The 60,948-nt window shown below is 36.6% G+C and overlaps 1 long non-coding RNA gene across 1 annotated transcript; it reads right to left on the bottom strand.

Moving 5' to 3' along the window:
• Positions 1-5,737: 5,737 nt before the first annotated feature.
• Positions 5,738-8,389, bottom strand: LOC128811691 (uncharacterized). The gene is made up of 2 exons (XR_008438429.1): positions 8,185-8,389; positions 5,738-8,090 (listed from the first exon to the last, which is right to left on the bottom strand). It is a non-coding gene; the product is annotated as an uncharacterized LOC128811691 (long non-coding RNA).
• Between the last annotated feature and the right edge of the window lie 52,559 nt (positions 8,390-60,948).

Raw genomic sequence — 60,948 nt, 5'->3', positions numbered from 1 at the left:
ATCTATTTCTCCATGAACTTTACCTGACAATATTTCATTCATAAATAACTCATGTCAGGTAGTCTCTCAAAAACAACGTACATCCAGCATTGTTGGCATCCCGTAACTCATTTTGTCTCCTCCATTTTTCAGGTCACTTTCACTGCTGCCTCAGGTTCTATAAACATCTTCGTCTAGCTCTCACATTTAAAAAGAAAAACAGTAATCCTGAAATCTGCTCCTCCTGGCCAGGATGTTTCTCATTTTCTTCTCTCTATGTCATTGGACCTTCACGTTCAAAGTGCAAAAACAAAGCTCTGCTCCTTGGCAAATGGCAAACTGCTATTTGTGGACTGAAGAATTGTATTTCAGCTGTACAAAGAAACCTCTGAACAGATTCTTCTCAAGGAATTTTCAGAGGAATGAGCCTGTGAATGGAGCAGATGCACACAGAGAAAAAGGTTTGTCTAATATTTATACTAAATTGTTTATAATTTGTCACCTGAAAATACAATTTTGAAATAAATATAACAATGTCATTTTTAGGTATCCATTTCAATCTGTGACTATGCTTGTAAGACAAAAAGACATAAAGGAAGAATAAACATTAAAACAGTAATTTAAAGAAGAAAAAGTAATGGAAGAATAATGTTCCTGAAACTTGACTCTATAAGAATACCAAAATCAATCCATACAAGTAGGGATTTTAAGAGATTTTTTTGCTAGATGTTGTGCAAGAAAACCAAAGATATGTGGTTATTATCTTTACCAATGATTTGCATGATCAGATTGAAAACATCCTTGGTCAGTTTTTAGATAACACAAATTGGAAAGGAGTGTTCATCTGCTGGACAGGCTGGATCAATGGGCTGAGGCCAATTGTGTGAGGTTCAACAAGGCCAAGTGCCAGGTCCTGTTCTTGGGTTACAGCAACCCCAGGCAGTGCCACAGGCTGGGCAGAGTGGTTGGAAAGCTGGGCCGAAGAAAAGAGCCTGGGGGTGCTGTTTGACAGCAGCTGAACATGAACCAGCTTTTGTAGCCAGCTTTGCCCAGGGGATCAAGAAGGCCAAGGGCGTCCTGGCTTGTATCAAAAACAGCAGGGCTAGGGAAGAAATTTTCCACCTGTACTCAGCAATGGTGAGGCCACACCTCAAATCCTGTATTGACTTTTGGGCCCCATGCTGCAAGAAGAGTATTAAGGTGCTGAAGCCTGTCCATGGAAGGACAACAAAACTGGGAAAGGGTCTGGAACACAAGTACTATGAGAAGTGGCTGAGGGGGCTGGAATGGTTTAGCTTGGAGGAAAGGAGGCTCAAGGAAGACCTTACTGCTTTCTACAACTGCCTACAAGGAGGTTGTAATGAGGTGAGGGTTTGTGTCTCCTCGCAGGAAAGGTGTGGGAGAATGAGAGAAAAAGGCCTCAGGCTGTGCCAGAGAAGTTGTAGATTTGATATTACAAAAAAATTTCTTCTTCAAAAGGATTATTAAGCACTGGAACAATCTTGATGGAGTCACCACCCAGCAGGTAGGTAATTGAAAGATGTACGGTTATGGCATATAGGGACATTTTATATGGGTGGACTTGGCGGTCCTGGGTTTACTCTTGGAATTGATAGTCTTGCGGGTCTTTTCCAACATAAATTATTTTATGATTCTGCATTTATTGCTTTGCTGATTCAGCTGATTATACCATTCCTCATTAAAAAATTAAAAACATACTCTTCCTAATTTAGTTAGAGTAAGAAGCTGAAGTACTTTTCCAGAAATAAAATTCAAGCTGCAAATGCATAACCAGCTTTTGTCACAGCCTAATCAGAAAAGCAGCCCGAAGTTGTTAAAGTATAGATAAAGAAATTACTGATTCACAGTCCTTTGGACTATTACAATGAAAACCGAAAAAACCTTAACTGTCCTCTAATGTGGGTACTTGGGCCATAAAATAAGCCCAAACATACGTAGACTAGAAACTTCTCAAGAAAAATCATTCTCATGGGTTCAAAGACTAAATCTTCAAATAGATAGTTTTACTCAGGAATCATTCCACTGACTTCTCAGCCTTAAAGGACTGAAAATGTACATGCTGTTTGCATGAAATATTCCAGATATTATAAATTATTACATTCCAGAGATTATTGGGAATACAAAAAGTTGGTTTTTTTTATATAATTTTGAAGCTTCAAAAAGCTTCATTATCTTCAAATTTTAATGAGAACATCAAAGAAATAAGCCATACCTCAAAGAACTGTAGTAGTTGGTGCAACATTATTAGCAATCTAGTAAAAACTTGAAGAAAAATTAAGAGTTCAAACAGTTCCATGACAAGCTGCTTGGGAACAATTGTTCTTTAATTTTTAGTCACTTTAAAACTTGTTATTTTCATCAAAAGGAGAATATCTCTATCATAAACAGAATAAATTTTATTTACCTTGGAATATGGTCTAATGTATGAAAACATAAATATTTATTAATACATTATTGTAAGGGCTGTGAGTTTTCTGGCATCAAGCCATGCTAAGCTGTGCATCTGCACACAGAGAGGACAACACATTACCATGCATATGCTAAACATTCCCCCATTTTTCCTCCGCCTTTGTTCTCTGTGAAAACTAATTACATTTTGAATTACTAAGCCTCTTCTGCACTTTGTTGAGTAATAAATGGATAGTTAGTCAAAACTGAAAAATTGTGACACTTCAGGGTGAGTGTCAATTAGACCATTTTTAAATTGCCCTTCAGCTTGCTGGATTAACTTTAATTGATGTCCCAGTAATATCCCCTGTTAAATAATTTACAATGGTTTTTGACTCCCCAAAGCATTACTTAATACCTTGCAATTATTAAAGTAGCATGCACTATCAAATTGGCCAGATAAATTAGTTGAAAAAAGGGTGGGATCTCTTTTGTGTGAGGAAGTGTACACTATGGACACAGATTTTCCAGTATAATTATCAGTTTAGAGGTTATGGATGTTTGTTAAATGGACAAAAGCTATCAAGAAAGATACTTTATTTCTTCTTTTCAAATTAAAAAGAAAGCATATTTTTTCAAGCCAAATTAGATTCACAAATGCAGATTTCCTTAATTATATTATACAGCTCAGTGTCACAGAAGTTGATTTTTTTATTATTTGATTATAGCAAGATCACCTTAATGTACTTCCAGAATAAGACAAATAATCAGCATCCAATACATAAAAAGATTAACAGAATGTTTGTTGAATAAATCCATATGAGGCAAAATGGTTGAATATCATATACTTCTTTTCTTAATACTTCTGTACTGAAAAGTACCTCTGAATAAATATTAGGGCATGAATTACATGAAACACCAAATGCTTATGGCAGGAATTTAGAGACAGAATTCTGCTTTTAAATCATTGCTCTTGGAGGTACAGCGTAAACTGTCAGATAGAGCTGGGGTTCTTTTTCCAGTGGAGAAAGAAGTTAGAATTTCTAACATAAGTATCATGATACTGATTACTTAGATAAGTGAATTTCAGACTTTCTCCTTTGAAGAAATGCATGAGATCTCTTCCAAGTTTAAAATTCTACCCAAATTTACCTGAGATATTTTAATAATCATGATCAAAAGAACTATTCATGAATCACCTTCCATTCTTCAGTTAAATCTGAAGATAAATTATATAAGTCAAGATCAATTTTATACTACTTACTAACTGAATCAAATCCAGAGATGAGGGATCATCTCTGGATTTGATTCAGTTAGTGAGTAGTATAAAATTTATCATCCAGTAGACAAAATAAGAGCCTGACCATGTTTTCATGGACATCAATCCTTTTGCAACTACAACTATATTGACCTTAGCTGCATTAAACCTGATTTATACTGATATGAAAGGGAAAATGCATTGTTTATTTTGAAATGTAACTCCTCTGATTGATGTTAATTATTCAAATGAAATGTATGCTTGCGAAAGGCAGCTAATAGATTAGCCTGAAAAATTATGGTTAGGGCACTGCTGAAAGCACAACAGCTGGAGAGCAGGACTATAACTACACCTACAGCTTAATGAGGTGTTAGAAGGACTAGATACTTGTTCTTCTACGAGAGTTGACAACGGTTTCTTTAATCAGTAGGAAGTATATACTTTAGTGAAAATCTATTTTTCTTTATTTCAAGTATATTCATATCATCTTTTCTATCAAGCTTCTTTCTGGATGCAGCAAAAAACACACACAAGACTACATCTGAAAATTACATCACTGAACTGCAAGTCACTTGTTCCTCCTCTCTTTCCATCCTGTTCTTGTGCACTGGAAGATCAGCTCTTAGAAAGCCACCTTTGGGAGATACAAATCTTACATCAATTAGCTCATTTGTGTGACACACAAAAGATTAACCTGTTGCATCCCAGGTTAGTTTAGTCAGGGGTTCTGTTGAATGTTAGTTAGCCGGTTCTATGTACCCCCATTTCCCCTCACAGTAGTTCGCTCCAGGTTGTCTGCCAGAGGAGCATTCCCATGTCAGTCTTGTGGCCACCTCCCTGTCCATTCCTGAGAGTTCTGTGTCAGTTACCCCATCCCCGCAACCCTATTCATCCTGGAACCCTGTATCCACCCCTGTTGTGCTCCCATTGGTTGCCGTGGTTCACGTCACCCCCATGTTGCCTGTCCCCATTGAGCAGGAGGGCTTCCGCCTTTGTATGTCCGCCCCCTATAAAACCCATGCGCCCCTTTGTTCTGTCTCTATATTGTCCACGCAGGTGCTGGGAGTGGTCACTGCTCTCCACCGCAGCACCATACGGCAATAAACCCTCTCCAGACAACTGCAGGGCAAGGTGGTCATTCCTTTGTCTCTTTACCTCATCCCAGCGTCGGTTACAGAGCACGACCAGCCCACACCAGTGCGCTAAACCAGAGCGCCCGGACCATGAGGCAACCCCGGACTCCCAGGTGGTATGCTGAGCCTAGCCGGGCTCCCCGAGCCGCCCAGGACCGGGGAAAAGAACGCAATGCCACATGACCTGTTTTCATTAAATTGTGCCAAAGTTGTCTAAAATCTCACTGCAGCTAGAAATGTTAAGACAGATTTGCTACTTATGAGCCAGGAAAAAATGCCTGTCACAGCATGCAGCAACATAACCTCAACATAACACAGAGACTGACCATTGCCTTCTGCCAGTTTTGGCTTTTTGTAACTTCTTCAGTTCCTTATGTGCATTTTGTCCAAGAGTAGTTAGTGCTATCACGCTTTGTATTTTATTCTCTTAGAGCAGAAGACATGAAGGGAGAAGGAATTTTTCAGTCTGTCACAAATGAACAGGAAAAATGTAGTCAGTGTAATGTAAAAGACTAAACCAATTACAGATGTCATTTTGGTTTGAAGAGGAAAAAGGTCAGGGACTATGACTGAAATCCTCCCTAACTGAAACATGGCAACCTAAGCATATCTTTAGCATAACATCTGAAAAATGTTTCAAAGTACAATCTGAGCACATGATAAATGTAAAATGCTGATCTGTTTAAGTCAAGGAGAATTCTGACAAGATTTTACCTTCAGCATTTTTCTAGAATTTGCTTCCTGCTTTGGGAGCACATTAATTTCACAGTCTTTTCACATGGCAATCATGCTCCAGTTTAGACAGTGTGTGTATAGACATGCATAGTTATGAATTCTGCTTCTGGGTGGCTTTTTTTTTTTTTTTTTTTTTTTTTAAGTTTATGAATGTTTCCTTTTACTAGGTGTCTTTTTCCCAGGTGTCTTAGATGACACTGTTTTTAAGGGAGTTACAACTGAGTTCAAGATTCTACAAAGTTTATTAAAGACAACTGAGAAGTAAACTGGTTTTTCTATGAAAAAACAAAAATTATTCTTTTCCATATGTATGGCTTGTGCTCCATTTATCTTCCCAGTGAAGTGAAAAGTGTGGCTGAGATGAGGAATGTTATCTTTCAAGTCTGGCCTAAGTGCAGCTATTTCTTTGTAGCAGTGCTGTTGCTTCACGGTTTTAGATTTGAGAACCATCTTTTTTAATATACTGATGTCATTAGAAGTCACTCATGCAAGGGTAAGCTTGTACAGGAATCTTGATCTGGGAACTGGGAAGATATTGGTATTGTGAAACACAAATATTTATATGAAGTCATTTTTGCCCTCTATTCAAAGACATCTGGCAATAACCTTGGCTATATTTATAACACATAAAAAAAATTAAAAAAGAAAATTCATTATAATATAGCAAGCTACATTTACACAATCACATGTGACCTAATTTCCACAGGTTAGCAAAATAGTACTCCTCAGTTAAGCAAGTGCCAGCTGAAACAACCATGCCAGGCAGCTAACATTATATATACCTTATATTGGCAATGAATAGAAATATGAGTCAATTACTGTAAGTCTGCTACTGAAAAACCTCAATATTTTTGAAGCACATTTGTGCATACTTTTCCTAATTTTTTTTTAAAGGCATGTTTTCAACAAAATTTACTAAAAGTGCATTTGTAAAAGTTATGAAAAAGGCAATAACTTTGCAAATAAGAATGCATACAAGTATTTTCTAAAAATATGTTTGATTATTGACTGTGATTTCTTTTCCTTTAGATTTGGCATACTTATATTATTGAATGGAAATTAATGCCAAAGTTAAAAAAGACAACTAAATTAAAAAAAAAAAAAAAACATTTAAAAAATCTTCTATTTAATAAAGCAGGAAAGCTTGTGCTTCTTATAACAAAATACCCTGTACTATCACATTTTTCTTCAGACATTTTAATATCAGGAGACTGTAAACACATAGTACTTCAGTTTTATAGACTGTCCTCATGAGAAAAATAGAAAAAATTAGTTCTGAATATAGGAATTGTTTTGAATAGTGAAAACGGTACGTGGCTGTGCGGTTTGGAATTTTTTTGTTTTTTAGATAAAGCAGATTCTCTTTTGCTCTAATACAATCTATAAAAAAAAACCTCCGAAACATAAAAAAAAATACGTCCCCCTCCTCCTTGTTACATACTCATTTTGCAGAAGAAATGGTTATCAGGTACACTGGGAGGCTGGCCCTGCATTTCATTGAAGTTCTCTTTTTCCGGTATATTATCTTAATTAGTGGTACAGAGAGTTCTTTTTTCTTCTTTTTAATGTCAATTTCTTTGCAATTAAAAACATTAGTATGTTGGCAGTTGCAAGGGCAGAGAAGTTCTACATAAGCATCTCAAACTTTGTTAACAAAATGAGGTAAGTTGTTTCCCCAAGAAAAGACACAGTGGGTTTCCTCTTGTGCACTTCCTCTAGTAAGACCTCACAGCACAGCATCTCACAATCACAATTAAGAGGCATGAGGTAATATGGTCAAGAGGCACATCAGTAATATGGACAAGGCAAACCCCACAGATTTATTTTGTTAAGTAGTATCTGGAAGATTAAATTGTGGCAATGGACCAGTTTTGTCTTTGTATCCCCTGCTTTCCTGTCAAGTACTGAAAAAATTTATCTACCCTAAGAGTAGGAGGTATTCCCTTCATGATACAGTCTGCAGAGCAGTGACAAGTTACATTACTAGTTACACTACTGGTGTGTAGCATCAAACCTCCAAGCATTCATACCACTAAATTACTAGATGCTGGTATGCTCTTTTTTTCCTGCCTGCAACACATCCTGCTGTGATCTCTGTGCCATTGCTGTAGGGGCCCATATTGCCTATGCTGAAATACCACAGCCAGGGTAGAGCAGGAAGGAGATCCCTGGCATAATGACATATTGCTCTACCAAAACATTTTGTCCTGAAATAGGTTTATTACTACATATTCTTATGTGAGATAAGCATTAGTTTTGTAAACAAATCAGACTGTAATCCCTGCCAGTAAGCACTTTGATGCCTTCAAATTTGTAGCAACCAAAAGCTCTCTTTAATAGAATATTGAGAAGAAGGACACTCATTTAGACTCTTCAAATGACAAAAGGAATTCTTTGTTGATGTCTATCCTTCCCTGATGGTTCACCCCACACTGCATATGCAAAAAAAAAGTATGTATGTGCAAATATGTCAACACCTGCATGATCAAAATCTGTTACACAAACACTTGGTGTATCTTCCCAAAAGACACCATGTTCTCCCAAGCAGGTAGAGCATAATGACAGGAGTTTCAGGTCTGAAGTTATGAGCTAAAGTTCCTGAAATACTTAGGCAGTTCCTGAAATACTTAGGAAGTTCCTGAATTCCACAACACCATTTGGAAAGGATACATGCTGGAACAATTCTTGAAGAACTGCATCTTGTGAGAAGGTGCCCACATTAGAGGTTTTCATGAAAGATTGTCTCCTGTGGGAGGGACCTTATTCTGGAGCAGGCATCAGTACTGGAGAATCTGGATACAGTTGAATTAAGAGAGGAAAAGGACCAATATTTTGTTTTCATTTGTTTTTTCCTTATTGTGTCGATTCATGGAAGATGGATAACACATTAAAATTAGGTGGTACACAAGGAAACAAAATATTTCAAACCTCTTATCCAAGGGAAAGAAATCTCTCTCATTCTATCAGAATTAATAAATAATAGTGGAATGTAACCTTTACTGTCAAACTTGAGAGCTAATAATTTCCCCTTCCTCCCTGCCATTGCCTGCCATGTATACACTAGCCTTCCCTGTTAAGTACAGCATTCACATTTTCTGTGCTCTAGATATTGAAGTCTACATAAGATAAGACATCTATTAATGAGTTTTACACCAATAAATCACAAAAAACAATCCCAATGAACAATTTATAGGGCCTTTTGGCAGATGCTTGGTCCTTGGTTATGCACACAGCACTGTCACTCCAAGCACGTTCCTATTATCTACAAGTACATACTTTTCTCTTTCCCAGCCTGATGGAGAGAGGAAGCTTGATTGTCTCACTGGGAGAGAGGGTTAAGGGCTAGAATGATAATGTATGTTTCTGGGAATTACTTATTGAGGAGGAACTACCACACTGAAAAATCAGCTTTCCTTTAGCTTTGAGAAAGAAGGTCTTCAGTCATCCCAGTCCTAACAGAGATAATATCAGAGTTTAGGTTCTGCTGTAGTCACATATTCGTCCTTCCAGAATGGTTTAAATAACATCAAGACTGTTAAAAGAACAGATTTTTTTTTTTTGGTAGCAATTTTGTCTTTAAATTTACCAAAGAAAGAAAGAAATACTGGTATTCTTCAATTTTGAGCAAAAATACATATTATGACTTTTAACACTGTTTTTGTTGACAATGAAAAAATACACCATAAGAGAATTTGACCCTACTGCTAAATATTGGTGGATTTTTTTGCTTATGCAACAAATTATTTTGAAAGCATGCTAATTAGACCTAGTTATGAGCGTTGCATTAATTATAGAAATGTTAGGCATCAGTAGTATGACTAGAAAGCTTTTAAATTATAAAATAAGGCTATACCCAAGAAATTAATTGCATAATCTATATTAATTCACTTGCTATTTGAGTTACTAGGGGGGTTATTTTATAATTAAAAAGCTTTCCAGGATATTACTCCTATGGATCATTTATATATATATATATAGTGAGAACCTACATGAGTTAATTTACAGATAATCAAAATCACAGCCTTTTCTACAGAACAAATTAATTCTAGTAAAATAATTAAAAATTTCATTAATTATGTTGCACTGGTCAAAATAATGACCAGCTCCTGACTCAGCAAAAACGTATTAGCTTTGTGCATATTGGCACTTCAAATCAGATTTTACTGATTAGTAATTTCATTATTTAAAAAAATTATTTACGAATAGCTATTCATAAGCATATCTTCAGCTGAAAAGAAATTCTAAGTGATAATTCTAATTTTTGAGACAAATACATGCTTCTATGTTTTCCATCTCCTGTTGCTTTGCAAGAACTAAGAGGAGCAAAGTAAGGGTAGATACAGTAACCATGGAGCTGCTTTAAGTTGGGCAGCTGAGATAAGTGTTGCCAAAACATTTGGTCAAAAAATCAAAGGCTGCATGCTCAGCTCAACTACCTTTCCTCTGCCTGACTGGCAATTACTTCAAATAACTTGCTGCCCTAAACATCAGTTCCAGGATGGAATATGTGACTAGCCCAGATGATCCCAGACGCATCAAGAGGTGATGGATGAGACTGAGGCATCTCATTCAAGATGAATTCAGATAAATTTGTCTTCTGCAAATATGGGTTTATGTAAGAGGGATCCAAGTGACAGAACTATTTATCACACACACTCAAAGGTATGTCATTATTTAGGAATGGTATTGGCCAGTTTAATACTCCCAAAAAAGAGAAAACCAAAAGCTTTTCTGCTCCTTCCTCAAGTGGCAGACACAAAAGGCAGAGACTGTGGGTTGCGACAAAAATTATTCTCTGGTAACAGGAATAAGATAGGAGAAGCAGCAGTATTAGCCTAATCACAGTTTTTGCTGTACCGGAAAGCATTACAAGGATATGCAGCATTTTTAATGACGGAAAAAGACTTCTTTGCATTCAAATATAGCAAAGAGTAAACACATTTTTTAATGCCACTATAACCAAAAATGAACCTTGCTATTACCATAATAAAAACTTTTCTCAGAAAATTAATACTTTAAGGCACATAGAATATCTGAACTTAGATGTGAAAATTTCAAAATGAAAGTATCAATTTTTGGAGCTAAAGAAAAGTCTATATTTATTTTTTCAATTTTTTTTTTTTTTTTTTTTTTTTTTTTTTTTTTTTTTTTTTTTGTCTTGGGTCAAAATCAAAGGGCAACTGCCCTTTGTTTTTTGCAATTAAAATATTCTTTATTGTTTTGAAGTACCTAAATTTATTTTGGAACTTTTTGAGACAATATTTTAAATAAGTCTTGTTCTTATTGAAGAAGAAGAAGAAGAAGAAGAAGAAGAAGAAGAAGAAGAAGAAGAAAGTATTGTTGTTATTCTGCAAAAATTTTTGACATTCAAATTTATTTTATTTTTTTCAATAACCTAATCTCATAACCTATGTGATTTGAACAAAAAAATATGATCAGAAGTTTGGTGGGAAACTTTCCTTATGCTCAATGAATATCCAGTATGGAATTCTAGTTCTTATATAACTTGAACTCAGTTTTGTGGCAAAAAAAAATGGGAAACAATGGTAGACTTTAAGCCTCTACTTTTTATATAAAAAATTTTGTAATACAAAGCAGTGATAAAAAAAAAAATTTGTCCCAAATTTGAGTAGAAACACTGCAGTCCTAATTATACATTGATGCTTTTCTCTAAAACGTTTGTTTGCTACAGGCCTGATCACAGGTGCTGCTCCACGAAGGTGAAAGATGTTCCATGTACTGCAGGCAGTCTCTTTTGTACATGGGGAAAACAGGAAAGGTTACACTGGGGCTGTGATGTCATAACCCAGTGCTGGAACTCCTTTCCCAGACAAGACACCTCACATGAGGGTGATGCATTATCCTCTCACAATCCTGAACTCAGATTCCAGGGAGGATATTGTTGGAAGGACATAAAATAGGAAGCAGTGGAGAGAATCACATATCCCAAAAAATCAAACATGAAACAATGTGAAGGCATTAGAGGGGTAATTAAATTGGTACTGGAAGAGAAAATGAATTAACCACTAAGGAGATGTGGGCAAAATCAGTTTCACAGCTTTCTCTGTTGTTTTCTTTTCCTCCCAAGAGGGGTATATCTACATTTTCTGTTCAAAATTTTAAGCATTCTAATGACAGTGTGTTGTGCTACTGGCAGGAGTTTAGAGGCTGCAGAAAACCATATATTATAAGATTATTGTTTATCCATGTTTAACAAAACATTAGGAAAGGGAAAAAGTGGGAAACTGAAGAGAAGTATCTGCCAGTGAACACAAACATTATATCAGGGCCCAGAAGGTTGTCAGTGGGCTTTATATAATTTTTAAAAATATGAGCCTTAAACTTCACAAATTAAATTAATTTCAAGTGCTATAAAAATATTTTTAGAGCAAACCAAGAATGAGAGAAATCCATAGCTAGAACAAAATGCCTGAATGGAAGAGGTCCCTGCTGGTGAGCAGAGACTGGGTCCTCTCCAGCCTGTCATATCAGGACACCAGGACCAGACACAAGTCCTCTTTTATGCGGCGGCTACCTGCCACGACCTCAAGCAGTCCAGAAGCGCCGGCTAGCACTGCCTGTGTAAGGCCAGGTGGCCGCCATGTGTGTGGGGGCAGTCCAGGGTTATGGCATCTGCCTCCCCGGTAATGCTGAGCGCTGTGGCGTGGGTAACGCAGCTTTGGTAGCTTCACGTTGAGAGGAGGCGAAGGGACGAGAAAAGGACACTTTGTTTGTGAGCCCTAAGAACTTTTATTCCCCATGAATGGTCAGAACAAAATGTTCTCAGAGCAATGCAGTGCAAAATGCCGGAGAATAAAGAACGACAACAGATTAAGTAGGGGGTGGGCGGACGGGGTGGAAACCTGGCTCGCCCAGTGGGGACAAACGATAGAGAAACAACATCAATCATAACAACCAATGGTAACATAATAGAGGTAGGTACAGTGTCCTGGGATGAATGGAAAGGCTAAGGTGGGGGTGATTGATACAGAACTTTCATGAAGAAGCTGGGGGTGGTTACAAGATACCCCAACAAAGAGTGACAACCCCTGACTGACAGAACCAAACAAGGAGAAAACAGGGAGAGGTGAGGAGATTGACAGGTAACTGGGGATCTGAGTGGCAGGAACTTTCAGGGTAAACAACTTGGAGCAAACCACTGTGAGGGGAAAAATAGGGGAGTACAAGGAACAAACCTAACTAATATTAATAAAACTCCTGACTAAATCAACCCAACCTACGACACTTGTACAGTTGGATTTAGCCAAATAGGCTTTGGCAAGCAGATCTACCCTTTGCCAGAATGCCAGGAAATACACCAGGTAACACTGTCACTATTTACCTTATGATCCACAGTTTTGTTCAAGAGCAGCAAAGACTGAAACACTAGTTTGAGAATTCATCCTACCACAAGTATGAAAAGCAGACTTTGAATTTCCAGTATCTCTGCCAGCTGGCACCAAATGGAGAGTTAAAGAATTAAAATGCATTATGGAAATCAGATAAAGTTAAAAGGAGGAAAAAAAGAGGCTTTCTAATTGAAAATGTTAATTTGTACATTCATAGCAGGACAACAATGAAAATTAACCTGATTTTGCCTTAAAGTAAAAATTTACATGATGAGGAAGATAGAAGAAATTCACACATTAATTACAATGAGTTTTTGATTCTTCATACTCCTCTGAAGAATTATTTTTTAAAAATATAGTTTCCTAAACTATTCAAATGGTCAATACATGTATTTAAATAAGGTAATATATATTCTATAAAATATGGGGACAGTCAAGGTGTTTATGTAGGAGATTAAAGATCAATATTTTTGTGTGTCCTTCTGACTGTCGATGTTTTATTTTTGGCAATTAAAGAAGCTTTATTTTGACACCATTCTTATCATTGCAAAGTTAGTTATTTATGCATAATGAATATTTGAAATATATTTGGGTGAGCCAAAAAGATACAAGTAGCAATTTTACTTGTTTATATTTCACATATTTTTTTTACAAAATGCAAAGAAATTGCAAACTATGCTGCTTCACCCTCCAGTTCTTACCATTAGTCTTTATCATTTGTCCTTTAGGAGGACTGTCTTTGCTAAGAAACTGTCTGAATAAAAGGTTTTTTCAAATATAAATCCTGGTTCTGAACTCAGTTAATATAGCTATTCACACAATTTTCTTTAAAGCCTTTCTAATTCAGCAGTATATAGTTCATTTCCTCCATACTCGGAGTTGTAAATTACCTTAAGAAATTTCTTGCTGAAAATGACGGTAACTGCTAATATGAAATCAGTTTAAAGTCTTCTCTTAGAAAGGTCTGCTTCTTCCTTGAATATAAGGCAAATTCCAGCTGTGATTGTCTCATTCACCTACCTAAAGTAGGTGACAGCCAAATTCTTCCTGCTTATCTGTGGGACTAGCATCTTACTCTATAACATGCTTATTTTCCCACTCTGACAAGCTGTTGATTCACTGGGCAGAATGAGAAGCGAATGTGGAGATCAGGCATCAATCAACTTCCATCACATTCCCTAGCCCAAATGTCAGTGATTGGACAAACTTGCTTTGACAGGCATCCCATCTGGACAAACAGCTTGTCAGTTTTCTAATAGGATTCAGCTGCTCTCTCACCATAAGCATCACAACCTGAGTCACTTCAAATATTCCCCAGGGGAAATGAGTGAAATTGAATGAACAGAGAAGGCATGGGAAGGGTGGCATGGTGTCATTTTGGCAATTTTAGAGTAAATTACAACTTTCTGAACTTTACTTTTGAAAACTATTTTGCTGTAACAAAAAAAGAGTAGATTTGCAAATTTAATACTGACATTAATCTGCAGCTGTTATGGTAACTACTTCTTTTAGCAAAAGCATTTTAGCAAAAAGCACACTTTATTACTACATTGGGATTTAATAAAAAAAAAAAAAACACATAATACTATATTGCAGCCAGAAGCTATGATTTATATCCTTGAAAAAACATAAATAAAAAATGTTTTACAAAACAGTGCAGTTTTTTAAAAATTGCACCTAAAAATGGTTTCATCTCAGTTTTATATTGATCTTCTCATAATTATAAACATTGAATTTTAGAAAAATCTAACAATGACAGTAAGACATTTCAAGTAAGCATAAATTAAAAAATGTTAAGCATATATTTAATCCTAGAAAATTTTATTGATTCTGAATCATACATACACAATTACATTGCCAGTTTAAGTGCCTAGAAATTCAGATTAGTTTACTAAGAAGGTTGTAAATGAATAGCTCAAGAGTTTGTTACCAGAATACAAAATTCTGTCAATAGAAAGACAATTGCGATATAAGCATAATTACACATGCAGTATTTATGCAGTAAATTTGCATAAAATCTTACATAAATAATTTTGCTTATTAGCAGACAAACTCAACACTAATAATCATTACTTAATCCTGTACTGGTCCCTGGGTGTTGACACAGAATTGTGCATGTGCAGTTCACGTTGCAGGAGCAGAGTCCAAGTATAACATTAAGAACAGCTGAGAAACCTGATGCTACAGAGTGTTTCCACTCTACTGCCATTTGGCCATTGTGGTTCCATTCCTTCCACTACACAAGATAACTCTGCTGCCCTTTGGCCACTCTGTGGCTTAGACCTTATGTCTATAGGCATTTCCCAGTCGCATCAATGCCTCCATTTTCAAAGACAGACTATCTCGAATCATTGAAAAGCTCCATATATTAACTCAAATTTTCCCCTCCCCCACTGCTACTATACTATTTCTCTTTTAAAGGGAGACCGACTATAGCAGGAAATTAAACAAAGTTCTTGGAAAAAAATAGCTAAGATCATGAAAAATATATACTGATCTTTTTCAAATTACTCTTGTAAATGACAGTGTTTCCTTTAAAACATCCAAAAAAAATCTAATCTCCAGCATCTTAGTATAAAAAACAAAGTACAAATCAAAGTGGAAAAAAATGCACTCTAATACATCAGGGAGAAAAATATGTGTAGATAATGGAATTATTTCAGAACATGCACATAATCCAGAATAAATTTGAAGCCTCTATGATTCATTGACACAAACACTAATTTTTCTGAAAACAATCTTAATAATTTTGCCATTGATTTGTCACAAGAAAAATATTCTGAAGACAGAAGACACATCATAAAACAGCTCTATAAAAGAGATGTATTAAAATAGTTTGGATACAAATTTAGCATCATGTGAAAACATGATCATTTACTGGGAGCTTTTACCATGACAAGCTCCCAAAATTACACATTCTCATGTTATAAAACACAACTTTTCAAGGAAATCGTCCTGGTTTCCTATCAGCAAATCTGAGTACACAAAGTTCACTTCAAGCAAAATGGAAGTCTCGAAGGACTAAATGGTGACTCTTGTTAAGAATATTTTGAGTCTAGTTTTGCAATTATTGTTTCATAGGCTGATGATTAGATATTTGACCTAATCAGTAAAGGATCCAAGTAATTAAAAGTCCAGTTAACTAGAAATTCTCCTTAATTGAAAGCTATGGTGCTTGGTAAAAGTTCTGTACAACAGTAATCTACACTAACTGTTGCTGTAGATAAAAATAAGCTTTGCTCACTGTGAAAATATTTATTTAATAATAAAGATGTAATTTATTTAATAATAAAGCTCAGAACCATGTGGCCAGTCCTCATTCTACCATGGAGCCCTAAAACATGTATGTATGTTTTATGTAAAACATATATATGGGTATATAGTATAAATAGCATATATAAATAAGTATTATGTAAAGGATGTAGATGTACAGATGCATATAAATATTTATGTAAAACATATATAGAGATCTGTTTTATATACACATATGCATACATATGTTAAAGTGTTCTTCATTTGTTCTGCCATCACAAGGTTCGGTTACTTTCTGAAGCAACAGACCAGACTATGCAGATTATAAAGAAAATTCACTTAATATTCTTAAATTTTCTTGTAGTTGTGTAAGCCAAGTCTATGACAAGCATTCAGTCCAAGGCCTGACCCTACACATCAATGAAAATAAAATTTATTTTCATCAATGAAAATAAAATATAAAATAAAATAAGCAAATATTGTTCTAGTATCTAGGAAATGGCCAAGAAAACTCTGGTGTCAATGTATTTCATATTTAATTGAGATAAATATTATGTGTCTACCAAGAACAGACTTAAGTTGCAGGCAGGCACTTAAGAAAGGTAGATGGAAGAACGGACTAAAACTGAGAGAGGGAGAGGAAAGGGAAGACATGCAGGCAGAGAAGGTTGTGGCTATAGGCTGATAATAGGGAAGTCTGAGGAGCTTTGGAGTAGGTGGAGCCTTCTAACACCATTACGTCCCTAGGGAATGCAGGAGGCCTTTCGTTAAAAGAAAAGCAAATACAGTAACATGTCATTGCTCCTAGCACTGACTATTAACAGTGGGAGACCAGTTTTGCAGAACTGATTTTCAGGGGATCTTCATTTTGATGAGATCTTTTTCATTCCTTCCCTGTAGGACAGAATTATAAGATGCAAAATCTTGTATCTCAGCAGGTTTGCTCTGTCTCTAATGAGATAGAAGGGAAAACCCTGTCAAGACTAATACCTAAAATGAAAATGATACAGTACTCTGCATGATAGCTTGACTTTAAGATGTAAGGCATGTTTTATTTTCTCTTTTCTTTTCTCCCCATCAAATTCATTGTCTACCTTACTTAGTAGTATGGTAAAAAAAAAAAAAAAAAAAAAAAAAAAAAAAAAAAAAAAGTTTAAGGAGCCTTTCAACTTCCAGACAGTTTTAGCTGTTAATTGGTAACTGTCTTTTTTCTTTTGCTGTTCTATACATGACAATCCCAGTAACAGTTTGAGTTAAATCTCAGCCAGAAGTCATGTGGAAAAGTTTCTTTACATAAGATTTGCAAATTTTTTTTCAAATCTGTGCAATACACATATTTTGTCCTTATCTTGGAAAACCAAAGTAAGACTCTAATGGCTTCATACAGCAAAAATGCATATACACAAGCTGTTAATAGTTTTAATTCTAATGTAAAAAAGGATTAAAAGTATGCTTTATATGGTGTGTGTGTATATATATACACACATATGTACCATATATATATATATATATATGCAATATTTATGGTTTCTCTACCATTCCTAGAAATTATTATTTTAAGCAGAAATTGTAAGCATTTAAAAGTAGCATTTTTCTAGATATTTTAACTGCTAAAATCTAAGAACAACAGACTTCATCTAAAGCTAGAGTGTTTGCAGTTGTTTTTTATTGTGTCTAGTATTCTGTAAGAAGTATAAATTTGGAATAATGTGCAGAACTGTCATGAAATGCTTTCAACACAACTTCTATCAAATATATTTACTGATTTTATTAGCTGCTCTTATACTTAGTGTTTGTCTACAGTTAAAGAGGGAAAATCAAATTAAAGCCTCAAGTAAAGGACTCAGTTAAACAACAGCTCCACAGTTAGAAACACTGCAAATTCATATCTGAACAATGACAGAAATTGATTTTATTTCAATACTGTTTTACTTTTTTAATCACTGAAATATGCAATGTAGGAATATTAGAGATAAAAGTCTACCTTAGTAAGCAAGAAAAGCCAGGTGAAAGGCATGGATCTGTCCCAGTCAGAACACATGTGAGTGGCTAAAAAAGAATCTGGAATCATGTAGGACTCAGATGGTGGTAGCAGGTTAAGGTTTGTACAGACAGAAAGAATGGTGTAATGTTTAATAAATGATAGCCAATATATTCTACAAAATGTAAGTCTAGAAAATTATTTGGCAAAACTTTTGCATATATCTATTCATATATTGCCTTGTCCAGAGGAACAAAACACAAAATAAAACATTAAATCTTTGGATTGCATTGCTGTTGAGTATTATGAATATGTGAAAAGTGAAGAAAATAGAACTTTATGAAACAAAACTTTATCTAACCTTTCATATAATTTTCAAATCCTTTGATAGGCTTTAGAAATGTCACAGGAAACTTGGCATTTTCTGTTTATTATTTAATGTCTTTTCCTGGCTTCAAAAAAGCAGCTTAATGAAGCTCTAACATTTATAGGCTCTAAGATCTTTATTTGTGTGAATTTATTGCATTTATGAATTTTATGAAAAGAAAGTCTCCTCAAACTGAAGTGCTCTAACAGAATGAGTAGTTATTCTTGAACAAAGGCACAGTAAAAGGCTTTAAAAGATAAGAAGAGCTGAGTCTGTCAAAAATATTGTGGGGAGATAAAGAAAAAGACCCTGTACATTTATGTCAATAGGAAAGCCTCTCCAGGGGATTGTTAAGTATTGCTGTGGTCCAGGGAAGGTGCTTCACATGACAGCCATGCAAAGTGCTACTGGTTTGCAAACACTTGTTCTGGCTGGGATTTTTCTTTGCAGAGGGATAAACAAATATCTCAGTTTTTCTGCTTATAATTTCTTTGGCAGTATCTTGTAATGTCCATAACAATGGAATAGAATGACTTGTATTGGCTCAGGTAACATACTGATGAATAGATAAATCCTTTGCTACTTCTAGGTAGTAGAAGTAAATCAAGTAAGCATATATAAATAATTTCAGATTAAAGGCTACAGAATTTTGATGCAGTTCCAAATTCCAAAGGATATGGTGGATTTCCTGGATTTCACACAGAACAGTAAAGAATTTCTCACAATTCTCTTGGACATACTGAAATAATGTAGGAATTTTGACTCTACAAGTCTGCCTCTAATTTAATATGTGTAATTTCATTCTTTAATTGCTTAGAACCAGGAAAACTTTACTTCTCATTCCACAGTAGAACATGAATAAGTTAGATAGGATTTTGTGTAAAGAAAGGAATGCATCTGAAACTTAGCTCATAGCATCTCTTTTTTTCAATCCAGTTGATATTATAATAGGTTGTGATCTTTCTTTAGGCAAGCACAGTCTTTATTGAGAGACCTCCATGATTATTGTTGTTAATCCAACAAAAATTCATGTATTGGCTATTAAATTTCTCTTAAAAAATGTGCTAAGAAAATGTAGCCATGATAAGAAATACTTACTTATCCAATCATATTTTCAGCCTGTCCTTATGTATATTTATTTGTAAGGGCAGAGAAAATGTTAAGTAGGAAGAAAAGCTATCTCTTAGGTAAAATTCCTAAGAGAATTTTACTGGAGAACCTTAGTCACTGTCAGTTCTGACAGATGAAAAATCTATCCCCTTTAAGTGAATTTAGTGCATAAACTTGTGCAATTTATTTATTATTTATCCCCTGATTCTTCTCAAATGTATGCCTGAATCCTGAGAATATGGGTGGCCTAGGATTGAATAAACAATCTTTTACACTTACCATCAAATTGAAACATTAGCATACTCATATGGGGAAGCAAAGTGCAGGTAACTATATAAAAAAAAATCTGAATGTTCAAAATGTATTAACCACTCACTTTCAGTCCTCACCCCTCTAAAAGGTGTGCACAAGCTGTCAGACAGGTTTTCGGAAATTATTTGGCAATGCTGCAGTAGCACACATACAGTAACAAAATTTACTTGTGCTATTTTAAAAATATTTGTTTGTTTGATTTAAGAATAACTATATGTCATTTACTCTTATCTTATAAACTCCTGTGTTCTGTGCATAAAAAAGACAGACATCAGTCTTCTGGCCCAGTATATAAAAGCCAGTGAGCCTTCATCAGTGAATGGAACAATTTCACAGAATCATGGAATGACAGAGCGGTTCAAGCCAAGGTGTGTGCAAATTCAAGGCCAATGTTATTCCATCTGATACAGGGCAGAATCCTTCCTGGTCAATGCCCCACTCAGAAGGAGCAGACACTAATACAGAATTCTAAATGTCCAATTTGCTTTATGAGAAGACCTAAAACAAGACAAGTTTAAGTTCAATAGCCAGTTAATGTAATATTTTTTTCCTAGGATGATATTTTTAAAAATTACAGCTTTAAAGCCCAGACACATGGGAAAGCCATAAAGTAAAACCTATTGTAAGCTCCTAAAATGGAAAAATAAAGCTCCTAAAATGGAAAAATTTCAACCAAGGAAAACAGACAAACTTGATGCTCCTTCTTCCAAAAGTAATTAACTTGATTTCACTGAAAGGGAAACTAATTAAAAAAAAAAAAAATAAATAAAACCATGTCATCTTGCTACTCTTGTGAAAGAAAATGAAATAACAATATTAGTTTTTACTTTAATTTTCAGTTGAAAAATATTTCTATTTTTGTACTTTTCCCTCAAATACTCTCTCTCTTAGAGATTTTTTTATATTTTTATACCATATTTTCTATTGCTCTACTAGGAATCCATACCAAGAGTTATACTTTGTTTAATATTGACCTAAAAATAGTTCAGTAATTTAATATCCAGGGAAATAAAATGGGTAACATAAATATTTTTTCTTGATGTTAAATGTGCAACAGTTCCCCTTCAAAAATGCATCAATCACTCTAGCTCAAAACCAGTTTAAGCAGTTGGGCATCAAAACACTTAAGGTCCATTTATTGCTTATTACTTTAGCTATGTTTGACTGAACAGTCACATTAGAATTACTATGGGAAAGATACGGTCTTTTTGTCTTTCTTGCACTGGTGCATATCTGATTGCTGTTAAAAAAAAAAACAGGCACAGCAGAAAATTACTCACTTTTTCATTTTGTTTTTCTTTTGCTATTTAGCCTCCTGAGATGTTTCACAGTAGGATCAAATAAGAAGCAGCTGAGTTGCTCATAAAACACAGCCACATTTATGGGAATATTAAGCAGAAATCAAGGAGCAAAAAGTATTTTATTTTTTTATTCTGGTAACAGAAACATTCCTGCAAAGCTAAAGCTCGCTGTGTTTTTTATCAAATCTCCTTCACTTGGAGAATCATCTTTGACCAGTGTTGAATTGTGTTCTTTGACCATTGTTGTATTGTGTTTTTATATCTCTGTAACAGTTCTGTAATGGTTTGCCCCTTCACCCCCTATTTTCTTCCAGTGGTTACACCCTGAGCTTTCCCGCCTTTCCCTCAATGCCAATCTCCCTGAAAATGCTCAGTCATTCCCCTGTCCCCTTCCTAGTACCCTGTCCATCACTTGGCTCCCCATGCCGCTCTCCCAGAATCTTCCACCTTGGGCATTGAGTAAGTGGATGAGGGCCAGGGGTCCCTCCCTTGAACTTCCCCATTGGTTTGTTGCAGCATTGCGTTGTTTTCCCTGGTCCCGGGCAGCTCCGGAGAGCCCGGCTCAGGCGCTGCTTCTTGGCAGGACCGGGGGCTGCTGCAATTCCCAGACGCTTCTGCTTTCTGCGCGCCAGGGTGGGGCTGGCCGCATTCTGCCGTTGGCATGAGGGGTGAGACAAAGAGGTGAAGGAGTTGTTCACTCCGTCTGCGGGGTTGGCTGGAGAGCTTTAATGGCTGCGGTGAGCTGCGGTGGAGAAGCTGCGACTCGCTCCCAACGCCACATGGGCGAAAATGGCCCCGAACAAAGGAAGGCATGAGGTTTTATAGGGGGCGGGCTGAGGGAGACGGAAGCCCCCCTCGCCCAACGGGGCAGGCTACAGGGGAGTGATGTGGATCAGGGTAACCAATGGGGACGTGACAGGGGCAGACACAGGGCTTCGGGGCGAACGGGGTTGGGGGAATGGGATGACAGACACCAAACTCTCCGGTGTGGACAGGGGGGTGATTACAAGACTGGCAGGGTGGGCTCCAATGGTAAGTAACCCGGAGCGGACCACCATGGGGAGGGGGGGGGAAACACAGGGGGTGAACGGGGGTACACAGAACTGGCTAATTAACATATATCGGAACCCCTAATCTGAACCCAAACCCGGGATGCAACAGTTTGTGTCTGTCTGTCCCTCTGCCTTCCATTCCCCCGAATCCCCCCATTGGGTGGTGGGTGTCCCTTCCCTCTGGTTACCATCCTGGTACATAAGACAATTGCGAAAGCCTCAAGGCCACTTTTGGCCACTGGGACAATGGCATTCGGAGCTCCCCATAGCTTGCATTATACTTGAAACTTTCTCCCCTGCCTTGAGTTGACTCCCTCAATTCTGCCTCAGATGCCTCCTCTCCTCCTTACAAGGCAAACAGCGAAGCTCTCTGTCTTAGCCGCTCCCCGAATCTCCTCGAGAAAGAGGGGAGTGTCCCCTGCTGCTGACCGTGCCTCTGCTGGGCAGGCGAAGCCAGGGAGCTTCAGGCAGGCATGGCGGCAGACCAGGAACATGACGACCAAACTCATGTGCTATCCCCCACCTTGTGGAAAGTTTGGAAGGTGAGTTCTTCCACAATACAACTGGAATATCTTGTTTTAGAACTTTGCACTATCACTGCCACCTCTTCTACACTATTACAGCATCACAGCTACAGAAGAAGTGTTTTACCTAAATCAGAGCAATATAAACTCAAAAACAACTGGTTAGAGTCTTACTACATTAATACATCATCATGAAATGCAAACATGTCAGACCATTATATTCAAACACTTGGAAAGTTACTATTCAGTCAATAAAAGCTTAATATAGGGATGGGGTGTGTCATCAAAGCCCAATGTCAGCTGTCTTTACAGCCTCCTTCCATTCACTTCATGCAATCTCAGTTCCCAGAAATGTGAATCTGCTTGCTACTGATACTCTTCCCACCCTATATGGGAGCTACTAATTTTGAGACTAAGCAAGAGCAATTTTAATAAGCATATGCTCCTTTTATAGCACTAAGCATAGTGATCCCAAAAATAATCTTTCAGAGCATTGCCTACTTTGTGAAAATATAGCTCCATCATGATTCCTCTAAAAAATTTGAAAAATAAAACTAATCTGAACAAGTCTAAAAAAGATTAGTCTATTAATAACTTTTTTCTGATAAAATGAAATAATCTGTTTTAAATTATGACAAAAACCATAAATATCTTTGTTTAAAAAAAGGATATATTTACCAATTTCAAATAAAAGAATATTTAAACTACTATATGTAAACATATTATAAAAATAATATGTTTATTAGTGTAAAATACAGCTGTAGGTGTTTTTTTTTGTGTTGCTTTTAGCCACTATCTCATTGAATAAAAAATAATTATACTTACAAAAAGTCAAAAATATTTATTCTATTTGTGTGCATCTAATTTTTGCACTTAGAATTTCTAATTAGCCCTAAAGTTTCTTTTAAAATTTGTTTGATTTTTGTTATTTCCTCTTTCGCACTATTGAATGAATCCAGATTTAGGGAGTCCTGCTTGCTTACTGTGCTGGATACAAAGATTTCAAGTATGTAGAAGCACATTGTCATGTACTGCACACTGCTCTAAAGGTTGGATACAGCTCTACATGCTGTGTTGCTACTTTTTTGAATACTAAACACCCAACAAGATCTCTCCCAATATCAATGAACAGAGTAATTTCATAAATTATAGTCAATATATAAAACGGATTCTGAATGCTTCAGGAAAAAGAGACCTCTGTTTTCCTTCCCACTACTGAAAAAAGTCCTGAGAAGTTTTATGCGTCTGCTTTTGAGTATCCAATGGCAAAATATGCAATCCCTGACAAGCATCCTGGTCCTTATGCCCTAGGAGGAGTTTTAAACCAGGTGTTCCTCTGCTTACAAATCCTGCAAGGGGATCCTTTCTGGTATCGTGCCTACAAAGTCAGGCTCCACACAATATTTTGTGGTATTTTGGCACCAAACAGCCCAACAACCACTTCATTCGTTTGTGAAAGTTGTTCAGCTCTTTTTTTCAGCTTAATGGAAAGGTTGTGCATTATCCAGTAAAATGTTTTTGCAAAGAGAGGCAGGCCCAAGAGTCACTGCAGTAAAGGCACATTTCCCTTCCTATTTCAGCAGCACTATGTTTATAGCACATGACACTGGCAGTGCTGATTCCTTGCAGTCAGAGGAAAGATTAAGGGGATCCCAGACTCAGCTCATCATGGCCTGTCAGCTCCATGGCACAAATGAAGATCCTCAATTTTACTCGTGGCTGATCCCCAGCCCAGATCTCCCCGCCATACTTTCTGACTTTATCAGAAACCCTCTAGTATTCTGACTCTCATGCCTTCTGCTTTCTCAAAAAGCAGTGTGGTTTCTACTCTAGCTATGTACAGGTTGGATTTCTCAGTGGAGAGGTGCAAAGGGACTCACTTGACACTACTGAGACAAAGCAGGAGAAAAATGGTAACAGATTCTGCTGAAGAGGCTAATGATTTCCATAACAGGTATAGGAGAAAGTGTTTGGTCCAGTTATTTTAGGGCAAAAAACAAATATATTGACATTCTTTAATGTTACACATTACAATGCTAGCCAATGGCCAAGATCAGCATTTTATATACATACACATGTGAAGAAAATGAGTGATTCAAAATGTTTCTACCTGCACTTTAAAATGCTGATACCCAGATAAATCAATTCTTTGTTTCAGCCCACAAGGCCACTACTTCTGAGTGCAGAGCTGCCCATCTGCAAACTGAGCAGGACAATAAAAAAAAGATGCTGGTATGCTGAATCCATCAATATTACAGAACTAAAGGATGAAAACAAGAAATGTCAATGAGACAAATGCTTATCAGACAAATCCTACCAGTCTTATTTTATGCAACCTGTTTGCCAGGCTGTGTCTCAAAAAAACTGGGAAGAAGAGGGCTACCTCCCTATTCTGCCCAGCCTGCTCTCCAGTGCAGTATTATCAAAACCTCTAGGTGACTTCTGTCAGAAGGCTTTGTCCAGAGGGGTTTTCTAAAGTTTATTATAACTCAGAAGGCAAATAGAATTCGGTGGAATGAGAGTAAGAGTGATGTGAAGATCCCCACCCTGAGATTATATGCTATACAGGAAAGAGATGTGGTTTGAAATAATTTTATTTTTCTTCCATCTTTCCTAGAGGTCATTGTTCTCTATTTCAAAAGTTCCCCCTCAAAAAAGTAGACATATACTGAGGTTCTGACTTACTTGGAATAATGCAGTAACATCACAGAGCTTTTTAGAGGTTTTCATTGATGGCTCTTTCAAGTAAAAATTAATATATCTGAACTGCTTTCACATGTAACATTTAATTTTTATTTATTTATTATGGTTTATTTAGGAAAAAATAGTATAAATGACTGTCTGTAACATACGTGTAGATTTTGGGCTCTTTTAAAATATGTTCTTCATCCCTTTTTAAGGCTTTAAATATACTATCATGCTAGTTGGACTAAAGAGGTTTACAGCCTTTACTAAGGAAGTGGGGGTTTTGACTAATTGAATATTTCATCCTATAAGACTGATTCATTGTTTGACTATAAACAATAAATTTACTAAATAAATTTAGTGTTTGACTAAAATCACTGGAGTTGGGGTTAGGCAGCAATTGATGTATTTGTTATGTGATGAATAGAACATCACACAAAATATGAATTGGCTGGAAAAAAATCAAGGATAAATCACAGTTAGGAGCTGACATTGTGTCTGGCTCTGTTCTTAAAAAAAGAAAAGGAAAGGAAAGAGGAGAACGAGAAGGGAGAAGGGAAAGGGGTAGAAGGAGGGAAGGGAAGGGAAGGGAAGGGAAGGGAAGGGAAGGGAAGGGAAGGGAAGGGAAGGGAAGGGAAGGGAAGGGAAGGGAAGGGAAGGGAAGGGAAGGGAAGGGAAGGGAAGGGAAGGGAAGGGAAGGGAAGGGAAGGGAAGGGAAGGGAAGGGAAGGGAAGGGAAGGGAAGGGAAGGGAAGGGAAGGGAAGGGAAGGGAAGGGAAGGGAAGGGAAGGGAAGGGAAGGGAAGGGAAGGGAAGGGAAGGGAAGGGAAGGGAAGGGAAGGGAAGGGAAGGGAAGGGAAGGGAAGGGAAGGGAAGGGAAGGGAAGGGAAGGGAAGGGAAGGGAAGGGAAGGGAAGGGAAGGGAAGGGAAGGGAAGGGAAGGGAAGGGAAGGGAAGGGAAGGGAATATTTTAAAAATTCTATTACATCCTAAAATGGTTGTTTCTTTTTTTTTCTCTCCATGTATAGATATATGCATATATGAATTCTTGCAGCTCACTTGTCCCTGTTCTTTGGCTGCTCTTCAAGGCAAAGAATAAATATATTTGGCTGTCTAAATTTATTATTATCCTGAGCTCCCAGCTTTAAAGTTCAAGACATAAATATGTTTCTAAAATTTAACATTATCCTTATTCTTATTAACTTTCAGTATAATTCTTATGTTTCTGAGATTCATATAAATGCTGAAGCTCTTTTTTAATGTTAATTTAAATTTTTAGCCTCAGTGAATCCATTTGAAATATTTTATACAGATAACTGACAATAAGGGAGTCTTGCAGATTAAAAAAATTATTTTCCTTTTTTTATGAGTACAGATTTTAAAGCCAGAAGGGGCCATTATAATCTTCTAAATTTTCTGCGGTTGTGAAGCCCATAGTGATTTGCACAGCTTCTTTTTTGAATAATAGAATCTTTTAAATCATTTTTAATTAAAAAAATCTCCAGAGATAAAGAACACACCATACTTTCTATTTCTTAACTTACGGATTTTGGTGCAGTTTTCATTCCTCACTCAGGATTTTAAATGTGGTAATTGTGCTTCACATTTTTATGTGTACTTCATATGGTACAAAGGACTGCTTCCTTCCTCTGCCTTATATTGTCAGAAATCCCTAAGAAGATACTGTCTACCAAACACAAAAGCTAAAGTTTCGGTTTTTTCCATTCCAAAGTGAAGGTTTCAAATTAATAAAATATTTACACATTTTTATTGAACCACAGCCTTTGTGTTTGCTTGAATTCAACTTCGCTGCTGATTCTGTTAGAATTTATCTATGAGTCTTTCTTTGTTTATCTTTTGACTTTTCCAAGTCAAAGGGAATATGACCTTAAAAGCACTAATTTTAGTGTGCCGAAAATAACTTCAGAATTTTATAAATAATATCAAGAAGAGTTCTTCTCGGGTGTTAACTGGCAAATGCATAATTGCAGTATCTCTAAATACTATGTATTTCCATCTTATCTGACTCCCTAAAATATATTAGGAGAAAATACCTAGGCAAAAATATGCAAAGTTCTCATACACAAGCAAAGTTTTCAGGACCAGAAAATCAGTGAAAAAAAAATCTCCGCTTCAGTGACAAAATCTCAGCATATTTCCTTCTTTTTACAGATGTTACCTACATTTATTATCTGTAATGATGGCCCATTTCCACTTCCATACATCCTTTAATAAAACAGTTGACCTTTATTTAAAAAAAAAAAAGTAGATATAGATAAGATAGCTGTAAGTTTAAGCTTTGCTTCCAGTCCAGAGCAAGTTGCTCATGTTGACATAATAAAATTTCAAGGAGAAAAGGTGGCCTGTAATGCAAATGTCCTTATAGTATAAATCTGATCCCAGATTACATTCAGCTTTTGAAAGTCTCTTTTTCTAGCTTCCGATGCCATAATACAGGAGTAATCCGATAAACACATAGGATTCTTTTTATTTTAAAAATAGAGTCTGAATTTTTAGTTCAGTCACACAGAAATTAAAGTTTAGTCTTTATGCAGCTTTATACTCAAAAATGAGCTAAAATATCCTAAAGCAGCTTTGGAATTGTAAGTACTATTCCTTCAAGCACAATCTAATTTTCAATAGCTCTTATTCTTAGAATATTCCACTATGATATTATCATTCCATGATGAAAGAATGACCTATTATCATGTGCTAATGCCCCAGAAATATGAATAGAACATCTGATTTGTCATTTGATCACCACCATGTCGATGGCCCAGTGTTAGGTTCAGTGTTGCTGATGGGACTGTCCCTTAAATTATAAGGCACAGCTTTCCCCTGCTGGCTGTGGACTGATCAGATGTGTCCAGTGCTGTTCATTTTCCTTGGTTAAGTATAAATCTCAACAAACAATAGCCCATGCACTGGCAAGCTGCCTCTCTAACCCTTCTGATGGCATCTCTCTAACATGCCAGATTCATTGCACTTCCTTGGCTACGAGGATAAACAGGCAAGTGGAGCTGCCACTGTCTTGACTTCAGAAATCAACAAAGGCACTGGTTTTGGGAGGTGTTTGGTGTAGGGTTTTGGTTTTGGTTTTGGCTGGTGGGAGTTTTTTGGGGGTGGGAAGGGTTGCTTGGGGTTTTTTTGTTTGTTTGCTTTGTTTTTTTTTTTCTTTTTTTGAAGGAGGTGTGTTTTGAGTGGTTTGGGTGTTTTTTTGTAGAAAATGCATTTTATAGTTTTCTTAAATTTGTGACTGGGAATTGATCCAAAAAAAAAAAAGAAAAAAAAGCCTGAACTATCAAATGGTCTTTTTCCTTCCTGTAGCTGAAAAATCAGACTTTTTATACATAAAGTTTGATTGTTGATGACAAATCAGTCATTATAGTAATACTTCAGACACAATTGAAACAATAAAGGGGAAAACAAATAGAAAAGTACGAAGCATTTCTATAAGCAAACAATTTATATTTTGTTTTATTTTTTCTTGAAGATAGGTACTTTGAGGATTAATCTGACAGCAGCTAGAGTTAAGATGCCATATAAACATAAACATGAAATATTTTCTTAAGGTTTTAAAAGGAATTTAATCTAATTATTCTTGAAATTTATTACCTATTGGATTTGCATTCTGACTCCAAATGAACAGCTTATTTTTAATTCATTGGATTCATCTATGCTTTTGTATTTTTAATGTGAAGGGTAGAACAGAAAAGATTCAGTACAAGCAGATGCCAGTTGTAATATAATGTTCTCCTACTTTGGGGACTTCACTAGCTGTATGGGTTACCCAGTAAGGCCACTCAGACTTTATAATTGACAGTAAATAATGCTCTTGCAGTCATCTGCTTCCATTTGCTAAAGGAAGGCAGGCCATAATAAAACCAAGTCAAATTGAAGTACTAGAAAACAAATTAAATACCTTATATATATAAAATTACTGTTCAGGAGCAAAACTGAAACCCCCTAAAAGAAAGCTGATTTTTGAAGTTCATATATTTCTTAGCATAGAGATTTAACATTATTTATAGCATGCCAACCAAAAGCTCAAGAAAGATGAAAACTGCATGAAAAAGTGGTGAAAAACATCAAATATAGAGACAGTGGAGTCTGGTCAGCAGCAGTAACAGGCATCCACTTCTCTGAACAACCTTTTCCCATGCCTCAGCACTCTCACAGTAAAGAATTTCTTCCTAACATCTATTCTAAATATCTCTTCTTTCAGTTTTAAATCATTCCACCTTATCCTATTAGCATCTGCCCATGTAAATGGTCACTCTCCTTCTTATTTATAGTTAGTGGAAGGCTGCAGTGAGGTGTCCCCAGAGACTTCTGTTCTCCACGGTGAAGAACCCCAGCTTTCTCAGTTTCTGTTTATAGGACAGATGCTCCAGCCCTCTGATCCTCTTTGTGACCCTCCTCTGGACCCACTCCAACAGGTCTAACAGAAATAAGGAGCTCAGCTGAAGCAGGTATCATCCATCCTCCTGCAGCAATGCAACACAATGTGCTTTGGCACCAAAGACATGATCTCTGACTCAGCCTGAGCTATCTTGTACAGTAGCAAAATAATCTGGCATTCAGCTAAGTACTACCAGAAGACATGTTAGATATTATCATCACAGGATCATAGAATTGCTCAGGTTGCAAAAAACTACAGTATCATTGAGTCCAACTGTAAACTCAGCACTTCCAAGTCTACCACTGAACCATGTCCCAGAGCACCAGGTCTGCACATCTTTTAAATTCCTCCAGGGATTCAGATTCTACCACTACCCTGGGCAGCCTGTTCCAGTGCTTGAAATATGGAGATCTGCACAACTTTTCTCTGGAATTCAGAAGTTCAAATTAAAATCTGTAAGCCAGACCTGCCAGACTCAAATTTTCACAACTCCTCAGATATCAAGAGGAGAACTATAAAACAGCAAAGTATTTTTGTCACTGGTAGGCAAGTCTTTATGCTTTAATCCCATTTTTTTCTCTTCTAATCTAGTCTGTGCTTCTGAATGTTAAAGGAAGTAGATATGTAGTTACTGGAATACATTCACTTATAAAAAGATAACAAGAGGGTTTTTATCCCTCATGTATAATGATGCTCAGTCTTTTTCTAATTATAGTGAGAGCCTTATACCAAAACCTCTTGGGATACTTCCCTCTTTCCAAAAGGAACACTTTTATTGTGTTGAGTAGATTCAGATGTTTTTCCTTTCTTGCTGTGGCACAGTGTTATTAGCTTCTGTAAATCTACCCTCTGGTGTAAGCAGATAACATAAATGAATACTGGACAAAGTCATTTTTAGGGACATTAGTGATGAAATCTTCTTTAAATTGCCTTTGTTTCAAATTAGTACATCTAACAATTTATAAATAAAAACCCATATAATATATATAAAAATGAACAGTGGTTTTCCATTTGGAATTCTACATCAGAATGAAAATTCCCAATTTTGTAGTTTCCAAGATTTGACTTGGTTAAAATAATACATTTTTTGGCTATAAAATCTTTAATTTATCTGCAATAAAAATGACAAGAAAAAGAAAAATTATAAACTATATTTGCCTATGAATAAAACTCACTGAATCATATCCTATATAGAAGTTTAAAGTCAGTGAAGTCACAAGCATCTTATCAAGGCCCATTTTTACCCTAACAGGAGGCCTTCTTATTGGACCTAACTTGATAGAAGGTATTAAAAAAAGAGTACAATACCAGCAGGATGAAAAGAGTCAGAAAACACTTGCCACAATAGTGCTGAGCCAGAAGCGAGCTAGTAAAAAAATTTAAATTGAGGAACAAAAAACCCAATTAGAATGAATTTAAAAACCACGGTTGAAACACTTCTTTGCTTCTTGCTTCAAGTCCTCTCCTGCTGAGAGTAAAACAACATGCCAGCAAGCAAGGCACGAAGAGCAGCTGGCAGTCCAATAACATACTAGAACTGTCAATGCCATCCACATGGTTCTCCACATGAGGTTTTTAGAGACTCCTGATACAATAATCTATAATGCATTGGGAAAAAAAGACATCCCTTTTCAAGGCTATTCTCCACCAAGGAGAAATATAGGGTTAATGCAAAAATAAAATTAAAAAAGCAGCACTTCCCTTATATGTCTTTTGACCAGCAACTAAGGAAAGGGCATGGTAAAACCAGAAGCTGTGAAAGAGCTTATCACACAAAATGGTGCAAAAATGCTGATCTATACCTGGAAAATTTGTTTAGATGATACCCACTTAAAAAAAGAAAATCAATTAGAAGCAAAATGTTAAATAAGATTGCCACGAGACATGATTTTTTTTTTTTTTGTTTGTTTGTTTTTATTTTATAATTTGCTTTAAAGCTACTATTCTTATAATACATCATAGAATCAGAATCATAGAATATACTGAGTTGGAAAAGACCTATTAGGATCGCTGAGTCCAACTTCTGGCCCTGCACAGCAGCATTCCCAAGAGTGCTGAGATGCCATGTGCCTGAGATCACTGTCCTAACACTTCTTGAACTTAGACAGGTTTGGTGCTTGTATGATTTCCCTCGGGAGCCTGTTCTAGTGCTCAACCATCCTTTAGGTGAAGAATCTTTTCCCGGTATCTAATCTAAACTACCCTTCACTCAGCTTCATGCCATTTTTTCTATTCCTCTCAATGGTCATGAGGTGGAAGAGATTGATACCTGCCGTGCCGCTTCCCCTTGTGAGGATGTTGAAGACTGCAATGAGGTCTCCACTCTGCTCTTCTCCAGGCTAAACAGAACAAAATTACTTCAGCCATTCCTCATCTGGCTTCCCCTCTAGAACCTTCACCATCTTTGTTGCCCTCCTCTGGACTGTCTTAAATATCTTAATGTCTTTCTTATGTTCCAGTGCCCAGAGCTGCATACAAAATTCAAGGTGAGGCCACCCCAGTGCAGAGCAGAGCAGGACAATCCTCTGCCTTGCCCGGCTGGTGATGCTGTGCCTGATGCACCCCACAACAGGCTTGGCCCTCCTGGCTGGCAGGGCACTACTGACTCAGATTCAATTTGACATCAACCAGGACCCCCAGGTCGCTTTCTACAGTGCTGCTCTCTGGCCTCTCATTCCCCAGTCTGTCCATCCACCCAGGATTGTCCTGTCCCAGGTGCAGAATCCAGCACTTGTCTTTGTTAAACTTCATACTGTTGGTTATTGCCCATTTCTGCAGGGTCTCTCTGCCCCTGGAAGAGTCAACAGATTCTCCCAATTTAGCTTAACTGGCAAACTTGCATAGTATTCCCTCGAGTACTGCATCTAAGCCTTTAATGAAGATGTTGAAAGAAGCACAGGACTGAGGACGGAGCCCTCTGGAACCCCACTAGTGACAGGTCACCAGTCTGATGTCACCCCATTCACTGTAACCCTTTGTGCCTGACCCGTGAGCCACTGTGTGCTGGACATTTTATGCAGAAGAATCCTGTGAGAGACAATATGAAAAGCTTTGCTTAAATCCAAAAAGATTTTGATTTAACATCAACTGGCTTCGCTGGATCAACTAGGTGTGTTATCCTGGAGTAGAAAGATAGCAGGTTTGATAAGCAGGACAGTCCTCTCATGAAGCCATGTTTTTTGTGACCAGTGACTGAATTGTCCTCCAGGTGTTTTTCAGTGCCTCCCAGTATTGTAGATTGTGTTGATTTAGTCAGGGGTTTTATTAATGTTAGTTAGGTTTGTTCCTTGTACTCCCCTATTTTTCCCCTCACAGTGGTTTGCTCCAAGTTGTTTACCCCAAAAGTTCCTGCCACTCAGACCTGTCAATCTTCTCACCTCTCCCTGTTTCCTCCTTATTTGGTTCTGTCAGTCAGGGGTTGTCACTCCCTGTTGGGTGTCAATCTTGTAACCACCCCCAGCTTCTTCATGAAAGTTCCGTATCAATCACCTCACCTTAGCCTATTTGTCCCAGAACGCTGTGCCCACCTCTGTTATGTTACCATTGGTTGTTATAGTTGATGTCATTTCTCTATCATTTGTTCCCATTGGACGAGCCAGGTTTCCACCCCTGTCCGCCCACTCCCTGCTTAATCTGTTGTCGTTCTTTGTTCTCTGGCATTTTGCTTTGCATTGCTCTGGGAGCAATTTGTTCCAACCATGCATGGGGGAATAAAAGTCCCTAGGGCTCACAAACAAAGTGTCCATTTTCTCATCCCTTCATCTCCTCTCAGTGTGTGAAGCCACCAAAGCTGCATTACCCACGCCGCAGCACTCAGCATTACCAGGTTGGCAGATGCCATTACCCTGGAGTGCCCGCACTCACGTGGCGGCCAGCGGGCCTCCCACAGGCAGTGCTAGCCAACGCTTCTCAACTGCTTGAGGTCATGGCTGGTAGCTGCCGCATCCCAGATTAACCTTTTCTGTGATTTCAGTGGGTACTGAATTGAGACTGACTGGTCTGTAGTTTCTGGGGTCCTCCTTCCTGCTCTTCTTGAAAATCAGGATAACATTGATCAGCTTCCAGTCAGCTAGGACCTCTCTGGATTCCAAAAACTTCTCAAAAATCATTGAGAGAGGCTTTAAAATGACATCAGCAGCTCCTTGAGGATATGTTTAGAAAGCAATACTTTGTTATTAAGGACGCAACTAAGACTGAGGAATCTTGTGAAGAAATGATGTATTATGATGCTTTAGCAATTTAATTTACACTTTCATTTTGATTGTGAATATATTGGTTGAAAGCTTTTCTATTGTTTTTGTTGACAGTGTCTAACCACATGGTACACTTAGGTCTAACTTTCAAAATAAAAAAAAAAATCTACAGAATTACTCCGAGAAGCAAACATTTATTAAAAAGGCTTTTGTCCTAACTGTCTTGAATTCAGTGGGTTTGGTTACTTCATATTTGACCAAGCTCTTTGTAGTGAGTACTTTTGCCTTTTATATATATTAACATTCAGGCATTTCTCCTCTAAGGTCTTAGAGGACATTCCTTATGTAAGAAAAACCTTAGATGTCGACAAGACTTTACCTGCAGTACTTTCATATGTTTTTACTTTTCTTCTTTCTTACAAAATAGAAGTGATTTCAACATTCCTTAGCATACAGCACCAGTAAAAGAAGGTATGTTGGGCAGCCAGGATGATAGCCAATATTTGAGATAAATTTAAACCAGGAAAGGTAGGTCCCTTTCCAGATTGAACAAATAAACCAGGAAAACTCTTATTGATTGTTTGAAAACAAAAAGAATTCACATTTTCAAGACTTAAAGAAAATCTGTATATATTTGAGAGGAAAAAAAAAGTCTTCATATTTTGAAAAACATTTTTGTAGAAAAAATTCTATGAGGCCAAGGAATAAGCTTTCATATTATTACAGAATTCATTTAGAATGCATATTTTCTGAAGGCATGCTCTGTTTAATGTATGTTTTTATCAACTGCTCTTTTTCTCTCTACATGTCTATTCAAATTCTTCACTTGGCTTGTGCTACTTTAGGCTGTGTTTCACCTTCAGCATTGTCAGAGTAGATGTAAAATAAGCAGAGTTTGATTGCTACTCACTAAATTACCTTTTCATTTTACATGGACCATAGAGTTTCTGCAGGAAGTAATCTACATAACTCAAATCTATCACATACAAAATAGACACCTCTTCCCATTTCCCCTGCACTGATTTTAATGAGATAATTGTGGTAGGTTCACCCTGGCTGGATGGACAATGTCAACTAAAGCTGCTCAATCACCCTGCTCCTCACCTGAATGGGGAGGAGAAAATGTAACAAAAGGTTAATGGATTGTGATAAGGACAGTGAGAGATCAGTCACCAGTTAGTGTCACAGGCAAATCAGACTTGATTTGGGGAAATTAATTTGATTTATTTCTAATCAAATCAGCATAGGACAATGAGAAATAAAACCAGTTCTTCCTGGGATCAACTTCTCTCCTGAATTCTCTGTCTTATCCCCTCCAGCAGCACAGGAGGGAGGAGAAATGGGAATTGTGGCACTCTTTTCTCCTCAGTAGGAGGACTCTTCATGATCTTCCCCTGTCCCAGTGTGGGGTTCCCCAGGGGAGACAGTCCTCCACCAGCCTCTCCAACATGAGTCCCACTTCATGGACTGTAGTTCTTCAGAAACAGCTACAGGCCTTTCCCTAGGATGCAGTCCTTCAGGTACAGGCTACTCCAGTGTGGGTCCCCAGGATCACAAGTCCTACCAGAAAACCTGATCCAGGGTAATTCCATATCGGACATGGGAAAGCTTATGGTGTCCTCTCACAGAAGCCATGCCTGTAGCCTCTCACCTCAAGAAACCTTCCACATAAACTAAATAAACTTGTGAAAGTCAGTTGTCTCCAGTGTCAAGGACTTGCAACTGCAGTTAAGCCCCAGAATTATTTTATTTCAGTTTCTTGTTTTACCACCATAAAATATTACACTATAACTAGAACAGGGGCATTCAAACTAAAATAATTTTAGTAGTTTCTGCAATAAATGCTTGATTGGATAAAAATGTTATCTCTCTTTAGCAGGAATGAGTAAAGATGCAAATTTAAGGACACAATGAAATTTCTTATCAGTTTATAATTAAAAAGAAGCAGTGTATAATAAACAAATCATCATTCTCTGATTTATCACAACTCTAACTCTACAGCATAAAAATACCATAGAAATATTTTTTCTGTCATTTGTTTGTTTTCCGGTTTGGGTTGTTTTTTTGTTTTTTTTTTTTGATGATTAATTGTTTTTTTAAACAGTAGGGAACTATCACCATCTTAAATCTAGGATTCAAAAGAGAATCCAAGAGAAAAATAATTTTGCTTCAGTCCACAAATTCATAACTCCAGTTTTTTTGTCTGATGTATCAAATAATGTAATTCTGAACTCTTAGCACCTTAATACCTGCCTGCTACAAGGAAATTAGCAAAATATTTAGTGCAGTTTGCTAGGCTGTCATCAGGTCATAACCAAGTACTGTCCATAACTGTTCTTCTGACCTTTAGCAATTTGGATCAAACTGTCTAGAGTCAATAGCTTCCATTATCTTAGAAGCAATCCTCTGGGATATCTGGTCTACAAGTAAGAAAATCTAATAGATGAAACACCAACAAAATCATACCAGTAAATCACATCTCTACTCTTGGCCAACCCCAAAATTTGGGCTGTATTCCTCTTAGTCATAGCAAACAACACTTTACAGCACACATCCTTTGAGTAGCTCAGTTGGTTGGAGCATGATGCTAATTCCACTAAGGTTTTGGAGTCCATTCCCATATGGGCCATTTGCTTAAGAGCTGGACTTAATGATGCTTGTGGGTCCCTTTCAATTCAGAATATTCTGTGAATCTAAAGTTAAATATTTGTATCTCTTGCTACTAGATAGCAAGAGATAGATAGATAGATACTAGTAGTGGGTTTTTTTCTGGTTGAAATTGCCTTTCTTGCTGTTCTATACCTTAGTCAATAGGTGGCAATACCTACTCCAGTACATTTCTTTCATGGGCATTTGTGATGCTATATATTCTCCATCTTTATATCAGCCTTCAGTAAAATATTTCCATTCCACAAAAACCCTGACCAAAAAAAAATAACCCAATCCACTCATCACAAGCACCAGTTTAAAAATAAAAGTCTGCGTGACATTAACCTCTACTTTCAGAGCCTTCTTTTAGCATCATTTACCACCAGGAAATAATTGGTGTCTGGACATGTTCTTAGTCTTCTTCCCCAAACTCTAATTAGATTTTACCCCAATTACTTGAAATTAAGATATGTTTAGTAGCAATGCTTCAGAGACTGCTATCTTTTCTATGATACAAAGGTAATTTTGAAACACTAGCCCCCATTTATTATGTGGAAATAGTCAGACATGGTTGTATTTCATTATAAGTAGTTTTCATAGGTACTATCCACTGAAGTAATTAATTTTCTGAAGGCAGAGAATCCTTGTAAAGCTTCCTTGCCAATATGGCAAGGAAATTTTAAAGACGTGTATCTTGAATGGCACGTGAGGTTCTTGCTCCTTTTTCACTCTAATGGTGATTTACATAAATATATCCACATAATTTTGGTGCTAATTTAACCCTAATAGGTCACTTTTAAGAGATCATTCAACAAGACTTATATATTTTTTCCCTATAGAGCTTTACATAGCATCAAATATTTACCTAGCCCCTTTTCTAAAAGTAACAAAAAGAGGATGGTATGAAGAAGACTGTTTTTTTTTTTCCTTTCATGTGGTAATGAAAAGCTGCTCTTGTGGCTCCAGTGAGTCACATTGAAGTGAGTTTCTAAACAACAAATTACAAACTATACTGCTTCTTTTTTTTTTTTTTTTTTAATTAAATACAATGTGGTGAAGTAATAAAAACAAAACAGAACTTATTTTTTCATGGTATGTGCCAGATCACTCTGGAGAGTGACCAGTACAACAGGGAAGATCATGAAAATTTAGTGGTTTCAGATAAGTTTCTTCACTCCAAGATCCATGAAGACAGGCATGGAGTTATTACACTTGGGCTTAGCTGTACAGATTTCTGTCAGGGCCAGTTTAAGCAATTACTAAACCTTGGTTGTTTGCCTCAGTCTGTGTTGCTCTTCCACTTGTGTTACAGAGCTAGGCGTAGGGTGACAGAGTGAGCTGATCTGGATTAAAAGTCCTGATTTTGGAAGGTGATAAAATCATAATCAATCTCCTGATTCCAGTACCAGCTGTAAGACTTCTTGGTGAAATTCTTGTGTGAAAACTTGTAGTGGTAAATAATAATAATAATGCATTTCAACATTTGTTATAAAAGTAAGCAGACAAGCAAAAATCATTGGAAAATTGCTTCAGAGCAATTTTTCACAAAGTGTTAGCTCTGCATTACATTGTCATTGCATTTCTCTATTGAAACAGAATAACAAAGGAAAACTGTAGGAAGGGGATTCTGTTGGAAAGGAACATCATCCCAAAGTCAAATCTTTTCTGATTCAGTTCTTCGTGCTGCTTTGCACTACTGGGGCAAGGATGGCCAGAACAGCAGAAACCTGCAAGCAACAGCATAAACAGTATATAAAATCAAGACCTTGGGAACGGGGAAGATGAAAATTAAATGTGTAAATGTAGGCATAAAATAGTAAATAGGGATAAGAAATCACTGCTAAATGACAACTATTATAATAATGGAATGATTTTGCAAAACAGTATCTGATATTGATTTTCTCATTGCTACACATAGGAAATAATTCACTTTGCTCATGAAACACAAGTTCTCAGTATATGTCTGTGTCCAGTTTGAGGCATTCATTACATTTCAATAAGAATATATACATTACATCTGGGAGAAAGCAGAGGAGATACAATCATAATCAGTTTTGGAAAAGATCTCATGAGAAAGAGAAGGCAGAACAGTCTTCAAATAAATTTGCTATAAATTAGAGAAAGTAGAAGTGTTGTTGTACCAGTAATCACCAATGAGACCACATAAGCTTAGACATAAAAGCAATAGAAATTAGGTGATATGGAAAAAGGTATTTTAACTTTAGAAAAGAAAAAAGTTGCAATAAATTACACTGAGAAAGCCTTCCCATTGAAATTTTAGGTATATCTTTACAGCTTCATGTTGCATCCTGGGTTCCGTTCAGATTAGGAGTTTTATAATGTTAATTAGCCAATTCTGTGTACCCCCATGCTTCCCCCCATTATGGTTCGCACCAGGCTTCCTACCATTGGAACTTCCCCACATCACTCCTGTAACCACCCCCTGTTCGTTCCTGAAACTTCCTTGTCAGTTACCCCATCCCCACGTCCCTGTTCATCCCAGAGCCCTGTATCCACCCCTGTCCCATTCCCACTGGTTGCCGTGGTCCAAGTCACCACCACATTGCCTGTCCCCACTGGGTGGGAGGGCTTCCGCCCCCGTCAGCCCGCCCCCTAAAAAATCCCATGCTCCCTCAGTCCTGTCACCATTTTGTCCATGCAGCACTAGGGAGCGGCCACTGTTCTCCATCGCAGCTCCACGCAACAATAAAAGCTCTCCAGCCAGCCGCGAGTACAAGGTGTGCCTTCCTTCACCTCTTTGTCTCGTCCCAGCACCGGCCACGGAGCACAGACAGCTGTACCCCGGTGCGCTGAATGCCACAGTGCCCAGGCCACGCGGCAGCCCTGGTCCCACCAAGAAACAGGCTCTGCAGAGCTGCCCGGGACCGGGGAAAACAACGCAACGCCACAGCTTCAGAGCAGGGAAATTAATTAGATGTTCATCTCAGATTTCTTTCAGCACAAAATTTTTAGGTTTCTCTCCACCCTCTAAGAAATCATACTTTCTAATTCTGCTTCCTCCCAACAATTTTAATAGTTCCAGCTTTCATTTTCAAATGCTCCAGGACAGAACATAATGTGGCAGGTGAGAACACAGACTACTACTGAGGTATTGTAATAAGTGCTATTATTTAAAACAAAAATACCAACAAAAAAACCCATCACTACCACCAAAAAACCCCAAACCAGGTATATCTTATTTCCTACTTACTTCCCTTTATACTAAAAGATCAAGCTACTGCAAAACTCCAATGGTCTTGGATGTGATGTACCACTAATCATAAAAAATAAGTAAGTTTAGAACTGTGCTTCCCATAAAAACCATGTGAGGCTGCAGTGACAAAATCAGTTTCTTGAGTGGTGAGACTTATGCAACATTAGGTCAACAGAACAGGCTAGAGGAAAAAACATGGGCATAGAGCAAAGAAGAAAAATCTTTATCATTAAAAAGTCACACACAATTACACTGCAATGTCACAGCTCTTAATGTGTCATCTCAACTCATGGCTAATGATTATAGTAATACTTTGCCTTTGGCAAGTTGTGGCAAACAAAATAATTTTATTTCTGTTAAAAATAAAAGTTTCTTTCAACTTTATTTCAAATCAGCATGTAACATTGATTTTTCTACCTCTATCTCACAATATACCAACAGTTTGAAATGGCAACATAATGATAGTTTCCATAACTGTGGTGAATGGAACAATACATGAAGTGGCTGAAAGAGGGATAACACAATGGAATCTAGTCCTGTTCATTTCAGACCAGAGACACATGGTTTTCTTTTCACAAATAAAAAGGAGATCAAAAGTGGGAAACACTAAATAAAGCTGAACCAGCTCTCATCTGTTCCTACAGTTAGCCTTACAGTGGAGAAAGGGAAAAAAAATACAGTCAAAATACCTGCAGATATGAGTCCAACTGTTTAATAATATTTCCACATAAAAGCACATAGACAACAAAAAATAAGTTTACCAGGTTCTGATGTATAAGGAACATGTGTCCAAAGAGCTTCAAAAGAAAGAAAGGAATCCTACCAAAATGATTGTGCATATGCATGCATTCCTGTATACATAAAGTTAAAATGTTGCTATGGAGCTCTCCTGGATTGAAGAGCAATTGTGACATGTCTCAAAAGGAGCAGTTTTGCCTAGTAAGTTAGTATGTGTTACCCTCAGGAGCCTTAATAGAGTCTAGAAATGCATACTATGCCTCCATGACACATCAGGAAGTAGCCTCACCAAAATCTTTAAAAGTACCTTCTTACCCCAACTTTTCTATGATTCTAAGGTGTTAAATGCAGTGGGAAACTTTCATCTGTGAATTTGGCCCTAAATGCTTCTGAGTGACTGCTGCTTTTGCAAAACTATAAAACTTGTCAGAAATTTTCATTCTGTGCAAGTATCCTGCATATCAAACTGTTATTTTAAAAGCTGATGAGTTCTGTTCTGATAGAGCTTTCTTTAGATATTGCACACACCACCAAGGAAGTATTTTGTCATCTAAGCTACTTTTTTTTAGGTGCAAGTGCTGTTCAAAAGCTTCTCATTCAAGCAATTTAGATCACACAGTATCAAAATATGAGTCTCAAACAAATAATATGTTCAAAACATAAACTCAAATGAATTTATTTCTTCATACCTGGATAACTCCAGTGTCATGAGAAGGCATACTGGCAAAGTACTGTGGACATGCATTGCAGGCCATGTGCAGGAGTCCAGTAGCTCAAACATGTGTCAGTTCAGGGTTTTTTTAGTATAACTGTGTATATATCTATGTGTATTTTTTCCGATAACACTGGTAAATTTTAATTTGATCTTGAAATTAAATCATAAACAAATTAGACATAGGTGGTTGTGTTATTTACCTAGTCAGGAAACCTTACAAAGGAGTATCCTGAAGTTTCTTTTTTATTTATTGTTCTAGAAAGACAGGTATTTATATAATTTCTGAAAAGTCTTAATATTGTGATGCAGTATAAAGTCAGCAAAGATTATGATGATGATGATAATTATGGTTGCATTACATTTCATCAGCGATCTCTGTATTCTTTTTTGTTGAAAGCCTTACACATAATGCCATTCTGTAATCAAATTTTTAGTACAATAACAAAGACAACCTACTGTCCAAGGCTATGTGCTAATTATTAGGTATATTAATCTATGACACAGCTGTACAACTGTATTATAATAAAGCAAGTACACGGAAAAACTACCAAGGCAGTAGCAAGGAGGTAAAAATGCACACCAGCATGATAAATTTTACATGAAGGCACAATGGACATAAAGAAATTAGGGAACAATCCAAATAATCAGCAAATCTGTCATTCCTAAGTAGTTTAAATTAATCCATCCAATTTACACAATCCACTAGTCTCACTTTATCTCGTAGCAATTATCACAATCTTACAGATGCTCTTGCATGCTAGGGAAATAACAATCTTCTGTCTTGCCTTGTGTCTTGATAAACAAGCAAATTATATCGATTGTCATCTTAATGGAAAATACCAACGCAAAGTCCTTAAGGTCTTTTATCTTGTGGAAAAGAGGTGAGAAATGCTCTATAAAGTCCTTTTGGTTTTGTTTTTCAGTTGAGAAAGAATATTTTTCAATAACCTTAAAAATCTCTCATAATGTGCTTTTCACTTCTGTAATTCAATCTTCTTTCAAACATTAAGCAAATACATAGTCTTATGTTAGCCATTATTTAGCTAGGAGATTGAAACAAATTAACAGCCTTTTCATGGTAGCAGCAAATTTATTTCTAGTCATAATTATAGAACATATTTTATTTCTTTTGCAAAATCTAGACAACTATAATGATTCATGAGTTTGTTGTGGCAATAAGTGTCTTAATATTTGATAAGAAATTGTTTTTTAATTCTTTGTCAGACAGCGAGGTGTCTTCAATATCCTCACAAGGAGAAGCACAGGGACATGTACTGATCTCTTCTCTCTTGTGACCAGTGACAGGACATGAGGAAACAGAATGAAGCTGAGTCAGAGGAGATTTAAGTTGGATATCAGGAAAAGTTTTCTCACCCAGAGGATGGTCGGGTATTGGAGGAGGCTCTTCAGGGAAGTGGTCACGGCATCCGCCTGACAGAGTTCAAGACGCATTTGGACAATGCTCTCAGACACATGGGGTCTCAGACTCTTGGGGTGTCCTGCACAGCACCAAGAGTTGGACTCAATGGTCCTGATGGGTCACTTCCAACTCAGTATATTCTATTATTCTAAGTGATTCTGTTTCATGAGGTTTTCCTATGATTTTTCACATTTCATAAGTTATGAAACTCAGAACTTTAGAATATCTCTTTGGAAAGGCAATCCTGAATAAGCAATTGATGCAAAAATTGTTAATATAATGAGATAATGGGTAGGAAGCTTGTGGTGGTGCATTTTACCACCACCAGCAACCACCTCCTCAGGCCACACTGTGATCTGAGAGATGCTTGTTAGGCCTCAGCCTTGATGAGCAGCACCTGGGCTAAGCTTCTCTTGATCTTAGCAGAAACACTGTCTGCTCCCCAATACTAGCGCTGTCTAGCAAGCTCCTGTTTTTTAATGAACAGCCTTGGAAACTTATTTTTCTTGCCTGAATAACAAACCCAGTGGAATAATATTTTTGTTATCAAACCTTCAGAGAAAGTTAGTGACTTGGATTGTGGCAAGGATTGGCAATTACTATGACTAAAGCACACTCTCTAGCAACCCTGTAAACAGTGGTCCAAAGTGAAACCCTTGGAGCTCTCCCGGACCACAGCAGGCTGCAAACAGCATTCTCCCTCTGAGTGAGGCCTCTCAGATCCAGCAAACTCTCAAGTTGGCTGTACTCAGAGAATCACCAAATGACCGTGATGGATCTTGGGCTGATACTCCCAACTCCTTAAGTCTCCACCCTTCACCCACTGAGAAGCCACAAAGGCATCTGAAGTGAGAACTTCATTGAATTCAAGGGGAACTTTCACATGTGTATGTGTCTTGTACAGACTCCTTCTGTCCGTGAGCACGCGGGTGTGAATATGTTATAGCAAATGTGCCACGAGTGTTGTTCTCCTAGATCCTTAAGTGCTTCATACTTGTAGTAAGTCAGACCTGTAAATGAGTTACTACTGTGATAAAATAAATTCTATATGAATCTTTTGCTAAACTGTTTAGCTTCAGTTATCACTTAAGTATTGTTACGTTTAAGTGCTGTTAAGTGCTGTTGCACCTTTAGGCATAAACTTTTAGTCAAGTACAAGCTCAGTTTAGCACAATACTCTGCTCTGCACCTTGTGACTCAACAGTGGGGGGTCCTCTGTATTCCTTTTTATCGTTATCCTTTCCTATAATTTTCTCTTCCCTCCTCACCCTCCCAGCCTCTACATAGGCAGTTTGGGGTTTATTTCAGTTTGGATTAATTGATTTTGGATTTTTTTTTGCTTTTCCTTGGTGTGCTTTAATCATCTAGTAAGTAATAGAATGAATCTTGCCAGTAAACTTCATCATGCTTTCAATTTTATATTAAACTTGCTTTTGCTGATACCTTTGCCAGGGATTCTTGAAGCAATCTTAAAACACACACTGGTGAAAAGTCTAAGGATATGAAAAAAAGGTGCAAGGGTCTTTCACAGTGTGCAGTAGAACTGTCAGATCAGTAGTGCTCAGACCCTTTTCACTTTCTTCTCCTTGCTGTACATTTTACTATTTTTCAGAACTCATACGCTGAAAAAATAATAAGAAAAACATTTCAGTCAGCTTTTACACAGATCAGACTAGAAAGCCTTACTTTTGAACTTTTTTTAATGAAAACACAAACAAAAGAGAAAACCAACGACCTAATGTCATAAAATAAACTATATTTTTTTCCCAAATCATTGTTTCCTATTTACCAGATCCAGATTAATTTTTGCTGTTTTTAGGCTCATCTGGGCTTGAAATCCCTAGCAATATAATATTTTAAAAAATCGGCTTAAAAGATGGCAAGATTCTGTGCTATTCATTTTCACTTGTGGCTAAGCAGAAGAGAACAGTGAGCTGTCAGGTAAAATTAAATACAAATAAATTACTTAAAATTTCATTTTTCCACTTGGTAAAACCAAAGGAGCATAACAAACACATATTTCTTGTTTAGGAGGTTACGGTGCACCACCCTCACCACTTCTGCACAATGAAAAAAAAAAGGCAACAGATTGCTATCAGACCTGCTTAGTGTCTCAGTTGATTTCAGTCTTGCTGTCATAGTTTCATGGTCAATTTAATGTGGCATAAAGTGGCAATGAGGCCAAATAAACCTTTCCCACTGATCCCTTCTTCCTTCTTATTTGCTCTGGCTTCTTTTGATGAGGTGTAAGAATTAATGAGGCCATTGAACACATGGGAGTAGGAAAGGTTTGTATGGATTCTTGCGCTTCCATGCGACAGGGAGCAAGCAGTCCACAATGGGCTTGCAGTCTGGGATCAGAGATCAGCTGACAGCTGAAAATGACAGAAACTCTGCTCATAGATGCCAGGGCTCACCCCCAGATTGGGGTGACCCTGAAAGATGTAAAAGTCTCTCCTCCAACCCGTGCCTTCAAAGAAAGACTCAGTAGTCTTCAGTCGTCCGGTCTCAAGGTAGTTTATTGTATGTTATCTAAAAGATTTTCTTCCTGAACTGCTGTGGTTCTTTCAGCAGGTCAGGCAAAGGCACACACACACACACACTGACACTGTCTCTCACAGGGGGCTGGTGCCATCTTTTATATCATACATTACATGTTAAATGTTTATGGTTTTTCCCCAATGCCTATTGACTATATTGAATGGTGACTTTCTACTCTAAACCAATCTGTGAGTGCCAACATCACCATGAACATGGAGGTTAGCAAGGAGAAAGAAGGAGGACAGGGCACACCCAAATCCCTCCATCTTAGAACTTCTGACCCCCATGTACAAAACTTAGACCCCTCTGTACAAGGCCTAAAACCCCCCTGTACAGCATTCAAAGATTCTTCCTTTCACTTTGTGACTACTTCTACTATAATATCTAAACTTTTGTGATTTCTTGTTGTTCCTGCAAGGTTGGTAAATTGTTCCATGGATCAGATTCAAAGCCACAGGGGTTTCTGGCTGCATGCCAGGGTCTCAAATGCTTCTGACCTGGGCCCAGAACATCCAAGAATGTCCGAGGGACATTCTGGGTTCCGACACATAGATACTTCTGTATAGACTTGTACTGTACTAGAAACTGCAGAGATGTGTCTTGTGGTCATGCTAGTAGTCCTCTGATAGAGGCAATTGGTACAGGTCACTGGCATCAGACTACCTCACACACAGCTGATTTACTAAAATATGAATATCGATCTAATATCGATATCCAACTGAGACGGACAAAAACTCTCTAACAGTTTAAAGTTAGAAAGTGTATGTTTATTGCAATGGCCGGGCAGTACGTGGGATAATTCCCTAATGCGCACTGCAAAAATCACAGGTATTACAAAGCTCTTTTGTTTACAGAAGTCTTGAATATACAAAATATGTATGCATATTCACATCCCTATCACTTCCTCTACTCTGCTTCATATGCCAATTGGCAAAAAGGCTATTAAGCATGTGTAGTTTTGCTCCCTGAAATGAGTTGGGAATCCATTTTGGGGAGGGGTCTCCAAAATAAAGAAGTAAAATAAGTCTTCCTCGTTCTGACCTTTCTACCTTTTCAATGCATACGTGACAAATGAATCCTTATAGTTTTCCTGTGTTCAATGGATTCCTCAAGGATGGGAAATCTGCAACTGTTTTTGTGTCCCTAAAAATCTGTTTATCACATTCTGTTTTTCATGATAAGCACAACTACCCAAACATAAAGTTGATAAGCAATGAGTTAATAGATCCTGGATATCTTATCTAAGATCCGGCTGCTGTTAACTATGAACAAAGCCTATTTATCTACTTCTGCTAACTCAGCAACATCTAATTTAACTATCATCTTAACTTTCCTAAAATTCTTAATTCTTCAAAATTAATGTCTCACAGCTATAATTGTCACATGGAGATAAACAGAACTTTTTAAAAAAGGTATGATTATTCCTTATCAGAAGACAAGAAACAGTATGAAAAGCAAGATTGGAGTGAATGGGCATTGGTAAGTTTTGTTTAATAACAGACAGGGGAGTTTTTGCATCAGTTGCATCAGTTTGCATCAGTTTTGATGAGTTTTTCTCATCAAAAATAGTAAGCCTAAAAGCCCTTTACTAATTTGAAAGTTGTTCAGTTTATGAGAACTATTTACAATTGGGTTGCTGAAGACTTCTTCAGAAGGTTTTCTCCACTTCTCTGTTCCCATAATCCACTAGTCATTGGCTGCCAGCACAAGTGTCCAGCTAATAGCCAGGAAAATAAATGCTGCAAGAATAATAAAACTGTAAATAACAAAAAAAAAATGGGAAGATTTAAATAGCTATTTAATAAAATAAGGAACACACAAAACTAGTCCTTTCATCAGATTTGTGTATGGAAATAGCATTAAATTAAGTGTGTGGTATAAACAAACATACTACTCCTATGAAGTATTTTCTATCTTTTGAAAAAAAAATCCTCCTAAAGAAAGTGTACATTTTGTTAAGATACTGAAAGATGCAAAAAAGACCATGTTAGAAAAGAGCAACTGGTGCTCTCCAAAAGGAAAACAAGCAAACAAAAACCCTTTTGTTGTTCAAGTATTCAGTACAATTGTGTTGAGACTACCCGAGGCTCTGAAATGGAAAACCTTAACTACTGCAAAGAGGCTTTTCATGAGTCTCCATTACTTTCTGGAAGGTAGAAAAGATAGTTTTGACAGAGGGACATGCACATGACAGCAGGGTTTTTTTGAAAGGTAGATAGTCCTATAGATGTTGCAAGATTAACGCAAATAGTGACTTTAATCTAGATAGTAAGCTACGTATGACATCTAATGATGTTTTGGGATTTTTTTCTGAATTTTCAAAAACACGTTCATGAAGGTACTTTTTGCATGCTGTGTTTGAAATGGCCTAGACTTACTTTTGAGAATAAGAAAATGAGGAACAGGATGGTCTTTGAACTACACCAGTCCAATGCATGAGCCTAAGCAAGATCTTTCTAATCATGCTTCCAGACTGTCACTGGGAGAAAACTTAGGAAAAATTTGTCTGTATGAGCAAGGCAAAATGGAACAGAAGTACAAAGAGGTTGCTGAAATTGGCTGTATGTGTTCCTGAGAGACTGCTCCTTTGGAGAAGAGCAATACTGCGCAACAGAGACCTGCCTTAATGATCATACAGAATGAATTCACAGTGTGCCAATTTGTTCACAGCACCCTGTGTAGAGCAGTAAAATTCTCCCTTCTCTGTGAAATACATGCATCAACCTCCTGCACAAGCAAATATGCTGTTCCTTGGCAACACTGGGAAACACTTGGTCTTAACACCTGATGTCAACATCCCTTAAAGGAAACTTTCAGGTCCATCTCCACAGTTCCACTGTTCTGTTCAAGCCCATTCTGCATCACAGAGAGAGAACAGAAATTTTGAAAAAAGTGTCTGGAGTATACAGTGGGGAAAATCTTAATTCCAAGAAACTTCTGATGACCTGATAAGAGAAAGATATACGATAATTTTTTCTCACACTTGCCTTTTATTAAATTTAGTAAATTACATCCATAGGGAAGAATCTTGGGGAAAATACTGTGCCTCCAGCTTGTGTTTTTATCTTATCTAAAGTTAATAAGAAAAACAATGAATAGGAAGTGGAGAGTATGAAATTAGATTTAGAACTAAGTCAGGGTATTTCGTATCAGTTTTCCCTGAGCAGAAAGGTATTTCTAGCAGAAGTGCTTTCATAGAAACGTCATCAGATCATCTATCAAAAAGCAACCTGTCTCTGTAGAACAACTCCTTGAGACATTTTAGAGCAGGAAAAATGGAACTAAAATAGGCCATCAGTAAAAGGATTGCATAAAGAAAATTGTTTCTCCTTGAATGAACAGAAAGGTTTAGAAATTCAATGCTGCTGTCTTTTTCTTTGATGTAATATTTGCATTGCCATAAATGACCTGATTTATTAGTGTGCTGTGATTTTATATCACCAAAGAAGAACTGTCAATTGAATATGCATGTTTTTCCAAAGGTGGTGCTCATCATGAAGATACTAAAGTCTGTTGCCCCTGAACTCTACAATATCAGTAAAATTCTTCTGAGCGACGCTTCTTTGCTGCACTGGAGTGACAATTTACCAGCATCAGGAGCAGCCTGAGGGAGGGTACACAAGAGCATGACATATACCTCAGAACAAGAAGAACCTGTACTTGCACTCTGGCTGTCTGTGGGTGGAAGGGAGGCAAATCTCCACCAGCTAAAAGGCATTAGAGCAGTTTATATTCAAATGTGTGTCATAACACGTGCTTAACAACAAATTAATACTTATAGACTAAATACATTGAAAGCTGCAGATATTTCAAAGATAATTCTTGTAACATAGTAAATAATCTTTATTGTTTTGGGCTTTTTTTCAACTGAAGTAAATTTTTTTATCTTCTGAGTAAGTATTTTTTCAACAGGTTTCAAAGACAAGCACTTCTTCCATTGTCACCTTGAGAAAGTTATTCACTCATGCTTTCTTTAGCTAATATTTATAAACAAGTCAGAAAAATTAAAGAAGTACTCTTCTTAGTAGTTGAATGGAAGTAAATAAAACTATTTTGAAATACGCTTCTTTGATTTGCACAGCAGTTAAACTGCTCTAGAAAAAAGTGAAGATTGCTAGCCAGGCTGTAACTCTGAGAAACTTGAGACAGTGCATCTGTGCTTGATTACACACACTTCAGGACACAAAGATATAAATGCATGCAAAAGTGCCATTAAGTACTCATGTTTCTACCTAACAGAAAAGAAATATTTCAGTAAAGGAATTGATGGCCCACAGAGATAACTCACAAAGCAGATACAGTTCTTAAAATATTTTTTCTGATCTTTAACAGAGTTTGCACCTTCCCAGCTTAGAAAAAGAACAGTATACATAAGAACAAATTGAATTATTATGCTTAGTCATGCTTATCACATGACAATCCCTAAATATACCAGATTAAAATTAACAGAAAATTGTAATTGTCAGTCATTTTAAGTATCATTAAGAAAAAGTATGCAACTAAATCTCCACATTAGCAGCAGAGATCTAACTGGAGTGTTAATACATCTAGCAATTAATCATCTTGAAATAAATTAATGAGTTGTCAACAAAAATAATTTGTATGAGGTAATGCAGAATACCTTTTCAAGACTGCAAGATTTGTGCAAGTTCTTATTACATTATACATGATAATCAGTTTCTGTGCTGAAATTGTTTGGCAAAGCAAAACTCAAAACTACTAAACATACTTTGCAAGCCTTCTTAGTATTAATAACTGAGGATGAAGGAAGCACAGTTATTTTTCCCTACTCTAGTTTTGTTTTGGTTTGTATAAGAGGAACCAGAAGAAGCACAAATATCTGGAGTTCCACTCATAACTACATCATCACTAATCATAACAAAGAAAAACACATTCTAATTCAAATCAGTAGTTTATCTGGGACATTAAAATAGCAGAAGTTGCCATTAAAGACTAAGCATTAGTGAGTTTTGTTTCTATATATATCTAGAAAGCAAACTGAATAGAAGAAGCGTGTGCTAGGAAATACAGTATAATTTCAGAAATTCTCAACATTCTTAACTAGTAGAGAATAAAGCAAAGAAAAAGAGTGGACAATTTAAACCCTGTAGATCACCAAAGCCACTTCACACAAATCAAAATCTTGGATTAAAGTTATTTTATATTAACCTGAAAGGAATTTTTCTCTAAAAATTACTCCAAACATAAGGCAGAGTCTGCATTCACTGAAATGCACAAGTAAAACCAGTTTGAACTGTCATGGATACCACAACATAAAAGTCCAGAAGGGAGGCAGCTGAGAAATACATCAGAAAAGATACAACAGTACAAGGTAAGGAAAGAGATCAAGATAATATTTATCTGTGCCCAGCAAAGACAAATTATTTTGAAAGCACAGAGTGGATAATACTAGAGAACACTTGAAGTTTAGGTGACAAAACAAAAAGTGCTCTGTTTTTGTACCTGTAGAAAGAAAACAAATTGTTAGCAAAAATGTCTTATATAAAATAATAGGTATAGAAGAAATAATTTTACATAGGCACATTCATAACATTTTTAACTTGGGCAAAGATACTCAGATTTCTTTTTTCTTTGTGCAACAAGCACCTTTCAAGCACACTGATGATTAAATTATTTCTTTCACAAAATGACACCAAATTATGTGCAGTCATCCCATATCATCCTAGTTGTGCGTGCAGCTTAATCAATTTCTAAGATTTTCTTGAAAATATTTTACTTTTGTATTGGTTTTGTATGGCAAGGTTTTTCTAGCAGGGATGGCTACAAGGTGGCCCCTCTGAGAAACTGCCAGAAGCTTCTCCCATGCCTGATAGATCCAATGCCAGCCAGTCCAAGACAGATTCGCTACTGACCAAGGCTGAGATCATCAGTGACAGTGCTGGCACCTTGAGGACAACATAGTTAAAAGGGAAAAGAAAGACCCACACACCAGGAATTGCAGAAAAAGAGGAGTGAGAATATGTAAGATACCAAGATCAGTGAAGAATGAAGGGAGGAGGTGCTCCAGGTGCCAGAGCAGAGATTCTCCTGCATCCTGTGGTGAAGGCCATTGTGAGATGTGCAGTCAGAGCTAATCCACCACAGGTTTTTACCTGTATCTGGGGTGAATATTATGAAAACCAGGTTGTCATTGTTTTGTGCAGGTGCAGAGGAATGCTGGACTTCACAGGCATTCTTAAGTGTGTTAAAAGCCTGTGCAATGTATGCATACACCAGCAGACTTCATTAAACATGGCTTCTCTAATGAAACAATTAAAAACAATTATTCATTTCTCATACATTTTAACCAAGCAAGAAAATAAAATGATATAAGATACTAGGAAAAATAACTGAGTTTTTCAAAGATTTGGACAAGCATGATGAGCAAATAATTAGGAGAAAAAAGGTTGTAAATCTATTATTTTGGTAATTCTCATGTCTGTGGTCTCAAAGGGAAGCTTAACTTTCTCTGGCTTCCCCTTTGACATTATTTTTCCAGATTATTTACAGCAGATTATTACTCTCCTCTAACTCCAAATGACCCTGACAAATGAAGTGCTAGGATGTAAAGTATACACTAAGCAACACTTCAGTCTCTCATCAACACAGACATAGCGCTCCATGCAGCTTTTTGCTCATGTCATATAAAAGCTGCCCAACCCTATTCTCTCACCTCAAATAGATATAGCACCTCCATATCAGCTAAGGGGTTTCAATAATTGATAGTGACAATTTACAAACTCTTCTAAAGCTTCTGTATATATTTCTCTGATGGAAATCTCTTACATCTGTACTATAAAGCTGGCTATTTAGTATGATCAATTAAACAGGCCATCAGTCTGCAACTGCCTCTCAGTAGGTGAATTTAGCCTCTAGGTATGTCAGTGTGACAGGAAACATTCATGCAGAATCACTTATTCTTTCTTATGTTACATGCAAAATAGAAAGAATCATACATAATTCTTTCTTCAAATTAGAGCAAAAAGATACTGTAATATTTTTTTGAAAGGATTGTGAGTTATTTCATGGCTGCTGGCAGTTAACTGTAACTTGAAAAGACATTTTTATGAGCACATCTGGTTTTTAGCCAGGAAAGAAAAAATCTCATTGATAGGAAAGGTATAATTCTCATAGAGTAGGCAATTGTAAACAGTTGTTTTAAGGCAAATAATTGTAAAATAGGAAATTAAAACCTTCTATAGAACTTCTATCATAAATGTGTTTTCATATATCAAAGTGCAAAATGACATAGCCCTTGTCAATAACTAACATTATCCAAAACAACCTTATGTTTCCTAAAGGCATTCCAAAATCTAGGACTTTTTTTTTTTTTTTTTTGAAACAGGGCATTAAGTAGTTTTTGAGTTTGGAACTTCACTATATGAAGCAAAGCAGGACAATGAAGACTTGACATGAAAGGTTTTATAATCTGACACTGCAGAACTGAGAGAGTTGATGTAGGCTTGCCTTTCCCACTTGGTTCATAGGAATTTAAAAACTATTTCACTAAAACATTAACACTTGGTTCTTTGGCTTCTTATGTTATAAGTCTTGTTCATAGCTATAATGAAAAGCTGAATTACACAGTTCTTATATTTGGATGTATTTAGAAACAGGCTTGTCTCATTTAGCCAAAGTAAATTTGCAGAAAAATAATGTAAATCAAGATAGCCAAAATGTACATCTGATTTGCCTGCTTGATCAAAATTATTTGGATGGTGGACACAAAGGATTTTTTTGTTTTGTATGGCCTAGATGATGATGAGCATACATGAACCTCTGCATACATTTGCATGCACAATTTAAATTAAATTAAAAGGAATTTTTTTTCTGAATAAGAGAATATATTTCCAAAAGCATCTGAGCATCTAAACTGGAACACATAATTGTATAGCCTTGTAAACAAAACAAGTTTCTTTATGACAACATTTATTATATTCATAATATAATATGAATTATATTCATTATATAGTTATATTAGGAATATAATAAATGTTGCCATTTGATATATTATTATGAATATAATAAATGTCATTATTTATATTCATAAAAATTTAAACTTACAAAGAAGCAATGCCTACAATCACTTTTGTCCTCTTGGTGGTGTTTTAACAATTAACATTCTGTGGTGGTAGGATTTCTCTGAAAGGCCACAGAAAAGGGCCTTTTGAAGCATATTTTGAAGAAAATCACTTTTCCCTTTAAGATTTGGTCTACTAACTCTATGTGGACATAGAACTCTTTCAATTTCTCCTTTCCCTGGAAAAGAGGCATCCTGGCAACCCTTTATACTTATGTTTATATTAAAAACAAAAGTCATGGTCCGGAAATGTGAATTCAATGGGGACAAACCAACCTATGAATACACGGCTTACATATTTAGTGACAGAAAGCACAACAAGAAAATCCACAAAGAAATTAAAAATAGAGCTGTAGCTGTCACAATAGTATAGCAGAGTAAAGAATTTCACTAAACATTACTACAATCTTCATAATAGTTGCCATTTATCTGATCATAATGAGCAATACTAGTATAGGTTCCTAAAAGTATCCTTGCATTCTAAACTCATATTTGATGTGTCTATAAACGTGTATATGCATATGTATGAATATATTTACATGAACGGAAACAGGAAAAAGGCAATTATTATGTCCTAAGTTCTGTATTTCAATCTGAGGTGCATACTGCTTCAATTTTTTTTTTTTTTTTGACAGTGCTCATTTCTCTGTGTACCTACCTCTTGTTTAGGGACACTTAAACCAGACCTGAGAGGTACCCAGGAAGTGCAGGGCTAAGGTATAATTTTACCAGGCTTTGAAACATCTTTTAACCCTGTAGTGTTTGGGGAGAACTCAGGTGGATTCATTTTTGTTACGGATTAGAGATTCCTACAGCTTTTGTGGATAGTACAGACATGGCAGAGTTATATAATCCCTACCACTTCAAAGTACTTTATTGTATGCAGAAAAAGGAGTTATGGAAAGCTTGCAATGCTTGCTTAAAATCATACAGAATTTCTGCAACAGCTACAAGTAGAAAGTTGATCTATTGAAGTCTCATATTGTGAACTGCAAACCATATGTTCAATGTAAGAATATCACTGGCAGTGGGTATTTCTTGAAACTAAAACAGTAATTATATATTTCAAGTGAATAATTTAGTGCACTAAATATGAAAAGTCATAATGCAATATTAATATCAATATATACAGCTTAAGTTATGCTAAATTTAATTTATATTCTTGTTTCATTTCTTCTTTTCTTCTCCTACTTTTATTGATATGAAAGCAAACATTGCTGTGACAAAAGAAGTATTACAACTTGAAAGCAAATTACTACAGATTTGGGAAATGGAAAAGACATATGGCTATTTTCTTTTTCATTTTTGTAATGCAGTATGATATACAGACATGCAGAGATAAACATGGCACATAGGTCCCATAGATGTTAGATTCAAAAAGGAAAACTAAATTTGAAAAAACCAAAGTGAAATGGGGTTTAAAAAAAGGTATATCAAAGGTTGAGTCCCATCCCTACCAAAAATAAGCTGGATAGATTTTTTTGTTTGTTTGTTTGTTTGTTTAAAGATCTCTCTTTCTCGGTTAAATTACTGTGTTTTAAAGTGAAAATTAAAAACATAGCTCAAACAGTTGAATTCAGGTTCTCATGAACTCCAAGTACTCCACAAGTACTCCACTTGTTGCTGGAGATGAGAGAAAAAATAATGGCAGTTTTCCAACTGACCATTTACAGTTCACAACAAATAGTGTCAAACAAGCTGTTTCTCATCATCAGAAAGCAGCCCTCAAAAATAGAGATAAACAACAGCATAAAAGAGATTTTGCAGTTCACTAATTGAATGAACTCTGATAACATCAGGCTTTTGCACAGAAAAAAAAACACGTACAATTCTACATGCACCTTGTTAGAATATACAAAAAAGTGCCAGGTGTTAAACATATGCATCAAGATAAATAAAGTAATTATTTTCTAAAATTAAGCATTAATATTTAGCTACAGAATGCATTTATTAAGATTTTTTAAAAAATTAATCTAGCATGAGAAAAAGAGGCAATCAACAGGGCTAGTATCTAAAAGTTCTCACCAAAAATGTTGCAAAATTCCTCTAAGTAATGAGTGTTACATCATCCCAGGAAATTAAATTTTACACAAGTGAGCAGTGAAAAAAAGATAGTGGGAAAAATGTACCCAAACCAAGAATAAAATCTTGGCTTCTCAGGCTAGTGTCCTATTTGCTCTCCTATGCCTGTGTTACAAGGCCATTAATCTGTCATCTTCCTTTTTCAACAATTAGGATACTTTCTTTGGATTTCCTGTGTCAATGCAATTATTTTCCATGAGAACAGTTATTAAAGGCAATGAAATTACTCTGTACATTATATTCAGGAAGTCACCTCTTCTGACAGAAGGATTTTATAAAAACAAGGGTTTCCTCTCTTAGCATAAATGATTGCTTTTTAAAAATAGCAGTTAATTAGAAAGGAAATTGCAAGTACACCTATGCAAAAAGTAATGTCAATAGCACAACTCAAAACAAATCCATAACTTAATACAAGCCTCATTTTGGTAAATAGATTTAATTGCAACTCGTTCTGCTTTGTAAGTACTTAGCAGCTCTATATTTGGTAAACAGAAAATGTTGATATTGTTTTGTCTTGTGTGTTAAACACAAACAGCCTGGACATTGGTTTATACCAGTCCATATCTGGTTCCCATAAGAACTCATTATCCTCTAGCAATAACATAAGACATTATCTTGGATAAGCATAGAGGTCATGTGAAAACAGAAAACATAAAAGAAAGAAGAATATAACATAGTAGTTTACAGATACTTTTTACCCAAATTAAATGTTCACTGAAGCCATGAATGCCAGAGATCCCAATGCTTATAATGAAGGTGCTTCCCCTTGACAATAGTATGCTCCTACAGGATATCTGGATATTCTTCTTCTACTTTTTCACCATGTTTCTTAATTTAATATAAAGGAGTAAAGAACTGACTTTGTAGCTTCTTGGATCTTCACATTTCAAGAGAAAAATAATCTTTACAGTGAGCAAAAAAAGCCACCTAAATAAACAAAAGTAACTTTGTAAGTCCTAGTTTTTTCCTCATATTTATCACCAGTATGTTGCAGGATTAGCAAGCAAATCTCTTTTATTTAAGATATAGATGCCCCACTTTTCTTAAGCTTTTCCTTTGGCCTTTATTAAGACCTTCTCATGAAAAATTTGTTAGACTACTGTATGGTAGAAAGAAATATGAGTGAGAAATTTCTTAAGGGAGAGTGCTTCCATTCTGAATTACTGGTTAGGCACAACTTTAAATTGTCCTTCACTAGTCATATCTGATAAAACACCTGTATTTTTAGCATATATGTTGCTTAAGAAAGAAATTAAAATTAAGTATCTTAAGAATTCCACAACGTAAAATAATTTGTAACTTTTTCCTTTTTATAAACTCTTTCTTTAACTGCTTTTAATTTTGGAAAAACTGCAGGTAGAGACAAATCCAAGAGATGGGAATTTTTCAGATAACAACATTTTAAGAATTTTTTTTTTGAGGGATGCTGTCACTGGAAAATGCTTAAAAAGGCAAGATAAAAGTACCTTTTAAAACTAAAGTAAAAAGAAACTCTTATTTTGAACTTTCAATGAAACTTGGACCAAAAAACCATTAATATAATCTGAGATTTCAACATTTATAGTTTGAAGTTGCCATTAATTAGGCAAGATTTCCTTTGTTTCTTTGACTGAAAATAATTTTTACCCTTGTTTTTCAGAGAGTCAGATACACACAGTTATATGTATGTATCATGACTGTCCAGAAGCTTTGAAATTTGAAACAATTTTGGAAAATATAGAGATTAGTTTATTGTGTTTCCACCCCTGAAAATAAGCAGGTACACAGATAATTAGGAAGTCCTGAGAAACCTATGAGGCAAAACAAAGGTAATCTACAGCAATGAATCACATCTGAGAGTGATTAGATAATGTCATGTTCTTTGGGAAACCTTGAAGGACAACTTTTTCAGTATGATAGAAGCTTTGAAACTTTATCTTTTCAGCTGACTTCCTCCCAGTGCACCTGAGAGCACTGAAGAAGAAAGGATGCTACTCGGTGCTCTACTTAACAGCACATTTCCATTTCAGAAAGTTAAGAGAGCTTCTCCCTCTAGCTTCTGCTGTACAAAAGGAAGAAGAGGAGTGGAGAAAGGATGCATCTGTTTATTTTACACCTAGTGTAACATCTTTCTTTTAGGAAGGCAGAAACAGCCCGTGGAAGAAGTAGAGGTGAAAGATTTAATAGAAGCTATTAAGTTCAAAACAAAAGAGAGGTTTGTTCTGTTACCACCCCTCTCTGTTACCTCACAAAGCTGACTGAATCTGTTACAGTAATGATCTAATACAAACATAAGGATCATTTTTCGTACAGCCTAACAGCAAATACATCAAGCCTTAATAATATATATCAGTAATATATGAATTACCAAATATCACAAACTTTGGACTTAACTTCTTACAGCAGTGCCTAATCCTTCTTTTTAAACTTGCATCTTTTCTGTCATGGCTACATAAACTATTCTTATAACAATGTGACAATAATTAAAGTGATACAAAAAGTTTAATGAACAGAAAACAACATATGAGCAGACATGACATCATCATCTAAATCCAAGATTCTGCTTTATCTGATTATTTATTCCTCTGAGCACATTAAAATAATTTAATTTCTCAAAATGTCTATGAAGCTGGTGTAGTCATGTGTAAGAATATCTGCAGCTCATTGACAATTTTTTTCAAGTCAGTTTCCCTAGGACTCTTAAGCTGTGTGATAGAGAGGGAACCCCTTGTGGTTTAACCCCAGCTGGCAACTTAGTACCAGCAGCTTACTAAGTGCAGCTTCTCACTCACCCCTCTGACACAGCAGGGAGGAGAATTGAAGAAAAAAGAAGCAAAACTCACAGGTTGAGATAAGAACAGTTTAATAATTTAAATGAAATAAAATAGAACAAGAATAAAACAAGAATAATGAAAATAAGAGAGGGAGAGAGAAATAAAGTCCAAGACAAACATGGAATTACTCATCAGTGGACTGATGCTCAGTCTGTTCCTCAGCAGCAGTTGGCATTCCCTGGCCAATTCCCCACAGTTTATATATTAAGCATGGCATTTTGTGGTATGGAATATTCCTTTTGCCTGGTTGTCCTGGTTATGTTCCCTCCTAGCTTCTTGTGCATTTCCTTACTTGTAGAGCATGCAACATTGAAAAGTCCTTCACTTTGGGTAAGCATCACTTAGCAACAACCAAAACATCAGTGGGTTATCAACATTAGTTTCAACTGAATTCAAAAGACAGCACTATACCAGCTAGGAGGAAAATTGACTCTATTCAAGTTGAAACAAGGACAGAACTATATTGTAAAAAATCTTTCAGAGTGTTTGAAAGTGTTTGTCTAGTCAAGACAAGATTTCAGTTTTCCAGGTGTTTACAAATAACCTCCTTGTGTTGTTCTTGTATAACATGTTTCTAACAAGCTACAATTTCTGTACAGCATGCTGTAAAAGTGAAATATGTGAAAAAGGAAAGAAAAACAAAAACAACAACAATAAAGTAATGGAACTGCAGAGTTCTATAACACTTAAAAAGAACACAACAAGAAACTATCTGAATATGAGACCAGAAGTCTTGGGCTTTTTCATTTTTCCAAGCAGATGTCACAATACATAATATTGTCACTGTAAATAATCCCTCTATCAGTTCCACTGCATGTTGTTTTGCTGAGCAGTCCAAACTCTCTCAGCTTGTCTTCAGAGCAGAGGTGCTCCAGCCCTCTGATCCTCTCCAAGCTCCTTCTCTGAACTCCACATCCTTCTTATGCTGGGGACACCAGAGCTGGATGCAGCACTGCAGGTGAGGTCTCACCAGAGCAGAGCAGAGGGGTAAAATCCCCTCCCTCTCCCTGCTGTTCACACTGCTTTGGATGCAGCCCAGGACATGCTTGTCCTTCTGGGCATTCTGAGCTGCAAGCACATGTTGCTAGGTCAGGTCCAGCCTCTCACCCATCAGCCCCCCCAAGTTTTTCTTGGCAAGGCTGCTCTCGACCTGCTCATCCTCCAGCCTGTGCTGCAAAACAATTGTTTGCAGTTTAAATTTAAAAGTAGCATGTTTTCATATCACTGAAAAATGCAGCTACATTTGTTTTGTCTTTAAAGAAAAAAAAAAAAAAAAAAAGCAGGTTTCATTGTTTAGAGGCAGAAATCCCTGTTTTATAATTCTCTCATGAATTTCTAAGAGTAGTAGTTTTATTTTAGAGCAATTTGGTTGTAATGGAAAGGAGGTATGCAGCTGTTTTGGTTATTATCTATGGTAATATAGCAATATGAAAGATTAAAAGTAACACTTTAAAAAATGCATAAAGAAAAAAAAGGAAGAGAAGAAAGGCTAAGAGTAGAAAGATATCACCACCCTTGGATCCAGCAACGAGGTGTTGGTCAAAGTGATGGTGGCAGTCTTGATCCATCATGGGTGGAGGAAAGCCCCCAAAATATATAATTTAATGGGTTAATGTACATACATATACATATCTATATAGATATATGTATGTGGGTGCACCCAAGCATCTTCTCTGGAGGGTTTTTTTTACACTGACTTTTGCAAAAGGTTCTGGACCTGTTGCAACACTGTGGATCATGTGCAGACCTCTGGTAGAAGGTCTGGCCTCAGGAATGAGTCTGTGAGAACTTTGGGGGTCTCTGATTGTGTATGGCCCCTCATGAGAAATGACAGCTGCCTCTCATGCCTACATAATTGAACCAGAAGGGTTGAATACTCTCATGCCATGGGCAGTTTTACAACTGAATTGTATAAAAGAGGACAATCAGCATAATAAAAAGCACCATCCTGCCTCCAAAAGATCTGCTTCTGATCAGCCTTCTCCTTTATATGGCTCAAACCCCAGAGGCTTCTGTGGTGGGTGCTCACCCCCTATGTCTTATTTGGACCAGAGACCAGCCCATACCCAAAAATTCACTTCCTCCCCCTCGGAATTTTTAGTTGTTAACTAAAGAATTAACCAAAAAACCTCCTCATAAAGCAGATATCTGTGACAGTTTGGTACCTTATGTAATGGTGTAAAAACCCCAAACCCTAAATATGATTGAAAATGGCATGGACTTGTAGAGTAAATTAAATTACTGACTTTGTTTAATGCCTTAGAGCTGTTTATTTGCTAATGCTGTGGGTAAAAGTAGTCATGCATCTAAAAATTTGCTTTTTTCCTTAATACAGTCTGTGCTAATCATTCCATACAAATAGAAAAACTGATAACTTGATTATTGAAATTTCAACAGCCATTTATTACAGACCACCAGAAGCATGACTACAAAGGGGACAGCAGTAAAACAAAATAATTTTGCCAATTATACTTGACTGGGAGTATCTTAATTGTTAAATGGGTCTGTAGTGGATTGTTGCATGCTGGGTTGGTTCAGTTAGGGGTTTCAATAAATGTTCGTTAGCCAGTTCTATGTACCCCCATTTTCCCCTCACAATGGTTCACTCCGAGTCACTCACCATAGGAGCTTTCCCATGTCAGTCTTGTGGCCACCGC

This window comes from Vidua macroura, chromosome 1, assembly GCF_024509145.1.
Source record: "Vidua macroura isolate BioBank_ID:100142 chromosome 1, ASM2450914v1, whole genome shotgun sequence".
NCBI lineage: Eukaryota > Metazoa > Chordata > Aves > Passeriformes > Viduidae > Vidua > Vidua macroura.
Note: the sequence above shows the minus strand (reverse complement) of the source record. Positions and strands in the feature narration are given on the sequence as shown.